Below are 72,089 nucleotides of genomic sequence, written 5' to 3' on the forward strand. Positions count from 1 at the left end.
ATTTTTGGACACTTTATTAAATTCTAAAGCTCTTTTTTACCATTTTCCTCCAAATAGGTAGATTTCTCAATTTTCTTGAAATACCATATAATATTTGCAAAATAAAAAAAAGAGGTGGTGAGAAGACTAAAAGTTGTTTCAATTGATACAACCAATATATGGCCTGTTTACCTAAAAACTACTTGAGATACTTCTCAGTGCCTCAAGAAAAAGGTCCTCTACTTCTGTGCATCTGCTTTTTTCCTCCATGTGTCTAACCCTCTGGGGTCTTGCTGCTTTCCATATTTCTTGGTCACTGGTTTAGCTTATGCTTATTGGGGAAAGATTCTAATGTTCTAGTAGGCTGCAATTCCACCTCCTACTTACCATGGCTTTCTTCCTTCATGATTTTTAGTTTCACACAGGACTCATTTTTTTTCAGGGTGTAGGTTTCCTTCCCCTGGAAGGCATGCATTTTGCAAATGAAAAGCAGAGATTTTGCATTCTGTGGTCACAGACCCTGGAGGAGAGACCAGGAGGAGGCAGAAGGTGAGATAGTGATCTGTTCCAAAGTCTCATGATATTTCCTCATGATTAGATTCATATCAGATGTTTCTGGACAGATTATTCTAGGAGTGATATTGTGTCCTTATCATACAGTCATATCCAGGCCACAAGATGTTCATCTGCCCCTCACTGCTGAGGTTCAACAGCAGGTCAAGAGGTTTGATTTCTCCACTAAAGTCACCCCTGAGAACATCCTTCTGAGATCATACAAATGTCCTGCTCATTATCAAAAAATCTCCCCTGAGACTCATCCAAATATGGTGATACTTGAATAGTGATGATATTTTGCTATTATAGGTACAAAATTTCATTTTATTCCCATTTCCAGCACTATCTCCAATTTTATCAACTGGCACTAAGCATTTACTATAAATGAAAAGCTTTCTCCCTCCCCTATTGTTTTCTTTATTTTTAACCTTGATTTATTATCAGTAAAACTCTAGATTTGCATTTTTAATGTTTTATAATTCATTACCATCACTAATTATTCTGGTTTTCACATTATCTCACATTTGGTCTGTGGGAGTCCCTTTCAGTTGGCCCCTTTGTTCTGGGGACATGCCTCTTGCATTTTTTATGAGCCCTTCCGTTTTGAAATAACAAGATGTGCTAGGTTACTTTATACCTTTCATGCTCCAATCCTTAAATCATACATCTATCTCTCTGAGGAGCCATAGTTCCTTTTAGTGGGAAGTGGTGCTAGAATCCAAGATTTAGGTGTGAGGTGTGCTCTTTGGGGTGTCTTTGCTCCTAGACCCTTTAAGTGGAAGAACTAGGAAATGCATGTGTTTATATTTGTATGTACACACATATGCACACACAGAAACATATACATATATATGTACAAACACACATAGGTATACACATGCATATACATATTTTAGAAATCATGATTTAGGCCTGCAGAGTTTCATTTTCATTTTTTTTAATTTTATTTTTTATTTTTGCCGTGCTGGATTGAGCATGCGAGGCAAGTGGCCTACTATTGAGTTACAACCCTGGTCCCAAGTTCTCACTTTCATTCTTCCCTCAACTTCTTGAGTGCAGTGAAAATGATCTTATCTGAACTGATGGGGAAGACTTAGAAAAGCTCATCTACATGGTCAACCTCATATAGTTAGATATTTGCAAAGTGAGAACTTCAACCCAAGATTTCAGATCCCAGCTCTAGTGCTGTTTACTTCATTCCTTTTGTTTTTCTTGCTCCTTTTACTACACAACTCAAAACACGTTCCTACTGGCCAGGGGCCATTTGCCCGGGGCTCCACTCCTCAGTTTTCCTCTGTTCTGCATTCATGGTGCGGGTGGCAGCAGGAGGGACCCTGGGGAAAGTTTCCTTCTCTCTTTCTGCCTTAGGCAGTGGCTCTGATAGTGGCTGTATCTCCCAGTGGTGCAGCCTACAGTACAGGTAGGCAAATTTCCAGCTTGTGCTGAGTCATCCAGCCCTGGCTTAGTAACAGTCTCCTGGTGCTACCCAGGAGCACTGTTAACCTTGCCAGGGTTTTACATCTAGTCTTCTCTGCCTCTTTCATTCCCTGTGGAACTTGTATTCTGAGTCAAGTTTCCTGTTTTTAAATTCTCTAAGTGTTTTCTGTTAACTTAGTTGAATCCTGATCCAATACACTTCTTCTCATCTTTAGCTCCTAAAAATATACTTAGAATGAATGACATTGGTGGTTGTTTAGCTTATTAGTTGGTGTGGCAGTTAAGAGAGATCTTGAGAAATTCCAAAAATAACAAGATCTTTATCTACAGGGTGGAGAATGGGCAGTCTCGTTTTCCAAACCTCAGAGGGCTGTGTTATAAGTGGGAAAAAAATGCACGGAACTGAAAATGCAAAATGTTGAAAATCTGGAAATTGGGAACCTAATTAAAATAGGCAAGGTAAAAATAAAAATCCTGACACATTTAACAGCTTTCCAAGCATGGGTCATGGTAGGTTTATCTGATAGATTTACCAGGGTTTCTAGAGATTCCATAAACTGAATTAGACTAAACTAAACTAAAATCTTTATTAAAAAAAAATATTCCTTGTCTATGTGTTCAAGGATTCAGGACTTTCCCTTCTTCCATTTCTCTTTCCTTTTTATAAAGGAGGGGGGATAGGAACAGGAAAGATAGTAGAATGAATCAGACATGAATTTCCTATGTTCATATAGGAATACACAACCAGTGTAGCTCCACATCATGTACAACCACAGAATGGGAAGTTTTACTCCATGTATGTATAATGTGTCAAAATACACTCTACTGTCACGTATAACTAAAAAGAACAAGTTAAAAATTGAAAATAAATCCCATTTTTTTCTTTGTTTCTTGACAAAGTTTATTTTTTCCTCTGTTAATATTATGTGTGCAAAATAACTGTCATCTCAGGAATTCTGTGAAATAAAAACAGATACGTATATTAAAATCACAGAGATAATTTTTTCCCTCCATTAGGGTAAGGGATCCCACAAAAACCACGCCAGACACAGGAAATCACATAAGGGAGTTTATTAAGCAAACAGAGTGTCTCCCTGCAGGGTAAGAGAGAAAATGAGAGGAAAAGAAAGGGAAAGAGAAAGGGCACGTGCAAGAAAGAGTGTGAAAAGCAGGGAGGAGAAAGTAAGCAAGTGTGTAGGAGAGAAAAGCAAGAGAAAAGTTGGCGGGGTAGCTACCATGAAGCAGTTGAATTCTGCAGGGCTAACAGGGGACCAATAATGGGGAAGGATACTTGCAAGCTGACTGATGAACCAATAGCTAGCTAGGATGTTTACAGACTGACAGTAGTTGGGAGGCGGGGAAAATGGCTGCAACGGAAAGGTGGGGAGAGCAGCTTTGTACATTACAATTAGACTGGTAAACTTACAACAGTTTATAGACATAGACAAAGGTTAGTGTAACAAAGTTTAGCGCTTTATAGATTATTATAAATTGTTACAGTTTAGAGAACAATTTGAGAATGTGTATAAAAGTTTTGAGTGCACATACTGTTTGACTAAGTGATTTTATTTTTACAAATTTATCCTATAGTTATGACCGTACATATATACATCCATAAAGAATTTTGTGCATGAATATTAATTGAAGCTTTGTTTTTCAAAGGAAATATGTAACTGGTTAAATATCATGGTGCTGGGTATGGTGGTACACACCTGTATTCCCAGCTGCTTAGGAAACTGAGGCAGGATGATTCTGAGTTCAGAGTCAGCCTCAGCAACTAGTGAGGCCCTAATGGTTAAGAGTCCCTGGAGTCAATCATTGATACCAAAAGAAGAAAGAAAGAAGAAAGGAAAGAAAGAAAGAAAGAAAGAAAGAAAGAAAGAAAGAAACTTATGGTGTACCCACACCAGGTAATATTATGTAGTCACTAAAATGAACATGATAAATATTTTTGCACTGATGTGGAACTGTCACTAGGACATATTTTAAGAGAAAAAAAATACAGACGGGGTATGATACGAAATTTGTATGTGCTACTAGAATTGCCATAACTAAATACCACACACTGGGTGGCTTCCATAACAAAAGTGTATTTCCTCACAGTTCTGGAAGCCAGAAGTCTAGGATCAAGATTTCAGCATGTTTTGTTTCTTTTGAGTCCTTTCCCCTTGTTTTATAGATGGCCACTGTGTCTCTGTGCTCTCACGTGACTTTTCTTCTGTGTGCATGTACATTTGGCATCTCTTATGTGTCCAAATGTCCTCTTAGAAGGACACCAGTCAGATTGGATCAGGGCTGCCCTCATGGCCTAAATTTTACTTCATTACCCCTTTAAAGGCCCTTTCTTTAAGTATAGTTATATTCTGAGATTCTTGGTGGTAGACTTTAGCATTTGAATTTTGGCAGGACATAATTCCTATAAAAACACCATTTGCATAAAAAGTAGGAATACATAAGCTTATATGCTTGTGTAAGCACAGGATATTTTTTGAAGGATATACAAAGAATAGAAAATTGGCAGAGGGGGCCTTCAGATGAGATTGAGATTTGACTTTTTACTCTATACCGTTTTGTACAGTTTAAATTTTTTTGGGTCTCATGCATGTATTATCTATTTTTATCTGTTTTAAATAGATAATTTGGTAAAAAGTTAAAAAAAGATTTTATTATAACATTTCTTCTATCAAAAATCCTCAAGAAAAGGAAAAAACTAGGAAACAATCTAAATGTTCAGTGATAGGGAAATGTTAAATCAATGTTGACACAGCTATTTAATGAAACAGACAACTATAAGCAACCATCGTAATTTGGTTAAAAAAAAAAAAAAGCCCTGTAAAAGTGACAGAAATCAGTCTTTCATGCTTTTGGCTGTTGGAGACCCATTCGTTGGCACTGGAACACTCCCTTAGAAGTTTCACTTCTGAATCTCCTTGAATGGAGTGACAGAGAAAAAAATGGCTGCAAAGCCACAAATCACGAAGGCAGAATTTGGAGGGTCCAAAGGGGAAAGAGAAAGAGAAATAGGGAAGTAGAAAAGGCAAAGAAAAGAAATGGAGATGGGAAGGGAAGTAGGAGAGAGACAGGGACAGAGGAAGTAGTAGCAGAAAGAGGCAGGTGAAGGTGACAGTCAAGTGTTGCAGGTTGAAGCTTAGGCTCAGGTGACGGACAGGCCTGGGCTCCACTCTGGCCCAGCACCTATTCAGCACATTATTCACGGTCTTCAACATTGGTATCTCATCTGTGAATTTCATGTGATTGTGATGAGCATTCATTCATCCTACAGGTATTGAGGCCTACTGTATTCCAGGTACTATTTTAGGGTCTAGGGATTCATCAGTGAAAAATAAAACGACTCCCTAAGAAAACCCAAACAAAATAAACTGATCAAAAACCTGCTTTCAAAAAGTGCTATGGTTGGGGCTGGCATCGTGTCTCAGTGGTAGAGCACTTGCATCATGTGTGAGCACTGGGTTCGATTCTCAGCACTGCATATGAATAAATAAAAATAAAGATCCAGGCCACTTGGCACAGTGCTGGGACTCGGAGCAACCACTGGGGCTCCAGCGGCTGCCCGGGGAAGAGTGGCGAGGAGAGCTGTGTGGACTCAGGACACCGGGGCCTGCCCTGAAGAGGAGGAGGAGGAGCGTGGCCACTTGGATTCGGGTGATTACACCAGAGCTGCAGGCGGATGCCAGAGGAGAAGCCGCGCGGCGAGCTGTTTGGACTCAGAACGACGCTTCTGAACCCCGGGGCCTGCCCTGAGGACGAGGAGGAGGAAGAGGAGCGCGGCCACTTGGATTCGGGTGATTACACCAGAGCTGCAGGCGGTTGCCAGAGGAGGGGCTGTGTGGCGAGCTGTTTGGACTCAGACCACTTCTGAACCCCGGGCCTGCCCGGAGGAGTAGGAGGAGGAGGAAGAGGAGCGCGGCGGGTCCTTTGGACTCGCAGTGACTGCATTAGCGCTCCAGGCGGCTGCTCAGAGGAGAAGGTGAGTGGTGAGTTGTTTGGACTTAAAGTGACAGCTCCTGAACACAGGGGGGCTGCCTGGAGGAGAAGCGTGGTGGGTCGCTTGGTCTTGAGTGGCCGCACCAGAGCTCTGGGCGGTTGCCCAGAGGACCTGTGCAGCGGGTCACGTGGATTCAGAGCCACTCAGAGCAACCACTCCTGAACACCCGGGGGGTTATCTGGAGAAGGAGGAGGAACGGGGAGGGTCACTTCGACTCAGAGTGATTGATTGCCCAGGGCTACGGGTGGTTGCTGGGAGGAGGAGGCACGAAGTGAGTTTCTTGGACTCCTAGTGACCGCACCGGAATACTGGGTGGCTGTCTGGAGGAAGAGGCCTGTGGCGGGTCTCTGGGACTCAGAGCGATTGTACAGGGCCCCAGGTGGCTGCTCAGAGGAGGGGCCACAGAGCCAGGCGATTAGGTGCAGAGCAGGGTCCCAGGATCTAGGAGGCTTCTGGGTGGAAGAGCCGCACAGAGACAGGCTTAGGGCGGAGCGAAGGTTCCAGGCCTGCGGGCAGATTCTCTGAGGAGGGGCAGCCTAAGGAGATTCATCTGCGAAGGGTGAGGCTCCCAGGCCCAGGAGGTAGGGCCAAGCCCCTGGGAACTTTACAGAGGAAGGCAGCCCAGCCCAGGTGGTACCTGTAAATTGAGGGGAACCTCTAGGAGGGAACTGACCAGTGAGACCTCCCCACCGGGTGAGTCTTCTCTGCCCGGTGAGGTTTCCCCACAAGGACGGTAAAACCAGAGACTCAGGCCCAAACAGGCCTTGCCTCAGCCCGCAGCCTAGGTCCCCTTTGGATGTCCATTGGTCAACAAGTGGAGGCACCTCTGCCCACTAGCAGGGATTATACCCCACCTGAAGGCCACCACTCCTAGAGAGGCAGCTTCCTTGTGGAGCACCGCATTATCAACTTCCTCTAAGACTTCAGCCTACTGAAGGCTAAGGGGGGATATATATAGAAATCTTCAGGGACATTGTAAGTCAATAGAGGAAATCTGCAATATCTCAGCGGTCCACTGATACCTGAACAATATGAGAAAACAAGGAAAGAAAATGCTGCAAACAAATCTAGATGTTACATCAATAAAACCCAATGACAGCATGGCAGAAGAAATGACAGAAATGGAGTTCAGAATGTACATAATTAAAATGATCAGAGAAGCAAACGATGAGATGAAAGAGCAAATGCAAGCATTGAATGATCACACCAATCGACAGTTAAACGAGCAAATACAGGAAGCAAAAGATCATTTCAATAAAGAGTTAGAGATATTGAAAAAAAACCAAACAGAAATCCTTGACATGAAGGAAACAATAAACCAAATTAAGAACTCCATAGAAAGCATATCCAATAGGATAGAACACCTGGAAGACAGAACCTCAGACATTGAAGACAAAATATTTAACCTTGAAAACAAAGTTGAACAAACAGAGAAGATGGTAAGAAATCATGAACAGAATCTACAAGAACTATGGGATATCATGAAAAGGCCAACTTTAAGAATTATTGGGATTGAGGAAGGCCTAGAGAAACAAGCCAAAGGAATGAACAATTTATTCAATGAAATAATATCAGAAAATTTCCCAAATCTGAAGAATGAAATGGAAAATCAAGTTCAAGAGGCTTATAGGACTCCAAATACACAAAATTACAACAGACCCACACCAAGGCACATTATAATGAAAATACCTAACATACAAAATAAAGACAGAATTTTAAAGGCTGTGAGAGAAAAGAACCAAATTACATTCAGGGGGAAACCAATACAGATATCAGCAGATTTTTCAATCCAGACCCTAAAAGCTAGAAGGGCCTGGAACAACATTTTTCAAGCCCTGAAAGAAAATGGATGCCAACCAAGAATCTTATACCCAGCAAAACTTACCTTCAAATTTGACGATGAAATAAAATCCTTCCATGATAAACAAAAGCTAAAAGAATTTACAAAAAGAAAGCCAGCATTACAGAACATTCTCAGCAAAATATTCCATGAGGAAGAGATGAAAAACAAAGAAACAAATCAGCAAAGGGAGGAATTATCCTAAAGGAATTGTCAAATAAAAGAGGAAACAAGTTGTGTCAAACAAATAAATAAACAAAATTTTAAAAATGAACCAAATGACTGGGAAACCAAATCATTTCTCTATAATAACCCTGAATGTTAATGGCCTGAATTCATCAATCAAAAGACATAGACTGGCAGACTGGATTAAAAAGAAAGATCCAACAATATGTTGCCTGCAAGAGACTCACCTCATAGAAAAAGATACCCATAGACTAAAGGTAAAAGGATGGGGAAAAACATACCATGCACATGGACTCAGCAAAAAAGCTGGAGTATCCATCCTCATTTCCGATAATGTGGACTTCAAGCCAAAGTTAGTCAGAAGGGATAAAGAAGGTCATTTCATACTGCTTAAGGGAAGCATAAATCAGCAAGATATAACAATCATAAACATCTATGCCCCAAACAGTGGCTCATCCATGTATGTCAAACAAATCCTTCTCAATTTCAGAAACGAAATAGACCATTACACAATAATACTAGGTGATTTTAACACACCTCTCTCACCACTGGACAGATTTTCCAGACAAAAATTGAACAAAGAAACCATAGATCTCAATAACACAATCAATAATTTAGACTTAACGGACATTTATAGAATATACCATCCAACCAAGAGCGAATACACTTTCTTCTCAGCAGCACATGGATCCTTCTCTAAAATAGACCATATATTATGCCACAAAGCTAATGTTAGCAAATACAAGAAGATAGAGACACTACCTTGTATTCTATCAGAACATAATGGATTGAAGTTAGTAATAAATGAAAGAGTAAAACACAGAAACTATTCCAACATCTGGAGATTAAACAATATGCTATTATATGATGAATGGATAACAGAAGATATTAGGAAGGAAATTAAAAAATTCTTAGAGGTAAATGAGAACAAAGAAACATCATATCAAAATCTCTGGGACACTATGAAAGCAGTACTTAGAGGGCAATTTATTTCATGGAGTGCATTTAATAAAAGAAGTAAAACTCAACAAATAAACGACCTAATACTACAGCTCAAAGCCCTAGAAAAAGAAGAACAGAACAGCACCAAAAGTAGTAGAAGACAGGAAATAGTTAAACTCAGAGCTGAAATCAATGAAATTGAAACAAAAGAAACAATACAAAAAATTGACAAAATAAATAGTTGGTTCTTCGAAAAAATAAACAAAATTGATAAACCTTTAGCTACACTAACAAAGAGAAGACGAGAGAAAATCCAAATCACTAAAATTCGGAATGAACAAGGAAATAACAGACAGGATTGAAATACAAAACATAATTAGAAGCTATTTTGAAAATCTATACTCCAACAAAATAGAAAATTTCGAAGACATCAACAGGTTTCTAGAGACATATGAATTGCCTAAACTGAACGAGGAGGACATAAACAATTTAAATAGACCAATTTCAAGTACTGAAATAGAAGAAGTCATCAAAAGCCTACCAACAAAGAAAAGTCCGGGACCAGATGGGTTCTCAGCCGAGTTCTATAAAACCTTTAAAGAAGAGCTCATTCCAATACTTCTCAAAGTATTCCATAAAATAGAAGAGGAGGGAACCCTCCCAAACTCATTCTATGAAGCCAATATCACACTGATACCTAAACCAGACAGAGACTCATCAAGGAAAGAAAATTTCAGACCAATATCCTTAATGAACATCGACGCAAAAATTCTCAACAAAATTTTAGCAAATCACATACAAAAACATATTAAAAAGATAGTGCACCATGATCAAGTGGGTTTCATCCCAGGGATGCAAGGTTGGTTCAACATCAGGAAATCAATAAAAGTAATTCACCATATTACTAGACTTAAAGTCAAGAATCACATGATTATTTCGATAGATGCAGAAAAAGCATTTGATAAAATACAGCACCCCTTCATGCTCAAAACACTAGAAAAAGTAGGGATAGTGGGAACATTCCTTAACATTGTAAAGGCCATTTATGCTAAGCCCATGGCTAATATCATTCTAAATGGTGAAAAACTGAAAGCATTCCCCCTAAAAACTGGAACAAGGCAGGGATGCCCTCTTTCACCACTTCTATTCAACATCATTCTTGAGATTCTGGCCAGAGCAATTAGACAAACCAAAGAAATTAAAGGGATACGAATTGGAAAAGAAGAACTCAAACTATCCCTGTTTGCTGATGACATGATTATATATTTAGAGGAACCTGGAAATTCCACCAGAAAACTCTTAGAACTCATAAGTGAATTCAGTAAAGTAGCAGGTTACAAGATCAATGCCCATAAATCCAACACATTTTTATACATAAGTGATGAATCTTCAGAAAGAGAAATTAGGAAAACTACCCCATTCACAATAGCCTTGAAAAAAATAAAATACTTGGGAATCAATCTCACAAAAGAGGTGAAAGACCTCTACAATGAGAACTATACAACACTAAAGAAAGAAATTAAAGAACACCTTAGAAGATGGAAAGATCTTCCATGTTCTTGGATAGGAAGAATTAATATTGTCAAAATGGCCATACTACCTAACGTGCTATACAAATTCAATGCAATTCCAATTAAAATCCCAATGACGTACCTTACAGAAATAGAGCAAGCAATTATGAAGTTCATCTGGAAGAATAAGAAACCCAGAATAGGTAAAGCAATCCTTAGCAGGAAGAGTGAAACAGGGGGTATTGCAATACCAGATCTTCAACTCTACTACAAAGCAATAGTAACAAAAACGGCATGGTATTGGTACCAAAATAGAAAGGTAGATCAATGGTACAGAATAGAGGACACGGACACAAACCCAAATAAATACAATTTTCTCATACTAGACAAAGGGGCCAAAAATATGCAATGGAGAAAAGATAGCCTCTTCAACAAATGGTGCTGGGAGAATTGGAAATCCATATGCAACAGAATGAAACTAAACCCATATCTCTCACCATGCACGAAACTAAACTCAAAATGGATTAAGGACCTCGGAATCAGACCAGAGACCCTGCAGATTATAGAAGAAAAAGTAGGTCCAAATCTTCACCTTGTTGATCTAGGATCAGACTTCCTTAACAGGACTCCCATAGCACAAGAAATAAAAGCTAGAATCAACCACTGGGATAGATTCAAACTAAAAAGCTTTCTCTCAGCAAAGGAAACTATCAGCAATGCGAAGAAAGAGCCTACAGAGTGGGAGAATATCTTTGCCAATCATACTTCAGATAGAACACTAATCTCCAGAATCTATAAAGAACTCAAAAAACTCTACTCCAAGAATTCAAATAATCCAGTTGACAAATGGGCTAAGGAAATGAATAGACACTTCACAGAAGAAGATGTACAAGCAATCAACAAACATATGGAAAAATGCTCAACGTCTCTAGTAATAAGAGAAATGCAAATCAAAACCACCCTAAGATTCCATCTCACCCCAATTAGAATGGCGATTATCAAGAATACGAGCAACAACAGGTGTTGGCGAGGATGTGGGGAGAAAGGTACACTCATACATTGCTGGTGGGGCTGCAAATTAGTGCAGCCACTCTGGAAAGCAGTGTGGAGATTTCTTAGAAAACTTGGAATGGACCCTCCATTTGACCCAGCTATCCCACTCCTTGGCCTATACCCAAAGGACTTAAAATCAGCATACTACAGAGATACAGCCACATCAATGTTCATAGCTGCTCAATTCACAATAGCCAGACTGTGGAACCAACCTAGATGCCCTTCAATTGATGAGTGGATAAAGAAACTGTGGTATATATACACAATGGAATATTACTCAGCCATAAAGAATGATAAAATTATGGCATTTGCAGGCAAATGGATGAAATTGGAGGATATCATGCTAAGTGAGATAAGCCAATCTCAAAAAGCCAAAGGACGAATGATATCGCTAATAAGTGGAGGATGACACATAATGGGGGGAGGGAAGGGTTAGTGTTAGGGTTAGAGTTAGGGTTAGGGAGGGGGGCAAGTATGGAGGATGGAACTACTGTATAGAGGGTAAAGAGGGGTGGGAGGAGTGGGGGGAAGGGAAAAAATAACAGAATGAATCAAACAACATTACTCTATGTAAATTTATGATTACACAAATGGTATGCCTTTACACCATGTACAAACAGAGAAACAACATGTATCCCATTTGTTTACAATAAAAAAATAAAAATAAAAAAAAATAAAAATAAAGATCCATCAAAAACTAAAAATGTTTTTAAAAAAATACTATAGTTTGGATCTTAATGTTGTAGCATGGAGCATAGGGTTGGATTCTTTGTCTCATGAATTTGAAGAATAAAATTCACAGACACAAGGGTAAGAGCAAAATAACATAATTTATCAGAGAAATAGAAAGAAAGCAGAGCTCCCAAAGAGGGAGGGGCCCCAAGAGAAGAGTGGCTGTGAGTGACTATTGTCTAGGGGTTTATATAGATTTATAAGTTTAAGGAAGTGAGGCCCTTGCCCAATCCTGGTTAAGCAGTTCAGTGTTCATGAGGTATTCAAGCAGTCAATCAAAATATCAATCAGACATTTTTCCTTCTTTGAAGAGGCATGGACCCCAGTTAGGTAGTTCCTGATTTAAAAATAGCCTTTCTGTAAGTCTTTTTGCAAATATCTTCAGCTGCTATTTGTGCTCTGCTGCTCAGTAAGTTACCCAAGTACCTGTTGCCCTGTGATCCCTGCCTTATCTCTTCCCTTTAACATCAGTGTTACCCAGAGGCCCCTGTGTCAAAGGCTGGGTCTGTAGCCAGTGATGCTCTTGAGAGGTGATGGAACTTTTAGGAAATGGGTCTTGTTGGAAAAGTTAGGTCATTGGGGGTGTGACCTTGAAGGGGGTCTTAGGTCCATCCCCTTCCTTCTTTCTCTCTGCTTTCCAGTGGCCATGTATTCCTGCCATAATGTACTATGTTGCCACAAGCCCAAAGGCAACAGGGTCAAACAACCATGGACAGAACTGGTGAGCTAAAATAAAGTTTTCTTCTAGTTGATGATTAAGTGAAATGTACAAGGATTATTTGGAGTCAACTGTGGATAAGAGTGGAGGGCAAGACATTGTAGAAAGTAGGTATTTTAAGACCAAAGAACTAGGACTGAGCGAATTGTACATGAGCAACCACAAAGTAGTAAGCAGGAAAGAGTGGGAGAGAAAGTAGAGACAAGGTCATAGGGTACTTTGTGTGCCAAGTTATTATGAATCCTTAGTAGACATGGAAAGGAGAGAGGAGACTAATAAATGTTTAGCAGGTTAAGACTTAGTGGTTGATCAGAGATGAGCATGATGGAGTATACTCCTAGATTTCTGATTTGGAGGTGATTGGAAGCATTTAGGCAGGAATTTAAGGGAGAAAGACACTTTACATGGTGTGGGGGGGTGATAATTTAGTTCTCTTTTTGGACATGATAAATCTCATGGATCAAAGGAAAATCCAGATGACAATGTCAGCAAGAAGTTGTACAGAGAAGTGTGAGGATCCAAACAGATCCTAGGACAATAGGTTTGAGGCTATCAGCCTGCAAATAGATAGTTACATATATTCCAAGAGCATTTAAGAGCAACCCAAGAATTACTATTATAAGAGTTAAAGAGGTTTGTTTTTTCCATGAACTATTTGAGAAAAGCTGTGAACTGAGGGAAAAACACTGAAGAAATCAGCATTTGTGGAATGAGAGAAGGGGACTGAGACAGAGATTGATGAAGAAAGGAGAAGAACAAAGAAGGAGTGATGTCAGATCCCAAGAGACAGAGTCAGGCCAAGAGATCCCTTGATATGGATCTGAGTGATCTTGTGAAACCAGGGCAGACAAGAGTTAAGCAACTCTGATGACCGGAGGTCACTGGTCATCATGGCAGGAACCAGATATCTGTGGCTTGCGGACTGAGTGAGGAAGTAAAGAAGTAGAGGAGTTAGAGGGAGGTTCGCTCTTTCAAAAAGCATGTGGAGGGAATGAGAACCCGGACTGGGAGTTGTTAAGTGTGTAGGATTGTGTACCAACTTGCTGCAGATTGAGAGGGGTTTTAGCGTTAGCTTGTTTGCAAAGAAAGACTCTTTAGAGCAAGAGCAAGAGATTCTTTCATTGTAACTAGAGGCTTCTCTCTCCATCTTTTCATTTCTTTCATTATATCTTTTGTTTTATATACTATTTATTTTTTCTTTATGTTAGTCTTGTTTATTTTATCACTGTTTCTCTCTTTTTCTTTTTTCTCTATTCTCCCATTCTTCTTTTCCCCTGAACTAGTCATGATGTGCAAATGATAAACATCATTAATATTTGTTTTATTTATTGAATAAACTTCACTTCCTCCATTTATAATATGAAAACTCTAATTCTAAAAACCCTAATAAACTGTCGATTAAGATTTTTTTAGTGTGATTTTTAAATTACTTAAAAAATTAATATTTGTTATTAGTATTTGAAAAAAAAGGAAATTCGTTTCATTTTTGTTCCTAGCATATTGAATTCAAATGATTATTTTATTAAGTTTTTCCCTAAAATAGGTCTTTTCCCTAGGTGGCTAGGGGTCTGACTGAGAACATGTAAGATTGCAAGCCCTGGATTTTTCTGAACCTTTTGGGAGTTGAGGCAACCGAACTATTCTAACTCCTGAACATTCCCTCTGTTATGGAATTAACTGTATTTCCCCAAAATTCATATGTTGCAGCCCTAATGCCTAATGTGACTATGTTTGGAGATGGGGCTTTAATGGATATCATTAATGTTAAATGAAGCCATCACAGAAGGACCCTGATCCTGTTGGACTGGTGTCTGTATCAGAAGAAGAAGAGATGGGAGCTTTCCCATTCTTTGCATGTGCACAGGAAGAGGCCCTCTGAGGACATGGAGAAAAAGAGCCATCTGAAAGCCAGGAAGAGAGAAAACAACCCTGTCACACCTTGATCTTGGACTTCCAGCCTCCAGAACTGCAAGAAAATTGTTTTAGTCAGCTTTTTCATTACTGCAACCAAAAGACTTGACAAAAACAATTTTAGAGGAGGAAAGTTTTATTTGAAGACTTGTGGTTTTAGGGGTCTCAGTCCATAGATGGCTGGTTCCATTCCTTGGAGCTTGAACATCATGGGGAAGTGTGTGGTGGAGGAAATTGTGGTGGAGGACATAAAGATCAGGAAACAGAGAGAGAGCACTGATCAACAAGGGCAAAATATATACCCCAAAGGCAGACCCCCAGGGATCCAACTCTTCCAGCTACACCCCACCTGCTACAATTACCATCAAGTTAATCCCTATCAGGGAATTAGTGCTGATTAGGTTACACATCATTTAATCTTTTGAACCTTCTTGCATTGTCTTACATGTGAGTTTTTTGGGGACACCTAATATCTAAACCATAACAAAAATAAATGTCTGTTGTTTAAGTCCTTGGGCTGTAGTATTTTGTCATGGAAACGTGAGCAAACTCATACACCCTCCTAAGGAAACTACATTCTTGCTTCCAGCACTCGGTTCACTCGGTGGGAAGAACAGAATTGCTCCCAGCACTGGCCTTTGTTCACAACTCTCAGGACCTGAATTTTTCTATGCACATGGCCTGAAGGCTTCAAAGTCCCCACTTCTCAGAATTTCAACCTAATATTGACTTTGGAGAAGTGGAGACCAATATTCCACACTTTTCTCTCATTGTCCTTGGGAAGTTAGATTTGGTTTCCTTCTTCTAAGAATGGAAAGGAGAGACATGATTGAAGAAGACTATAGTTCACTTGTGAGAGAATTTCAGCAAAAGGATTCACAGAGCTAACCCAATCTCTCCCCAGTGTCATTGGACAGTGTCCTAGTCCACTTGGCTGCCATGACAAAATACCAGAACGTGGATGGCTTACACCACACACATTTATTTTCTCACAGTCCTACATGTCCAAGATGGAGGTACATGCTAACTTGTCTCCTTGGGGAAAGTCTTCCTGGCCTATCCCAGCTGCCTTCCTCACTGTGTCCTCACATGGTGGAGCTGGGGGAGAGAACTCCAACATTTTAGCTTCCCCCCCCTCAGTGCTGGGGATTGAACCCAGGGCGTTTCGCTTTCTAGGCAAGCACTCTACCCACTGAGCTATATCCCCAGCCCCAAGCTCTGACATTTTAAAGGGCTCTAATCCTATCATGAGGTTCCATCCTCATGACATAATCACCTCCCAGAGGTCTTGTCTCCAAATGTCATCCCATTGGATATCGTCGTCCAGTGGCGATAAAACACACACACACACACACACACACACACACACACACACACACACACACACACAGTAAGGGTCTCTCTCTTTATCCTTTGTTCGCTTTCATATATATCTTTTTAGTAAAACAAACTGATAAGCAGAAGCAAAGCAGAAGCCAATCAGAGTAAGTGCACATGAGTGTTCATGTGAAAGATGCATGGACTCCAGGCTAAGGAGATGGGTGCATGCACAGGTCATGAGCTCAGCACAGACCAGGAAAGGAATCAACCGCCAATCAGACGCGCTTCCTGTTTATTAGCATTGTGCTGCAGACTCGTTGTGGCACCATGCCAGGCGCCATCTTGGAGAGAGTAATGTTGGGGGGTGCCGGCAAACGCTCCCAACAATTGGAGATTAGGGCTTTTGAGGGGACAGAGTTTAGTACATAGAAGGCAGTGACCACAGGGGAGGGAAACAGGAGAAAAGACTGAGTTAAGCTGTTGGGGAGGGTACTCTTGGAGTACTTTTCTTGTTCAAGACAGGGCAGGAGAGGCTTGCGTGCTGATACCAATCAGAAGACTGAACTGAAGAATCAAAGCATGTCTTAGCTCTTGTTTGCTTCTCTTTCTAGGACCCTTTCTGACCCGTCTATTTCCCATTATCTGCCTCTGCACCCTCCCGACTACTTTTATATCCAACCATACAAACCTTGCACATCACTTTGAGAGGTTTGGCTGCAGCAGAGCAAGGATGAAACCTCCAGACTGAGAATATTGCAGGTGGGGTGTGTGTGGTTGTGTGGTGTGTGAACTGGCAGGAGAGGCATGGAAGCTCAGATCAGAGGTTTTGGCAGATGAGGCTGACCCAGCCACCTGGGGCTCCTCCATTAGAGCACATCATCTGCTTGGGCGGTCAGAACCCTGTGGCAGGTGCTGTGGGAGAGGGTTCCATCTCCACAGGTGTCATTTAGGACTTGATGAGGAGCCCCTGGCCTGAGCCATCTGTTTATCCTTTTAGTAGCAGCCCCCACCTCCCCCTGGCCCCTGGCTCTGCTGAGAAAGCAGTTGCTGTGAGTAGAACTTGTATGGATGGAAGGGCACAGGGTGGGAGATGGCCATCATGGGACAATGCCCATCTTTGGGCTGAGCTTTCTGCTTTCTGTGCTAACAGGGGAGAAAGAAGTGTCACCATTTAGGGGTATGCTTGTTTATGTTGGAGAAGAATGGGAGCTATCAAAGGGAACCGAATACAGGAGACAAGGTGAGGTGAAGGTCATTATATTCAGTCTTTATCTCTTTCCCCATACCAATTTTATCTGGGGGACACAAAGTTAACAGTAAGACAGGTAAGAGTATGGCTAACACATACCGAACACTTAAAGACATCATTCTTTTAATCCTGGCAAAATCCTAGTGGGTGGATTGTATTATGGTCCTCATTTGCCACATGGGACAACAGAGGGTAAGAACCTGGCCAGGTCACCATCCTGAAGTCAGGTTTATATCCAATTAGTTACAGAGCTTGTGCCCTTATACATCCTACTGCACTCTGTTTCGAGTTAGAGACTGGAGTAGGATAGAGACTGGAGTGGGGTATTCTGTTAAGGAGACACTGGTGGTCCTGGTCAGGGAACCTGGAGAGGAAAAGCCTCCATGCAGTGTCAGAGAAGTTGTTGCTGAGCTCTCTACCGGCTCTCATTTCACTCTCGTGGTAAATTAGATTACTGATGCCCAAGAGAGGCAACGGAATGTGGGAATATAGCATGTGAAGTTTTCATTAGAGGAGAGTTTGGTGAATTAATATTTGGAAATGACTGATGATAAGCAAGGTCCTGCAAACATGGGAAATCTCTTCTAGAACTGTGAAACCGACATATCTTCTTTGTTCTTCTCCATGGAAGGCTGGGGCTGGCAGCTACAGCCAGGAGGATGTGGCATCATGGCAGCCCAGAGGAGAGATGGTTTCAGGAAAGAAGCAGGAATCAACAAGGAGAAAGCCTGAGAGGGCTTTGGACATGTGGACAGATCAGTCACCACTGCTTTGTTAACACGGAGGTCACTGATGAGCCTGGCTAGAACAGTTTCAGTGGAGAAGAGGAGTGTGTCTTGACTGGGGCTGACTGAGCACAGAAGAGAATGAGGGATTGATGGGAAATGACAGTGATATAAAGAACCTTTCCAGTAGGTTCTCCTGCATGTGAAGGAGAAGAGAGAACGTGGGTAGCTGTTACAGAGTGAGGGAACTTGCAGGGACCTCTGAAAAAATATGGGAAAAATAAGAGGAAGGAGAAGGACCCAAACTGCACCTGTTTTGCTAAGACATAAGGAACTCCTGAAAGGCAGAAACCTATAAAGTCCTATATTGGCCTGAGGTCAAACTAGAAAGTTCTGAGTAGATGGATAAGTGGGAAAAGTGAGACCAAGAAGAGCCAGGAATTTCAGCACAAGCCTTGATCAGACAGGTGACATCTGGGTATTTGTCTTAGACTAATTCCCAGGGCTCTGGAATACTTGGAGAGATTTGTCACTAGATAGGGAGGATAGCATGTCTGGTAAGGTAGCATGGCTCCCTTGCATCCAATGGCAAGCTCATGGAGGCTGGCAGACACCGCAGGAGCACCATTTGTCCTCTGGGTCAAAGGGCCTGGTTCACTACAGAGCATACCTACTGGCCTGTGTCTAAATGAACGACTCTGCCTCTGGTGTGGGAGTAATTCTGGTTCAGCCTTCGGTCTCCCTCTAACTCATACTGTTGCAGCTTTTTCAAGTGTGGTTTCTTAATCCCAGGCCACCTCTTCCTTTCTTCCCCTTCTTGATATCCTCAGAAGAGATGGACCAGTTATTGCTGCTGCTCCTGGTATTTAGAGACGTTCCTTTTTTTTTTTTTCTTGTCACTAGTAGGTGAGTCCCTAGGCTGGGATGAGGCAAGGTGTGGAGGCTAGAGGTAGAGGAAGGTTGGGGATTGGGTTCCAGGCTGTAGTGATCAGCAGCAATGAGAGTCACAGGGACTGTGTGCTGTCTGAACCCTGATTCTGTCCCTCTGGCTGCTGATCTCTTCAGGCTGAGCAGGGATTTAGGACCTTCTCAAGGGCTCACTGCGGGGGAGTTACTGCCTAGAGGCAGTATGGAAATGGGGGCCCTTTATGATTTAAGGGTGGTGGGAATGTAACAAAAGGAAGAGATAGTTCAGCATTTTCACAAAATAGGGTTTGAGGCAGCATTTTGTTTGGGGCAGCATACCAAAAGACTTGAGTTGAAGCTAAATTTCAACCCCAAACACACTGGTTGCACTTCAATTGCAAGTTTACTATTTTCACATGGAGATGGGTAGGTCTTGATCAAGGAGCCAAAAGTCTGTCTGTCCTTTGGCTGTAGGGTCACTATTGGTGCTTCTTGTCAGGCCTGGATTTCTTATGCTGCTTCATTTGCCCAGGGATCCTTTGGTATGTAAGTCTGAAGTGGACCAAGTTTTCTCATCTCCTCAATTACCTTCTTTCTGTTCTCATCTCTTATTGTAATTAACATACTAAAGCCTGGGACGTGTGAATTTTGTCAGGGTTACCAGTACTTAATGGAGGTGGGAAGAACCTGTGTACAAGCACCCCTGCCCAAACCTTGAAGTCCCTTGGGAAGCAACCTAAGGAGGAATTTCATGGTGTAGAGTGGATAATTCTTTAGGCTCATTCCAAAGTCTCTGAAATCCCTAACTTTAACCCAACCAAGAAGAGTCCTAGTTTATCCACCTAAGGACTGGGCTTCAACAAGTCTCTTCTTGTTTAGTTGGTATTTGAGTCTCAGGTGCAATAGTTCTTGTGTTTTATATATTAAGGGCCATTTACTTACACTTAGATGGTGACTCAGACAGAACTCTTCTATCTGTTGATCTGGATAAAGAGGCATTTATGTTATTCCCCCATAGTGATTTGTTAAGAGTAGCTATACAAGTTCAAATTTAAACCTTTTATAAGTCGCAGAACTTAATAGGAACTTATGATGCTGACCCTTTTTCAATCATTCACCCATCCTCCTTGTTACTGGACTTATTTCACGCACATACACAGAATATGCTTGCCAAACAGTGCACCTTACTGTTCTCTACATATTTTTATTGTTTTGTTGTCCAGAATCAAATGTTCCTGGATAAACAAATTCTCAATGTTCTTTTGTCATTGTAAACCAGACAGGACAGTTAGAAAGGATTAAAATTAAAATGACGAATGCCAGTTGGTAAGTATCACCATGCAGCCTGCACTAGATAGTCAATCTTCCCAACAACCCTATAAGGAGAAGGATATTTGTTCACAATTTATAAAGGAGGAAACTAACTTATGGAGTAATTTAGTATTTTGTATACAATTCAAATTTGCTCTCATCAGCCTTTCTAGTCTGTTTGCCCGAGTAAAAAGGGAGAAAATGATCCTCTTTGCCTACCCATGATCACAGGGCTATCCATCTCTCATCTATTGCATGATCATTCCACTGAATGTGGTGGATAGTTATGGTTTGAATAAAGTAAATTTAAAGGAAAACCCCTACATCATTTCTGCGATCCAACCAAATCCATCTACTGTCATTAGCTACTCATTGATCTCAGACTTATTGGCGTGCCAGGTAATATCGTCACTATAAAATGCAAACATGAAAACATTGGTTCCTAAATTCAGGAGCTAAGAGTTAGATGGGGTGATGAAATAGTCAGGAATCAGATTCTCTTGAAAGAGTGCAGGAAAAAATTAGATATCATTTAAATGATGTTCAGTGCTTTAGAAACATTAAAGTGGAAGCAGCAGCTGGGTTTCTTGGGAAGCTTAGGGATAGAGCTCTCTCAAAGGCGGATGGCCTTCAGAGGACTGGGGCTGGGGAGTGGCTTTGTGAAACCTTTTGAATTCATTCCTTTGGACTATCAGGTTGCAGCATACTGAACTTGTTTCCACCTAGAATACTGGATGCACTTTAATGTTTCACCTATGCTTATGCACTAGAGAAACAGAACACCCTAAATCCCTTCCTTTAACTTCATCCTGTGTTTCAACAGATCTAAATGATCAGCCTAAGAGAATTTATGGTTCAAGTAAATGGCTATTTGAATAGTCTTTCACATTCAATAAACTGAAGTAGACAAAAGATACTTGACTTAACAGAATGTACCAGAGTGGATTGGTTACCATATTGGTTAAATATCATTAGATATTTGAAGATTTATCATTAAAGAAAGCTAAATTACTTTCTTTAGCACTGACTCTTTTTACCAGAAGCATCATGGAACAGTAATTATTTGTCAAGGATAACACAAGTTAGGAATACTTATTCAAATAAGTATTCAATGATTCTTTAAATATTTAACACGTCTGCTATTTGTATAAAATGTGCCAAACACTGGAGATATTCTTGTAACGCAGATCTTGGATCTGCACATTACAACTTCAATTCTGGTAGTGGATTTGAGTTCCCCATGACTACGTTCAGTATAAACTGAAGAGAAATACCACAGTGAAGATCAAAGCAACCAACACTGGTAGCACCATGATGGAAGAATTAAACCTGGCTGGAAGGATGAACACTAAACTAGGCATTAAAACCCAAACGATGATGCTAAGGAGGAGGAGAATGACGTGTGTTTTGGGGTTGGGGCAATGATGGAGATCAGGGAAGCCCAGAAGCAGACATCGGAAGGCAGTATGTCACAAAGCTGGGGACTGCGGCACTTGACTGAGAAAATGACAATAATCTGTTTTGGCTACAGCAATAATTCTCAAGTCAGAGACTCTTCAGACTTGTCAAACTGCAGATTCCCTCTAGCCTTAAAATGTCTGAATTTATTAAACTTAAAGTGAGGTCCATTTTATAGTTTGAATCTGAAATATGCCTCAAAAACTCATGTGTTAAAGGATCGTACCCAGTCCCTGATGTTACTGGAAGATAGCGGAACCTTAAAGAGGTGGGGCCTATGGGAGGTTCTGGTTATGGGGGCATGGCCTTGAGGAAGATATTAGATCCCAGCCTCTCTGCTACTTCACTTCGCTTCCTGACTACCATGAGTACAGCTTACTCCCTCTTGTGCTGCCTCATAAGCACCAGAGCAACTTGACCAATCGACCATTACTGTAATCAAAATAAACCTTTTCCTTATAAGGTGAAAAAAATGAGTCTCTTCTCTGAGCCTCGACCACATATGCATGATCTGTCAAAAATTTTTAAGTGGTCAATGTCAAGAAGGTCAAGGGAACTGATTTCAAATTCTTTTCAGAACTCCTGGCTTGTGCTCCTTTTTTGCTTCCTCTTTGGGAAAGTTCAGAAGTCTGAGACATGTTTAGCTCTGCCTCTAGCTTACAGTCTGCAGTACACCCTCACTCCATCAAAGAATTTCTTTTTGTTTTAGGGCAGATTTTTTTCTCCATAGTCACTCTCTCCTTCCTTGGAGCTTAGAAACACCTGTTCCTGTTCTGCCTCTCTTTTCCATTATCCAAAGAACCATCTATTTTCCCTAGTTTTCATTTTCTCATATGTCACTTACTATATAGTTCTTTGCTCATCTGGTTACTTTATGAGCAATTTGCTCATCTGGTTAATTATTTTTCCTAAATAATTTCCCAGAAAAAACAATGAATTCATTATCAACCATGTGAAAAATTATGGGCCAGGGAGATGGTGGAACAAGTGTGAAGATTTGGGATTACTTCACAGCTAGAGATGGTAGTTTTGGAATCATAAGTAGCTACATGTAAACCAAGGACATATATGCTACTAAAGTCATGATAGGTAAGTGGGTGCTCATCGAACCAAGTGATGATGGCAGGAACAGCATGGGATTCTAAGGATCACTAAAGTTAAAGGTTTGGTTGAAGGACTCTCTTAGAAAGAGGGGTGCTGGCTAGAAGAAAACCCAAAGGAATCAGAATCTGCAGTTTAAGAGGGAAGGTCTAAGAGGCAGTGATGGGTAACATTGTCCAAGGACTGAGAAGGGCCCAATTGTATGAGTATGATTTTGCTCGTCATTGATGACTTTGGTCAGCGCAAGTTCAGGTGAGAAGTGGTGGCAGAACCAGATTGGAGCAGAGAAGACATGGACGGAGTGCATATGGCCAGCTCTTTGAAGAAGAAATAACGGAAAGAGAAAGAATCAGTGGAGTAGGAGCTGGAGGGAGAGCTGAATCAAGAGTAGATTTTTTAGGTGAAAACAGATTTTAGCATGTTTGTAGGCAAAAATATATTTCTGTCTTTTCTTTTTCTTTCTTTTCAGTAGTATAGAAAGTTTGTCTTATGAATTTAGGAATTCCTGCTTTTATTTAACTTATTACTGTTTTAAAAAACCTTTTGGTAATTAATTTTTTATTGGTACATTGTGATTACACATAATAATGGAATTTATTGTGACCCATTTGTATCATCTTATTACTCTTTTTGCACCTTTATCATTTCTGTAGTGTCTCTCCTTTCTTTCTCTGTTGTGATCAACTTTCCTAATGCCTCTATTTCTTTTTCCCTCTCATTCTCTATTCCTCCTTTCCATTCTTTATCTCTCTTTTAAAACAGGAGTTGATATGAAAGTCTTTCCTAATTTTAATTAATGTGCATTTATAATTAGTTTAAACCATCTTAATTATTTTTTATTTTATTTTAAAATTTAATTTATTTCTAATTTGTTCTAATTAGTTATACATGACAGTAGAATGCATTTGGACACATTGTACACAAATGGAGCACAACTTCTCATTCCTCTGGCTGTACATGGTGCTGTCACACCAGTAGTGTAATCATACATGTATACAGGGTAATAATGTCTGTCTCATTTTACTGTCCTTCCCATCCTCCCCCCCGCCCCCGCACAATCCAAAGTTCCTTCATTCTTCTCTACCAACCCTACCACTATGGATCAGCATTTGCTTATCAGAGAAAACATCTGGCCTTTGTTTTGGGGGGATTGGCTTTTTTCACTTAGCATGGTATTCTCCAGCTCCATACATTTAACTGCAAATTCCATAATTTAATTCTTCTTTAAGACCGAGTAATATCCATTGTGTATACATACCACATTTTCTTTTTCCATTCATCTGTTAAAGGGCATCTAGTTGGTTCCATAGTTTAGCTATTGTGAATTGAGCTGCTGTAGACATTGATGTGGCTGTCACTGTGGTATCCTGATTTTAGGTCCTTTGAGTATAAATTGAGGTATGGGATAGCTGGGTCAAATGGTAGTTCCATTCCAAGTTTTCTGAGGAATCTCCATACTGTTTTCCGTAGTGGTTGCACCAATCTGCAATCCTATCAACAATGTATGAATGTAACTTTCCCCCCACATCCTCACCAACATTTATTATTGCTTGTGTTCTTGATAGTTGCCATCTGACTGGAGTGAGATGAAATCTTAGAGTAGTTTTGATTTGTATTTCTCTAGTTGCAAGAGATGATGAACATTTTTTCATATGTTTATTGATTGTATTCCTTTTTTTCCCCCTCAGTACTGGGGATGGAATCAAGGGGCGCTCTACCCATTTATTGATTGGGTTATATGTTTCTTTGGTGTTAAGTTTAAGTTTTTTGAGTTTTTTATATACCTGGAGATTAGTGCTCTATCTGTGGTGCATGTGGTAAAGATTTTCTCCCATTCTGTAGGCTCGCTCTTCACATTATTGTTTCCTTTGCTGAGAAAAAGTTTTTTTAGTTTGAACCCATCCCATTTATTGATTCTTAATTTTACTTCTTGCATAAAGCATCTTTTTTTAAAATTTATTTTTATTGTAAACAAATGGGATACATGTTGTTTCAGTTTGTACATGGAGTAACAGCATACCATTTGCACATTCATATATTTACATAGAGTAATGATGTTTGATTCATTCCGTTATTTTTTTCCTTCCCCCCCCACCCCTCCCATAAAGCATCTTAATTCTAATAAAAACGTCAACAAGCTTATTTTGGTTCTTGGATTGAAGATTAAATATGTTTTACATGGATTTTTTTAAAAAAATAATGAGAATAAGGAAGACTGGAAATGGAAGGCAGGTAAGTCTGGCTAGGTCTGGGTCTGATTATTTCTCTGTTGTAACACAAAAGCACCAACAAAAAAGGATGATAACCAAACCCACTTTCTGCAACCCATATGGATCAGCCCTTTATTTTGAGACAGGGTCTCATTAAGTTCCCCAGGCTGACTTTCAACTTGCAATTTTCCTGCGGCTGCATCAGCCTCCCAAGAGGAGAGGATTACAGGTATGCGCCACTGCATCCAGTCTCAGATCTATTTTTTAAATGTTTTATGAAAAGATATTGAAAATAGAGTACATGACTTCTGAGTGCCAATTCTTCCTTGGATGGTCAGGGTCAGGGCATATACAAGTCTGCACCTGAGCCACTTTAGCTCCTTGACCCCCCCCCCCCCCCCACCCCAGGCCAGCACTCACCCAGAACTCGCCACCAGGAGGCAGAGCAGAGTCACACTCAGCACTAGCAGTGTGTTCCTCTCCTCAGCACGGAGTCCTCTAGCAGGCTGCCAATCCAAGGAAGCTCTCTTAGGACCTTAGCTTTACACAAGTCCTGTGTGGAGGAAAGGACCTACTGTTTGCAGAGTGGGTCTGCTATCAGTGCCTCCTATGGGTAAACTCAGGCTCTTCCACGAATGACTCTCATCTTCAGCTCTGTTGCATTTCTCTACCAGGAGAACCCCTCAAATAAGCCCCTTACTTCATGAAACTTTTTCTATTTTAAAGGGAGGGGGAAATGGTCTCTAAACAATAGTTTTTTTTTTTTTTCCTGTTACTGTTGTGACATCTGATACCACTTTTTAAAATTAATTTCTCAATCATCATCTGTAAAGAAAACATTCTAGAGTAACATCATTAAAAACAGTTCTGATAAAGCATGGTCTCTACTACATATCATAAAGCAAGTACAAGAGCTTTTACATTCACAGAGTATGATGTCCTACATCTATAATACTACAGGATACAATTAAAAAGGCATTGAGACTTTATTTCACTTTTCCGGCAGAGGGCCCAAAGGATGGTATGACATAGTTCTGTAAAGAAATGTACTTCCTTAGAATTTCCTTTCATTGGTGGCACAGTTCCAAGTACTCACTTTCTCCATGAACATCAGTGAAAAACAGTTAAAAAAAAAAAAAAAAAAAAAAAAAAGCCAGGAAAAAGCCAAAAAAATTTATTGCTTGAAATTGATCTGTGTAAATTTTCTATGTCCTCCTGATTCAATTTGGGTAGCTCACATGTCTCTAGAAATTTGTTGATGTCTTCAAGGTTGTCTATTTTATAGAGTTTATGTTTTCAACATAGTTTATTATTGCCTGTATTTTGGTAGTGTCCATTGTGATATTTCCTTTTTTTAAATTAAAATCTTTTTTACCTTTATAGACTGCATTTTGATTCATTGTACAAGCAGAAAGATATTTCCTTTTTCATCATGAATTTTAGTAATTTGAGTTTTCTCTTTTTCTTTTTGTTAGTGTGGCTAAGGGTTTATCAATTTTATTTATTTTTTCAAAGAATCAACTTTTCGTTTCATTAATTTTTTAGATTTTTTTTTGTTTCAATTTCACTGATTTCAGCTCTGATTTTAATCATTTCCTGTCTTTTACTGCTTTTGTTGTTGATTTTTTCTTCTTTTTCTAGGGCTTTGAGATGTAATGTTACATTATTTGTTTGTTGACTTTCTATTCTTTCAATGAGTGAGCTCAATGCAGTGAACTTTTCTCTTAGAAATGTCTTCATAGTGACCCAGAGACTTTGATATGTTGTGTTGCTATTCTCATTTACCTCTAAGTATTTTTTTTATTTCATCCCTGTTTTCTTCTGCTATCCACTGGTCATTCAATTGCATATTGTTTAGTTTCCAGGAGTTAGAGTAGCTTGTATTTTTTTATTTTATTATTGATTTCTAATTTTATTCCATTATGATCTGATAGAATGCAAGATATTATCTCAGATTTTCGTATTTGCTTAGAGATGCTTTGTGGCCTAAGATATGGTCTATTTAAAGAAGGGTCTGTATGATTCTGAGAAGAAAGGGTATTCAGTCATATGGATGAAATATTCTGTTTTAGTCAGCTTTTTCACTGCTGTGACTAAATGATCTGACCAGCGCAATTATAGAGGAAGAAAGGCTTATTTGAGGGCTCACAGTTTCAGAGGTCTTAGTCTTTAGAAGGTTGGCTCCATTCCTTGGGGCCTGAGGTGGGGCAGAATATCATGGCAGAAGATTGTGGCAGAGGGAAGCAGCTTGCATCAGGAAGCAGAGAGAGAGAGAGACTCCACTTTCCAGATACAAAATATATACTCCATAATCACACCCCAATTCACACCTCCTCCAGTCACACCCTATCACTTCAATTAATCCCATCAGGGATGAATTCACTGGGTTAAGACTCTTACAACCCAATCATTTCTCCTTTGAATCTTTCTGCATTGTCTCATATGTGAGCTTTTGGGGGACACCTCACATCCAAACCATAACACTATATATATCTGTTAAGTCTAAATTATTAATTGTGTTTTTGGTTTGTTAGCTTCTTCATTTAGTTTTTATTTGGAAGATATATTGAGTGGTGAGAGAGGTGTGTTAAAGACACCCGTGTTATTGTTATTGTGGTCTATTTAATTTTTGAAATTGAGAAGGATTTGTTTGATGTGCATAGTTGCTCCATTGTTTGAGGTGCAAATATTTACTGTTGCTATGTCTTCTTGATCTTGGAAGTAACTGTAGCATAATGATGCCTCCTGGGAACTTGACACATGAAGCCACGCAGTCACTCACCTTGTTTTTGTCTCATTCCGTTTCTCCTGCTCCCCCACCCACCTGCCCTCAGGTAGAACCCAAGTATCACACACAACTTGCCTTCATAGCAAGGGCAGAGTAATGAATACCAGCTGAGCAGGCTTTGGATGATGGTGGTGCTGGTGGAGGAGGTAGTGAAGATGCCTGCAGATAGTCATAGGGAGAGTTATGGGGATTTTGACCAGTGCTTATACAAATAACCACTGACAGACTCAACTTGCCTAAGGAAGGAACTCCTCCATTAGAACATACCACCTGCTAAACAGAGATACCTAGTGGGACCATGTGCTCAGGCAACAAAAAGAAGATGCCTTATCTTCTGATGTCATTTGAGAACTTATGAAGGGCACTTGTGGTAAATCTGCCATCTTAGTCTGTATTGTGCTTCTTTAACAGAATATGACAAACTGGGTAATTTATAAAGAATAGAAATTAATTTGGTTCATGGTTCTGGAGGCCAGGAAGTCCAAGATCAAGGGGCCCACATCTGGCAAGGGCTTTTTTTCTGTGTTGTCCCATGATGGAAGGCAAAAAGGCAAGAGAGCAGGAGGGAACCAAATTCAGTTTTATAACAATTCCCTCTCCCAGTAAGGAACCAGTCTTATGACAGTGACCTTAACCTATTTATAAGGCAAAACCTGCATGACCTAATCACATTTTAAAGGCTTCATCTATCAACTCAACAATGTTGAAATGGGGATTATTTCCCAATGCATGAACTTTGGGGGATAAATGCAACCATATCATATCACAATATCACATAGCCACACCATATCACAATATTCCCTACAAGAAGCTGCTTGGAAGTGAAGTGCTCATTGCCTTGTCCCATGGCCTTGGGCTGAGACAGTGACTGCTCAAGACAGGAGTGGGAGAACTTGAGATGGAAGAGAGCTGGGATCTGGGCTCTGTTTTAAGCTGGCAAAGAAAGTGATGCTCCTTGTGTGGTGTTGGACAAGGAAATAGATGTCTCTGTAAAAACCTGAGAAAAGTCTGGAGGACTTTATGAATGAGTATGTTGGGGGGGAATGGGTATGAGCAAAAGTTCACCAAAGAGAAAGGTGGTCTCCGTATTTAAGCTCCTTCTGCTTCCCAGTTCCAATTTTCAATATGAATTTTGGACTAGGGATGGAGCTCATTGATAAGAGCATATGTTTAGCATGAATGAGGCCCAAGTCCAATCCCCAGCACCGAAATAAATAAGCAAATAAGTAAAAATAAATAAATAAATAAAAAAATTGGTGGGAAATATGTTGTTTATAATAAAATAGAAGTATGATATGAAGAAGAAAAGGAACAACTTGTGTTATAAATTGGCTAAGAAATCTATGGGCAATAATATCATGCATTTCTAATAACAAACTTAAGGTGTAAGTGCCATTATTTTCTCTATTTCCTTGAGGAAACTGAGGAATAGAGATACAATAACTTGTTGCCAGGTCTCACAGCCAATAACCGGTAGAACCAGGCTCTAATTCTAGACAAATCAGATTTAGAAGTCTGTGTTCTAACCAGGCACTCCCCTTGTTGGGCCACAGCCTAGATGTCTCACTGGTAGATCTGATGTGGTTGGCGTGGACCTGAAAATTTATAGGGGTTCTGGACACCTACTGTCTGGAAGAGTGAAAGGAGGAGGATTCTGTTCTGGGAGAGAGATTGTGCCTTGTGATCTCCGAGTAGGCTGACCATGTAATATACCCTGGGCTTCAGACATTTGAAGAGAGTAAATGGGATAGTTAAGTAATCAAGCTTGTACTAGAGGCATGAAATAGGATTATTAGTCTCTCCCACATTTATTATATGGCATTAATCAAGCTCCTGATTCTTCAGGGGCCCTTCAACCCCTGGTCACACATAATGACCTTACTTTTGAATAGCCACAAAACCTTCAGAACATCTCATTCATGGCTATGTACCATCCAGTAGAACTCTGCCATTAAAAATGCTAATTATTCTCCTCTATAAACTGATATACATTATGGAAGTGTGTTTGGGAAGTTTCTAGAGATAAGTACATGAAGGGAAGGCATCAGAATCTGAGGCAGGATATTATGCTATGCGGTGATCATGACTTTTGTTGGTAAAAAATTAACTGTTGAAGTTTTTGAATAACTCATACATGGTATCAGATACAAATTGCATTGAGCAATTTCAGGTATGTAAATCTGTCTTCTATGACTATTATTAGATACCCTCAACACACATTTACTAGTGGAACCATTCCCTCGTTGTTTTTAAAATTAATTTGCTTATCATAAACAACTTATACAGAATAGAGACATGCTAAGAGTATTCCAGAGTAAAGGATCTACTACTATTCTCATTTTAGGAACACCATCTGGATGCTTAATGATATTGTGGTTTGGATAAGTGTTGCCCAAAGTTCCATGTACTAAAGTCTTCCTGTTCAGCTTGTTTCTATTGGAAGGTGGTGGAAAATTTAAGATGGCGGGCCTAGTGGAAGGTCTTTAGATCTTTGGGGGCTGTCGAAAGGGATTGTAAGACTCTAGTATCTTTGTTTATCTCTTTTATTCCCTTGCCATGGGATAAGCAGTTTGGTTCTGCCATGTGCTTCCTCCACGATATGCTGCCTCACCAAAGGTCAAAGGAAATGAGGTCAGCTGATCATGGACTGAAGTTGTCAAACTTGTGAGCCAAAATGAATCTTTTTTTTACTCCAGTTGGTTAAATTGGCCCCCATTATACATAATGGTGGGATTCATTGTTACATGTTTACGTGTTTATACATACATACAATATGACAATATAATTTGGCCAATATCATTCTAAAATAAGTATTTTTGTAAGTTGGTTATCTCAGATACTTGTTTGAGAGACATATCTGAATAAATAAATGAATAAACTTCCATAAGATTTGGTTGAATCTTTCTTATTTATTCACTTACTTATTTATCTATTGCAGTGCTAGGGATTGAATCCAGGACCTTGTGTATCATGGGTTTTCTTTTTGTATCCTCTTTGCTCAGCATTCCCAATTGACGTTTCCTTTTTGATATTATTATTTTTATTGCATTCTTCAACTTTGAGAAAATAGAATATTGCTACTGTGTGCACTGGCAGGTCCAGTGAAAATCTGATTACATCCTTTCCTCTTATTTTCTACTTCTGTACCACCTTTTATGGCACAGTTGTGATGTGGTGACACAGGAAGGGAAAGTGTGAGAATCCTTGGAATTCCAAAGTCACTGCTGGAGGCACATGCTGAATACACTGGTGAGGGGTGCGACAGAGTACGCTGAATCAGTTTTGGGTCTGGGGAAACCATGGCATCGTTGCACCCCACTCATGCACCCCACACTCCTGCAGTGTCTGCTCTGCACACTCTTGATCACTGTCCTGGGAAGGTGGGAGAGGGGAGCTCTGGTGCACCCAAGCTGTGTTCTCAAGGTGGGGGTGCACCCAGACTCTCAAAAGTGATGTGTGGGGGATCCTGGTGCTCACCCTCCAGTAGTAGCTTCTTACCCACAAGCCATCATGCACTTGCTCATTTGTCCTATTGTCCTATGTGTAGTTGGCAGTCTGTATTGAGTCCCCTATCTGTCCATCGAGCATGTCTTGCAGGGAGTGCTCTGCTCACAGGTGAGCCTGACCCTGAAGGGCTCTTCCATAAAGGGTCATCTAGAGGGCAGTAGAGGAAGGGGACACAGACTGCACCTGCCGGCTGGGACATGCTCTCTAGCGCCTGCACAGTTGTGGCCTAACTCTATGGTCTTTCTCTTCCCCAGGCTGGATGACCAGACATGCTTGAGAGCCTGGGTCTTGGTTATTTTTTGAAGCATGATGAGAAGTCTGAAGACACTTTAGAGAACATCAGTAGAAAATTGTAGATCAAACATTTTGAAACATCCTGAATACCCTTAGTAGTTTGAGCGCCACATCCTAGGCCAGGGCTATGAGGAAGAGTGTGTGGAAACTTTCAGCCTTTCAGTCGAGTGTGGAGCTGTGGCTGAGGACCTCTGTTGACAAAAATTCACATTGGTCAGCATGTGTCTGTGATTTTCACAAGGAGACAAATAAGGTTCAAAGGACTGGTTTATAAAGTAACCTGGGCCCCATAAGGTCCCTGTTGCATTTGCTGTGTGGTTGCTATTTGCTGTTTATTTGATCGTGTATGACAGGCTGAAGAGCCATCATAAATGAGGCATGCATGGTGGCAGTGGGTGCAGATCCTGGTTTATAGGGATATGGAGCAAAGGTCTGCTCTTGGGAGCACCCCACAGTCGCCAACCTCGAGTCAGGAGTGGGAGGGTCATGGTCCTGACCATGAGCTCAACCTCAGGGAGGGTGGAAATCGGAAGTGAACAACCTGGCCTGCACCTACGTGGGAACAGGAGGGGGTTCCAGGGACAACCTGTGTCCTCAGAAGCTCAGAAGGGGCTGTCTCTGTGGGAAGCTCTCCTGAACCAGGGTGGTGGCAAAACACCCACTGGCAAGGGGGTGAAAGGAAGCTCCTGCCCACAGCCTGGGAGCAGCTCAGAGTAGATCCTCCAGCCTGTTCTCATTTGTGCACAAGAGCAGCTTTCCTGGCTCTTCCTGGGCACTTTGCTGCTCACTTTCAGCTGTCCTGCTGCATCTTCTGCCATCCTGGGTGGAGATGGACAAGTTCCTTCTCCTGCTCCTGCTGCTGGGTCCTTTGCCTCTTGTGTTCTTGCAAGGTGTGGTCAAGAGGGTGAGCTGGGGAGCAGATGCAGAAAGATGATCTGACTAGGCAGGGCAGTCTGTGTGTGTGGAGGGGAGGAGACTAAGGGCAGGATTCTGTATGATCTGACTATGGAGAATTGGAGGTGTGTGTGTGCTGAGCTCACCTGAATGCCTAGCAGGGCAGAGTTCAGGTCTCTTTCGCAGGTCTCAGAGTGGGTTTCCTCTCTCCTTTGTCAATTTAGGGCTTAGAGTCTTCTTGGCTGAATCTTAAAGGCAGGCAATAATTGCTTAAGACTTTCTATGTCTTGGGTAGCCATGTAGTAGGAAGAGATCTAACAGAGCACATGCACTGTTAGAGATGAAGGTCATGTTAACTGCACTGTGCTGTGAAACATGTGTACACTAAAATCTTCCTCCAACCTTCAAGCCAGCACAATCCCGTACCCAACCTACTTCTCTATGGATTCTGTACTCACAGCGGCTATACATAGCCGCTCTGACTTTGTTCTGCTCAGTGACTCCACGCTAAGGGGGTATCTTTCATGTCATGACCCTTTCCTAAATTTGAAGAGTGAGCACAGTACTGGCACTAGGAGGTGATTAACTCAGTTTTAGGGAATGAGATTTAGGGAGGCATAATCTCTCATGGTTGTTTAAGTGCAAGACTTGAACTTGGGCTTGCTCTATCCTATCTCCCAGTGTTTTCATACCAGCCAACAAGTAGTATCTCATTTTCTTATTGAATGTTATTTATTCTTTTTAAAAAGAAACAATTTTCATGAGTTATTGTTAACATACCATAAATTTGCACATTGAAAGTTTTAAGCCAATTTGTTAATGGAATTTGAGATCAACAGGTCAAAGCCTCCAGATCCTTAAGATTCAATTAAATCAATCTAATGTAGTTCTTGCCCTAAACTATGTGTGGAGTACTTAGGGTCATGCTTTGGGCCATGTGTGTCATGTTCTCCCAGTGGGTTCATTCCTTGATTTAGTCTTCATGTCCCTTTTCCTCAGCTCACACCAAAGTGTGTATGGTCTGCAACATTTTCAAGAAAGGCAAATGTGTGGAAGGCAAGGGCAACTGCACCCTGGAGGAGGGCGGCGAGTGCAGAGCGAGGGATATCTATTCTTTCACTTTCAAAGGTATTTTAAGGGCTGGGGTTGTGGCCTAGCACGTGTGAGGCCCTGGGTTTGATCCTCAGCACCACACAAAAAAATAAACTCTTACTTTGAGGTCCAGGTATTAGTTTCTGGCACTAAGTATGAATGTTCTTCTCTTCCAGATGGGTTTTTCTACAACTACACTATATTGGACTGCTCTAATCCATGTAAGGCTTGGAGGTTGGTTCGTGGGTATCTGAAGGTTTCAAGTTTTTGCTGCAAAAGTCGAAATTTCTGTAACAGATATTATGGAAAAATAGCAGAAAATTTTGTTCACTGATGGTCAATTCCTTTACCTGTTTCCTGTCCCTGGTGTCGCTGGTGAATTTACATGTTTGATTGAGGATGCAACATCCCCACCTAACTTCCAAGTCTTCCTCTTCACCTCTTTCCTGGCCACTGGCTCCTCCCCGACCCTACACTCAGACACCAGACACTCATAGGTCATTGTTGTCTCCTTTCCCTTCTACATTCCCTTCTGAAAATCACCATCCCCCTCCCTCACAGTCACTGAGTTACTGTGCCTCACCAACTTCCTGGCTTCAAGTTCCACCAATTTAGAAGTGACTGTTGAGTGCCCAGCCAGGTGAGGGTTCCATCTCACACATCAGGAGTTGCAGAGGTCAGTGGAAGACTCAGGAAATCTTGTCTATAGGCAGATGGGCAGAGAGGTCCTAAAGTTTAGGAAGACATGAAGACCTGAGGCAGGCAAGCTGGCATCACTGGCTTTAGACACAGAGCCAGAACCTACTGAGAGCTTGAGGCAGAGATCTAGAGGTGGTGAGCTGAGTGAGAATGGAGTGATGACTCAGACACCATGGTGGAGGGCTGGTGAAGGTCCCTCTGCAGGATTGATGGGTGAGGGTCAGAGAGGCAGCAGGAAGTACATGGCTGCTCTCTGTGATACCCTGGAGGTTACTGGTAGAGCAGGTTCCATGGAGAAGTGGGACAGAAGCCACTGTAGAGCTGAGGAATGAGAGGAGTTGACAACATGAGGGGGTGACCTGTGCAACTCTCCAGGAAGCTTGGGAAGAATCCAGGAGTGCTCATTTAAAAAATGTTTATCTTAATATTCATTTATGCATAAAAGGTTAGTCTTCGATCTTTACTCTTTGTGTCAAGTGCTTCTCTCAGGAGGACTGCAGGAATCTCTGCCACCATCTTATTTGCTTTCTGATCTTTAAAAAGCACTTACCTCTCCTGATACCTGTTTTCTCTCCTGTTAACTCCCTCCTTCCTTATCCATTTCTTCATTCTGTTTCCTCCCCAGTCGTGATGCAAAAGTGCAGAATATTGTTGACATATTTGGTCATTTATGTATATGATTTGAAGTTTCCCATAAAAAAATTAAAAAGAAATAAGAGGAGTTTTTATGTTTCTCTTTTAAAGACTGATAAAAATAAATTCATCTTTGGTTGATGTTTATTAAAGACCTTTGAACAAATAAGAAAATATTTTAAAAGTGTTTTTGTATTTCAGAATATCATGTTATGTGTTTTTTCATGTTTTTTTCCCCTCTCATACTGAGCTAAGTTGGAACTAAAGGAAATGTATGTTGATTGAACCACTGTAGAGAATGGCTTCAGTTTCAAATGCTGAAAAGTCACTTATAGCCACAACAAAGTCAATGATGGGTTTTCTTACACATGGCCACAACATAAAGAACCACAGATGTGTCATGGTGATAAGGTCAGGGCCTTGATAGGGCTTTTCATTATTTTGAAAGCTACTTTACCAAACCATACCCTTAATGACCAATGTAAATGCTGGCATTGTTAAATATTTGAGAAAAACAAATAAGGAAACAGAATAATAAAGAACTGACAGTGGGCTAAATCAAGGGACTTGCTTTCAAAAAGCACAGAATAGAAAAGGAGAAAAACATAACTTTCCAGTGGAGCAACCCATAAGCAGCACCTTGACCTGATGGTCAGTGTTCTGGTCCTCAGTGATGAAGCAGGTTGCCAGCTTATGACTTTGACAGGATGTGATGTCAGCGACACATCACCTCTGTGACCCTTCTACCCTCTAACCACTACCCTAGTGTAACCACCAGAGGAACACCAGGCAAACCCAAACAAAGGGGTGTCCTGCAAAGCTCTCGTCCCACAATCCTCAAGTTATCAACATCATAAATGACATGGAAAGCCTGTCAGAGCCCAGAGGAACGTAAGGAGACATAATGAGGAAGAGATGTAATGGCAGAGGGAAAAGATGGTAGGAAAACAGATGAAATCAGGGATGGAGACTAGTTGGTAATCACACATCAGAGTATCAGAGTCAGTTCATTTTGGAACAATATATTATGTAACGTAAGCTGGTGGGGAGTACAAAGGATCTTTCTGAACTATGTCTGAAATGGTTCTTGTTGTGGTTTAGATATGAGGTACCCCCTAGAATCTCCTGTGTTAGTGCAGGAATGTTCAGAGATAAAAGGATTGGATTGTGGAAGCTGTAACCTAATAGTTCATAGTAGTTTAAATTAACTTACTAGGTGGTAAATGTAGGCAGGTGGGATATGGCCAGAGGAGGTGGATCGTTGGGGGTGTGATCTGGAAGGGGTCATCTTCCCTGTGGCCCCTTCCCCTCTCTCTCTCTGCTTTCTGGCCACCATGAACAATGGGCAGCACTTCTCCAGCAAACTCTTCTGCCATGATGTTCTGCCTCACTTTGCTCTGCCAAAGTGAGGCAGAGCAATGGAGTTGGCCAACCATGGACTGAACCTCTGAAACCATGGGCCAAAATAATTTATTTTTCTCCTCTAAGTTGTTCTCATCAGGTATTTTGGTCATAGTGATGAAAATCCAAGAACAGTTCTGTAAATCAAAACTTGTAAAATGAAAAGTTATTGAAGAAACCCCACTGGAACCTATCATTAGAGAGAAATTTTTTTTAACTTGATGTATTCCTACCATCCTTCTCATCATAAACACACATACAAAGATATAAATATATATAATACATTTCTATGAAATATGTATTTAACAGGGTAGAATCACACATAAAATATCATATTGAATACTAACTGTTCTTTGAAGGCCTGAGATAAGGCTACAAGACAAGACCTCAGACTCCTGATTTGTTTAGAGCAAAGAAGAGAGATTTTGTTGAAACTTACCTTCTCAGTCTCTCTCCTAGATTATCTCTTTCACGGAAGGGGTTGGGTGGGAGGACCAGGAATCTATTCCTACTGTCCCCTCTTTCCCAGACTCAGCAAAACAGAGCAGAGCAGGTCAGACACCCCACCCCACCAGCTTGCCCAAGGCTCCGGGGGAACTGAGGTCCTGCACAGGGGCAAGTTCTGGAGTCAGGTCCCTGGCTCTTTGGTTGGTCTGAGATCAGCTGGGAGCAGTTGACCACAGAGCAGTGGACCCTCTTTGTGTCCTGGGTAAGCAGAGAACACTCTCCTCCTGTAGGTCACTGTGCAGTGGTTTTGGTGAGGGAATGGGCTCTCTATGAATTTCCATCACTGGGATCCTTAAGAAGTGATGCCCCTCCAAACTCTTGTCCTTTTCTGTGCCTGGGGTGGTGGGGAAATGTGAGGATCATGCAGGAAATGCCAATAGGGAGGAAATATGTTTAGACTCCTTCTCCTGCATGGCCCAAGTAAACTGGAAAGGGTTTATTAATAGCATCAACTGGTAGGTGCATCCATAATTAGGAATAGTATATCCTGAGCCTTAATTTGCCTCTCCATGGGATTTGGGCTACTTTTAGATGGCATGTTGTAGATGTAACATAATTCAATGGGTTTTGAACCATATAAAATGGTTTTCTTTTTCTTTTAATTTTTGTTTTTGTTCTACTGGGCATTGAACCCAGGGGCACTTTACCGATGAAGTATATCCCCAGTCCTTTTTGTTTTGAGACAGAATCTCACTAAGTTGTCAAGGCTGATCTTGAACTTGTGATTCTCTTGTCTCAACCTCCAAAGTAGCTACAGTAATGTTTTCTTCAACTGAGACCAATTATCTCCTTACCTATTGATGTGGAGTGTATTGATTGATAGATTTTCTAATATTGAATTACATGTGAATCTTTCAAGCTTTCAACCCCTACAGATATGAGGGACAGACAAATGCCTTCTTTTGTCGTTTATGTGCATTGTATGTTTGTAGGAACTTTGAGGACAAAGTACAGAATGGCTTTGGGTGGTAGGTATGGGGGCAATAAAAACATGTCTTGGCGTTTTCCTCCTTCACTGTACAACATGCCTTTATTCCAACAGCAAACAGTCTCTCTTGCTGTGCACACCTCTATTCTTAGTGCATGGTATATTTTTTAGCAAGACATACAGCTTCTCAGTTAAATATTACAGTTCATTTTTTTCAGTTTGCTTAGTTTAAGGCATCTGAACAAAGTTTACAAAGTTCCAAAATAGACTGAAGAAGATTCTAGACATAGCACTCAACCACTGAGTCATATCCCCAGCCCAGAAGATAGTTTTTCATTATAAAATCACATGAACATTTTTGAAATAATGGTGAAACACCCTCTTTTAAAATACTGTCTTAATCCTTTTAGATAGTACAATAAAATACTACAATACAATAAACCAGGCAACTTATAAATAGAAATCTTTTTCTAGCAGTTCCAAAGTCTGTGAAGTTCAAGATGATGTGGTATTTTGTGAGGGTGCTCTTCCTGGTTCATAGAAGATACTTCTTATTTTTTATTTTTTCTTCTCTTTTCTTTTTTAAAAGACACTTATTTGGCATAATGATCAGAGGCTTACATTTAACAATCAATAACATAGACTCAAAAATCAAAATTTACATTAAAATGGTTTGTTGGAATACTTCATACTTTCCACAGAACAGAAACTCAAATAACCTGTAGTAAGTTAGTTACAAATACAATTTTTGAGTTTTTTCCCATTCAAATGAATGTTGTCTAAACCAGGTCTTCAGCGTAGCTGCTAGGTCCTGCAACCAGCAGGCATGGCTGGGTTCACAAAAGTGTTGTGACTTATGGCTTCCCTGCCACTTCTCTGGCTTTCTTCTTTTTCTAAGCTTTGCTTCCTGGAAGTAAATAAACCTTCTTTCACTGTCATAGTTGCTGCTGGAACTGACAGAGCCACCTTGGTTTTGTGGTTTGTCAAAGTATTGGCCTCTGTCACCAGAGGGGCTACAGCTTCAGCTCTGAACTTTTCTCCCTTCCTGGTTCCAAAATTTAAAGATGGACTGTTGTAATTGACAAAATCATTATAGCTTCCACCACCTCCAAAATTGCTTCCATCATTAGCAAATCCATTGTAACCATTCCCACCATCAACAAACCTATCACACACTGAACAAACCTATCCACAGCCAAAGAGTCATTGCCACCAAAAGCACCTCCTCACTGCCACCAAACCTCCCAGAACCACTTCAACCTCTTTGGCTAGATGAAACATTAGCCATCTCTGACTTTGACAGGGACTCCTCAATTAATAGTTGTGGCCATTCACAGTATAATAGTTGTTATCAATGTCAAGATACTTCTTATTTATACTTTAAGCATAAAGCAGGATAACAGTCTTATCTATGGAGTCAAGGTCAAAAGAGGTCACAGAAACAAAGCCCCTCTTCTTCCCACTGTCCTGATCAGTCATGATTTCTGCTACTTCATTTTCTCATAATGTTCAAAATAATCTTGTATGTGAGGTTCTTCAGTGTCTTTAATGCCAACAATAAAGATCTTTTCCACAGGTAAGTGGGCCCCGGTCTTTGAGAAGCTTCTCTTGACACAGCCCTTGTGACAATGCTTCATCTACCACCTCTAGAATGGCATATGTGACCAATCCATGGTCCCTGGGGCACTTGGTGTTTGGATCTCTCCTGACTATGAAGTTTGTGTGTTCTCCATTGTGAAGAAAGGTTTCCCAGACTCTTATCAGTTGTTTCAAAACTCTGTCCCCTGATGCAGAGCTTCCTTAGCTGTTTGGCCTCCTTAAGAGACTCTGCTTAGACTTGCAGCAGTGGGAAGAGAGACTTGAGTGATGCTTCCTCATTAGCATCATGGGTGGGAAGCAGGTTGGTGCATGCTCTCTCTACCTTCACATGGTGGATAGGGCAAGGCAGTTAGCTCCCTGAGCCCTTTTATAAGGGCACTAATCTCATTCAAGATAGTTCTGTTCTTGACCTAATCAGCTCCCAAAGGCCTTATTTCTTTTCTTTTTTTTTTTTTCTTTTTTCTTTTTTTTGCGGTACTGGGGATCGAACTCAGGCCTTGTGCTTGCAAGGCAAGCACTCTACCAGCTGAGCTATCTCCCCAGCCCAGGCCTTATTTCTCAACATCATCATAGTGTTTTTTTTTTTTTTACTTTCTAACATATAGACTGAGTAGGGGCATGAATATAAACATTTGGGCCACAGCAAATGCATAAAAAAATTTTATTTCTATGAAGAACATCACTGGAATTTTAATAGGAATTGCCTTAAATCTGTATAGAGCTTTGGGTAGTATGGTCATTTTGACAATATTGATTCTGCCCATCCTAAAACCTGGGAGGCCTTTCCATATTCTAAGGTCTTCTTCAATTTCTTTCATGTTCTATAGTTTTCATTTTAGAGGTCTTTCACTTCTTTTGTTAGATTGATTCCCAAGCATTTTTTTTGAGTTATTGTGAATGGGATAGTTTTCCTAATTTCTCTTTCAGTTGATTCATCACTGATGTATAGGAATGCAATTGATTTATGGGTGTTAATTTTATGTCCTTGTTGAATTCATTTATGAATTCTAGAAGTTGTCTTGTGGAATTTTTTGGGTCTTCTAAATGTAGAATCATGTCATCTGCAAATAGTGATAGTTTGAGCTCTTCTTTTCCTATTTGTATCCCTTTAATTTCTTTCTTTGGCCTAATTGCTCTGGCTAGAGTTTCAAGGACTATGGTGAATAGCAATGAGGAAAGAGAGCATCCCTGTCTTGTTCCAGTTTTTAGAGGGAATGTTTTCAATTTTTCTCCATTTAGAATGTTGCTGGCCTTGGGTTTAGCAGAGATAGCTTTTCCAATGTTGAGGTATTTTCCTACTGTCCCTAGCTATTCTAGGATTTGAACATGAATGGGTGCTTAATTTTGCCAAATGCTTTTACTGCATCTATTGAGATAATCATGTGATTCTTGTCTTTAAGTGTATCGATGTGATAAATTATGTTTACTCATTCCCACATGTAGAACGAACCTTGATTCTCAGGGATGAACCCCACTTGATAATGACACACAATCTTTTAATATATTTTTGTATGTGGTTTGCCAATATTTTATTAAGAATTGTTGCATCTATCTTCATCAGGGATATTGCTCTGAAGTTTTCTTTCCTTGATGTGTCTTTGTCTGGTTTTGGTACCAGAGTGATACTAGCTTCATAGAATGAGTTTGGAAGGGTTTTCTCCTTTTCTATTTCATGGAAAATTTGAGGAGAATTGGTGTTAAGTTCTTCTTTGAAGATCTGGTAGAACTTGACTAAGAATTATCTGGCCCTGGGCTTTTCTTTATTGGTAAGCTTTTATTTATTTATTTATTTATTGTAAACAAATGGGATACATGTTGTTTCTGTTTATACATGGAGTAACAGCATACCATTTGCATATTCATACATTTACATAGAGTAATGATGTTTGATTCATTCTGTTATTTTTTTCCTTCCCCCCCACCCCTCCCATTATACAGTCCCTCCTTCCTCCATTCTTGCCCCCCTCCCACCCCCCCTTACGTGTCATCATCCGCTTATCAGTGAGATCATTTGTCTTTTGGATTTTTTAGATTGGCTTATCTCACTTAGCATGATATTCTCCAATTTCATCCATTTGCCTGCAAATGCCTATTGGTAAGCTTTTGATGGCATCTTGAATTTCATTGCTTGAAATTAATCAATGTAAATTTTCTATGTCCCCCTGAGTCAATTTGGATAGGTCATATGTCTCTAGAAATAGGTCACTGTCTTCAAGATTTTCTATTTTATAGAGTACAAATTTTCAAAATCTTTCTTATTATTGTCTGCATTTATGTAGTGTCCATTGTGATGTCTACTTTTTCATCATGAATTTTAGTAATTTGAGTTATCTCTTTCTCTTTGTTAGCATGGCTAAGCGTTTATCAATTTAATTTATTTTTTTTAGAGAATCAACATTTTGTTTCATTGAAACAAAATTTGAAATTGTTTGGTTTCAATTTCATTGATTTTTGACTCTAATTTTAATTATTTCCTGTCTTCTACTGCTTTTGGTATTAATGTGTTCTTTTTTTCCTAGTAATGGTATATAATGTTATGTTACTTATTTGTTTATTTTCCATTCTTTTAATGAGTAAGCACAATGCAATGAACTTTCTTCTTAGAACTGCCTTCAGAGTATCCCAGAGACTTTGATATATTGTGTTGCTATTTACATTTACCTCTAAGTATTTTTTTAAAAATTTCATCCCTAATTTCTTCTGCCACATTGGTCATTTAATAGTATATTATTTAGTTTCCATGTATTAGAGTAGCTTGTATTTTTTATTTTTTATTTTATCATTGATTTCAAATTTCAGTCCATTATGATATTATAGAATACAAGATATATATCTTAAATTTTTGTATTTGCTAAGAGATGCTTTGTGGATTAAGGTATGTCTATTTTAAAGAATTAAAATATTTCTGAGAAGAAAGGGTATTCAGTTATTGATGGAAGAAATAGTTATATATGTCTGTTAAGTCTAAATGATTAATTTTATTTTTTTGTTTGATACCTTCTTCATTTAGTTTTTGTTTGGAAAATATATTGAGTGGTGAGAGGTGTGTTAAAGTCACCCAGTATTACTGTATTGTGGTCTATTTGATTCTTGAAATTGAGAAGGGTTTGTTTGATGTACATAGAGGCTCCTTTTTTGAGGGTATAAATATTTATAATTGTTTTGTCTTATTGATATAGAATTCCTTTAAGCAGTATGAAATGCACTTCTTGGTCCCTTCTTACTAACTTTGGCTTGAAGTCCACTTTATCTGATATGAGGCTAGGAACCCCTGCTTGTTTACAAGATGTATGTGAATGGAATGTATTTTCCCACCCTTTAACCTTCAGTCTGTGGATGTGTTTGCCTATGAAGTGAGTCTCTTGGAGACAGCATATTGTTTGGTTTTGTTTTTTAATCCAATCTGCCTATATATGTCTTTTGATGAATGAGTTTAAGTCATTTACATTCAGTGTTATTATTGAGAAATGATTTTTATTTCCTGTCATTTTGATTTATTTCTGGTTTTTAATTTGAATTAATTTCTCCTTTGACTGACTATTCTTCTATTGCAGTTCTTCCCTTTGCTTATTTTCAATTTTATTTTTCATTTTTTCTTCATGAAATATTTTATTGAGTATGCTTTGTAATGCAGTCTTTTTATTTGTGAATTCTTTAACTTTTGTTTATCAAGGAAGGTTTTTATTTCCATAATCAATTCTGAAGATTAATTTTGCTACAGTATTCTTGGCTCTCTTCCATTTTCTTTCAGAGTTTGGTATATACTATTCCAGGACCTCCAAGCTTTGAGGGTCTGGGTTGAGAAATCAGCAGAACTCTGGATTAGTTTCCCTCTAAATGTTACTTGTCCTTTTTCTCTGACAGTCTTTAAATTCTATTTTTATTCTGTATGTTAGGTATTTTCATAATAATGTGACTTGGTGTGGGTCTGTTGTAATTTTGTGTATGTGGGGTTCTGTAAGCCTCCTGTATTTGATTTTCCATCTTATTCTTTAGGTTTTGGAAGGTTTTGGATATTATTTCATTTAAAAGTTATTGTAGATTTCTTTGGTTTGTATGTCCAAGCTTTCATCTATCCTGATAAATCTTAAATTTGGTCTTTTCATTATAGCCCATATTTCTTGGAAGTTCTATTGATGGTCTCTTAAAATATTTTCTCCATGGTCAACTTTATTTTCAAGATTATATATTTTGTCTTCATTGCCTGAAATTCTGTCTTCCAAGTGGCCTAGTCTATTGATGATGCTTTCTATTGAATTTTTAATTTGGTTTATTGATTCCTTAATGTTGAATATTTCTACTTGATTTTTTAAAAGAATCTCTTATCTTTTTGTTGAAGCAATCTTTCACTTCATGCATATTCTCTCTGTTTTCACTCTTTACATCATCCTTTCTCTCACAGGTTGGTTTAACTATGTACATTCTAAAATTCTTTTTGTTTCCACTTTGGTGCCAATGGATTCTGTTATTGAAATGTTTTGGTTTGTTTGGGGTAGTTTATTCCCTTCATTTTTTGTGTTGTTTGTGTGCCCATCCATGTAATAGTATGGATCTGAGGCAGTAAATTTTCTACCCTGTGGACTTATCATGTCCCTGAAGGTTTCTACCTCACCATTTAGGGGGAGACAAATAATAACAACCAAAGCAAACATTATATTGCAGGAACTAAATATTTCCTGTTATGACATCTACAATGTTAATTGTCACAATAAACAGAAATGATGCAATCAGTTATTGCCCACAGTAAAAACAATAAGTTTGCAAAAGGGTTTTATTAATAATTTTGGAAGGCAGACAGGAGAGAACAGAAGTGATGTAGGATGTGATGATTATGAGGAAGGAGGAGAGAAGATAGAAGTAAAAGAAAATAAAGGAAGTGTGAAAGAGAGAACAATAGAGATTAGCTATTTACAGAAGAAAAGAGAGAAAGAAATTGAGGGAAACGTATAAGTGTGAAAAAATATATAAAAAAGTAAAACTTTTTAAAAATAAAAATAAAAACAAAAGAACATAAAACAAAACCAAAATATACTAATTCAACATCCTAGTCCTCAAAATACTGATCCATGAAAAACAACTGGCTTCAAATAAGAAAAAAAATATGAACATGTATAAATGTTCATTAACCATTAAAGTCACAATTACAGAGAGAGAGAGAGAGAGTGGGAGGGAGGAAAGGGGAGATATCTCTGAAAAAGTTAGAGAATTGATTGGGTTCTTTGTATTTTTGGTGTAAAGTTTTTTAAGTTCTTTATAAACTTTGGAGATTAGTGCTCTGTCTTAAGTGTGTGTGGAAAAGATTTTTCTCCCACTCTATAGGCTCTCTTTTCACAATATTGATTGTTTCCTTTGCTGAGATAAATCTTTTTAGTTTGAATATATCCCATTTATTGAGTCTTGCTTTTGCTTCTTATGCTATGGGGGTCTTGTTAAGGACGTCTGGTCCTAAGCCAACGTGATGGAGATTCGGCCTTCTATTGGTGAAGGGTCTCAGGTCTAATTCCTAGATCCTTGATCCATTTTGAGTTGAGTTTTGTACAGGGTGAGAGATAGGGGTTTAATTTCATTTTACTGCATATGGATTTCCAGTTTTGCCAGCACCATTTGTTGAAGAAACTATCTTTTCTCCACCGTAAGTTTTTGGCACTTTTGTCTAGTATGAGATAACTGTACTTATGTGGGCATGTTTCTGTGTCTTCTATTCTGTACCATTGATTTACCTATTTTGGTGCCAATACCATGCCATTTTTGTCACTATTGCTCTATAGTATAGTTTAAGTCTGGCATTGTGCTACCTCCTGCATCACTCTTCCTGTCCAGGATTGCTTTGGCTATTCTGGGTCTTTTGTTCTTCCAGATGAATTTCATGATTGCTTTCTCTATTTCTATGAGAAATGTCATTGGAATTTTAATAGGAATTGTGTTAAATTTGTATAGCACCTTTGGAAGTATGGCCATTTTGATAATATTAATCCTTCCTACCCAAGAACAATGGGAGATCTTTCCATTTTCAAAGGTCTTCTTCAATTTCTTTCTTTAATGTTCTGTAGTTTTCATTGTCAAAATCTTTCACCTCTTTGGTTAGATTGATTATTTTCATTGGAGTTCAAAATATTTTCAGCTTCCCTTCTCAACAGTGTTTGGTGGGGTGGTCTGGAGTGTGCTGCTTGCTCCACCTTCAGGGTGGGGTTGCCAGAATGAGAGAGGTAATTCTGTAGGCTGAATTTCTGGAGGTAGGGTTTAAGCTTAGTGGGCTCCAGATTCTTAGCTGAATGCTCATTGGTTTGGAGATTTTAAATCAGCTCACCTCCAGGGCCTGGGAAATGCCAATCCATGTTGGAACTGCACCCCAGGAATCTTCCTTGTGTTCCGTTCATGCAGTGGAGGACCCAGTTCTTAGTCTACCCTGTCACCTGTGGGCCCCAGGTTTTCTGGTTTGGGGTTTAGTCTCCTAACTCAATCTCTTTCACCTGGGCAGGTGTGTCTCTCCCAGCTGGTCCTGCCAGCAGCCTGATTCGAGGGTGAGGGAGAAAGCTGTGTAGGTTTCCACAACCAGTATTCCCCTCTCCGTGATTGATTTTCTTCGGGTCATTTAGGCACAGTGTGGGTTTGCCAGGCCTGTATTTTGGGCCAAACTTGGGTTTGCCAGGAATTGTGGCGGCCCCAGCTCCCTGACTGCAGAATGATTCTTCCTCTGTCTTCTGCAAGCATTGGAGAGAGATGTGGTTTCTTTCCCACACAAGGATATTGTGCAGAATGCCTTTCTATTAGTTGGGCAGTGTCTTTGATCTCTAAACGCTCCATATCCAGACACGCCTCAGAGGTCCTAAAAATGTGGGTTCCTTTAATTCCCTTATGCTTCCACTGCGCTCATGGAGGGCCCACTCTGTCTGGTGCCTCTGACTGTGACAGTGGCAGTGGCACTGGGGATTTCTTCCTTATTTTATTATTTCTACCCTACTGAGTCCCCAATCAGCTTTGTATGTCCAGTATTAAATCCCAGTGTAGTCCCTCTCCTTTCTTCAGCTCCAAAGAGGTTTTTTTTTTTTTTTCTCCCCTCTGAGACCTGGGGGATTCAAACCGCGGCCCTTGCGCATGCTAGGCGAGCACTCTCCAAAACGAGCTATTCCTCCCCTCCTTTGTTTCACCCACCTGACTGAGAAGCTGCCTATCTGCTTTCTTGGTTTCACATCACGGAGCAGCCAGGATAGTGACCTTCTCTATTCCAGCATCTTCATCTGGTGGCTTCATATGTGAATTCTACCAATCTTTAAAAAGAGTTCATTTCTATCTTTTGAAAACTGTGTTACAAAATAGAATCAAAGCTATATCCATACAGGCAATTGGATTTTAATGTTTATAGAAAAGAGAAAATTAAAGACCTTTTATTTATGTTTCTAAATTCAAAATACCACTGAAACATTAGCCACAGAATTAAAACACAAAGTATAAAAATGTTCATTTAGATAAATTTCAGATTTTAACTGAGGTACCAGTATGGGTCAATATTAGGTAAACTATCAATCAATTCATTCTCCATTAATAGCATAAAGAACATAAATCATATCCTAATTAAAGAAAATATTTTATCATGAAGTTCAAAACCTATGAGAAAACAACAAAAACTTCTTAGAAAAGAAAAATAGAATGAAGTTACTTACATTGATAAAGATCTCCCAACCCCTTGAGTCAAATATAAATTTTTATGTTAAACTTTGGTCCTCATTCAGGACATTTTAATCTATACCTTTAACATTGCCCCCCACACCCCCAATAAAGGAGAATCCTAATGAAAAACTACCTGAATGAATTTCAGGTTTGGATTATTAATCAAACTCACAAGACACAACTGACTTCTCCAGCAATAGTTTATTAGAACGTATACAGAACAGAGAGTATTGCACCTGCGTGTATATGTGTGTGCCTGCTACCCCCCATGGGGGTGGCGGGGTAGCAGACTCAGCACTGGCAGAACAGTTCAGCAAGATGAGAACTGACCCTGACCTCAGCTTGGATGATTGCATGGGGTTTTTTGGCAACTTCTTTAATAACGTAGGTGGAAGTGTGTTTTCCACGGTGGGTCCTTCCTTTCCGTCTGTGGAAGGGATATGGAGTCTGATGGAGGTGCTTAAGGGATAGAGAAGGAAGGGCATGCTGTGGCACATGCTTGCTGCTTGGTTGTGACACATCAGGCACTGATGTCGTTTGAGAAACTGGCACCAAGTGTCTTGATTTTCCCAGTTTTCTGCCCTAGTTTCATATCTCTCCTCACCATACACATAATTCATCCATGCTGCAGATGCATATGTGAATTTAAAAATTCTGGCTTCAAAGCAGTGACAGATAAAAGGATGCAGGTGGAACGTGCATGGAGTGCATGTATCCGGTCAGTGTTGGCAGTGGAGGCCTAGGCGGTGGTGGTGGAGTGAAAATGTGCTGGTCGGGTTGGTAAAGGGAACCAGGCAGCAGAGATTTGAGAACCAAAAGCTGATTGTTTATATCTACAGATTTTAATTCAGTTTTCTGAAATGAACAGCTCCCATGAGACTGTGCTGTGTGCATAATTGATGAAAATTACACAAAATTCATGTAAGAACACATTATAATAGGATGCTTATTCACAGTGATACTTTGGCATTTGATGAAAGGCCAGTGGGGAGGAGAGCCTGATCATTTACTCATAAAACAGGATTCCTTTTTGTGTAGATGCTATCATTTTGTCTTTGACCTGGATAGTTCCAGCAGGTGACAGGGTAGAACTGTGTGAGAGAGAATATATGGTGGCAGATACAGAAGTGGCTGAGCATGTTGGGTAGCCCCACTTCAAAACAACCGCTCTGGCATTGTGGGTATGGCTCAGTGGCAGAGCACTTGCCTAGCATTTGTGAGGTCCTGGGTTCAATCCCCAGCACTTGACCAAATGCAACCCATTCTCTGGAAAATTTAACTCACTCTGTGAGAGCAGCACAATGCCTTTTGTGGGCGGAGTTCCGAATACCTCAATGTCTTTACTAGATTCCCCCTCTTATGTAGATGTCAGATTTATGCTCTGACCAGGGCACTCCCCTTAATGGGTCTCAACAGAGATGCATCATGGAAGATCTAATGGGGTTGGCGTGGGCCTGGAAGTGTGTGGTGGCTCTGGCCACCCACTCTCTGGAATGATCAGAAAAAGAGCTTCCTGGATTGGAAAGCAGATTGTGCCTCATGACCTCTGAGTTGGCTGGCCATGTAATGTACTCTAGACCTCGGACACTTTGTGGGAGTAAAAAGAGTTTTATTACTAATTAAATTTGTACTAAAATCATGAGTTGAGAATGTTAGCTCTCCACTCACTTTACGAATCTGGGAGGCAGCCCCTCATGGGCTCCCAGTAAATTAAATATGGAAGTGGAGATCTTTTGGTCTTTGTATATATCAAATTTATGTTTCTGTCCTGAGGTACCTCTTGCTGACTTTTCCTGGTCAGACCATGCTCCATAAATGTATAAGTGTAAATTTTTAAATTAACAGCATCTTGGACCCATTAGATATATTATGACAAAATATTCATGGTGAGGGACCTATGGCTGTTCCTTCCTTAGAAGACACCATTAGATACTGGATGAGTATGAATTTCCACATTATATTTGAACAAATTATTTTTTCAAGATCTGTTCCCATAATCTACAGTTCATGAGAATTCCTATTCAACACCACATTCTGTTAATAACATATTCTTAAAGTCTGCAAAGTCCTCAGGGACTGTTAGTAACTTGATGCTTACTAGCAGGTCCTTTGTTGACAAAAATTCACATTGGTCAGCATGTGTCTGTGATTTTGACAAGGACACAAATAAGGTTCAAAGGACTGGTTTATAAAATAACCTGGGCCCCATAAGGTCCCTGTTGCATTTGCTGTGTGGTTGCTATTTGCTGTTTATTTGATTGCGTATGACAGGCTGAAGAGCCATCATAAATGAGGCATGCATGGTGGCAGTGGGTGCAGATCCTGGTTTATAGGAATACGGAGCAAAGATCTGCTCTTGGGAGCACCCCACAGTCGAGTCAGGAGTGGGAGGGTCATGGTCCTGACCATGAGCTCAACCTCAGGGAGGGTGGAAATCGGAAGTGAACAACCTGGCCTGCACCTACGTGGGAACAGGAGGGGGCTCCAGGGACAACCTGTGTCCTCAGAAGCTCAGAAGGGGCTGGCTCTGTGGGAAGCTCTCCTGAACCAGGGTGGTGGCAAAACACCCACTGGCAAGGGGGTGAAAGGAAGCTCCTGCCCACAGCCTGGGAGCAGCTCAGAGTAGATCCTCCAGCCTGTTCTCATTTGTGCACAAGAGCAGCTTTCCTGGCTCTTCCTGGGCACTTTGCTGCTCACTTTCAGCTGTCCTGCTGCATCTTCTGCCATCCTGGGTGGAGATGGACAAGTTCCTTCTCCTGCTCCTGCTGCTGGGTCCTTTGCCTCTTGTGTTCTTGCAAGGTGTGGTCAAGAGGGTGAGCTGGGGAGCAGATGCAGAAAGATGATCTGACTAGGCAGGGCAGTCTGTGTGTGTGGAGGGGAGGAGACCAAGGGCAGGATTCTGTATGATCTGACTATGGAGAATTGGAGGTGTGTGTGTGCTGAGCTCACCTGGATGCCTAGCAGGGCAGAGTTCAGGTCTCTTTCGCAGGTCTCAGAGTGGGTTTCCTCTCTCCTTTGTCAATTTAGGGCTTAGAGTCTTCTTGGCTGAACCCTAAAGGCAGGCAATAATTGTTTAAGACTTTCTATGTCTTGGGTAGCCATGTAGTAGGAAGAGATCACTGAATGGTTTATCTTCAACCAGTTTTTCATAGCAAGTGCACTTTTTCTGCTTACATAAGTTTGCATAGCAGCTGCCTTTTTTGGAGAGCAGGTATGGTAGGAAATTTTGTGATTGTTTCCTCTCTTTGGGGTCAGGTCAGTTTTATTGTCTAATCCATTTTTAAAGTTACCTTTGACCTCAGGGTTGTTTTATGTAGATTCTCTTATTGTTTATTGCATCATAGCTAAGGTGATACCTTTCACCTTATTTTCAATGCAATCAAAATTCCAGTGTTGAAATCAATACTTCTCAAGGAATCAATGGATCCAATCTGATGGGAACATTTGTGGTCACTGAGAATATGTTGGGTGGACTTTAAGGCAATGTCTGTCCCTGAACTCCCGGACTCTCATGTTTTTCCACCCAGCCTGGTCCCAACCCATTCAATCTTCATGTTTATTTTCCCTAGCTCAAGCTCTTGTATGCACGGTCTGCAGATCTTTTAAGGAAGGCCATTGCTTGAGAGGCAAGGACAACTGCACTGCAAATTCTGTCTCTTCATGCAGAACCAGGGATTTCTTCTTTTTCTCTGATAGAGGTAATTCTGTCTTACCAGTTTGAGATCACCCTTGCTGGGAGATGGATTTGGTCCTGCTCTGGAGAATAGGTCTTGTGTTGGGGGGAAGGTCTTCTTACTGTGAGTTTCAAACTTTGTTTCTGGTACTAAGTTTAAATGCTCTTCTCTTCTAGATGGATGGCTCTATGATCACACTGAATTGGACTGTGCCATGTTTTGTTTGTCTTCTAATTTGTTCTACGAACAGAATAAGATATCTTCCTACTGCTGCAAAAATCAAGATTTCTGTAACAGATATCAAGGAAAATTAATGATCAAGAACATTTACTAACTGTAAATTCCTTTGGCAGTTGTGATTTGTTCCTTTACCTGTTTCCTGTCCCTGGTGTCGCTGGTGAATTTACATGTTTGATTGAGGATGCAACATCCCCACCTAACTTCCAAGTCTTCCTCTTCACCTCTTTCCTGGCTGCTGGCTCCTCCCCGACCCTACACCCAGACACCAGACACTCATAGGTCATTGTTGTCTCCTTTCCCTTCTACATTCCCTTCTGAAAATCACCATCCCCCTCCCTCACAGTCACTGAGTTACTGTGCCTCACCAACTTCCTGGCTTCTAGTTCCACCAATTTAGAAGTGACTGTCAAGTGCCCAGCCAGGTGAGGGTTCCATCTCACACATGAGGAGTTGCAGGGGTCAGTGGAAGACTCAGGAAAACTTATCAATAGGCAGATGGGCAGAGAGATCCTAAAGTTTAGGAAGACATGAAGACCTGAGGCAGGCAAGCTGGCATCACTGGCTTTAGACACAGAGCCAGAACTTACTGAGAGCTGGAGGCAGAGATCTAGAGGTGGTGAGCTGAGTGAGAATGGAGTGATGACTCAGACACCATGGTGGGGGGCTGGTGAAGGTCCCTCTGCAGTGTAATGTATAAAGCTGCTCCCCTGCCCATTCCGTTGCAGTCATTTTCCCCGCCTCCCAACCACTTGTCAATCTGTGAACATCCTAGCTCACTATTGGTTCATCAGTCAGCTTGCAAGTATCCTTCTCTGATATTGGTCCCCTGTTAGCCCGGCATAATTCGACTGTTTACTATAGCTTCCCCGCCATCTTTTCCCATCCTTCTGTCGGTCCTCCTCACTTCTCTCCATCCTCCTGGCTTTCCACTCTCTCTAGCGTGCGCCCTTTCTCTTTCCTTTCTCTTTTCCTCTCATTTTCTCTCTTACCCTGCAGGGAGACACTCTGTTTGCTTAATAAACTCCCTTATGTGATTTTCCGTGTCCGGCGTGGTTCCGTGGGATTTCCCTTACATGCTGGATTGATGGGTGAGGGTCAGAGAGGCAGCAGGAAGTACATGGCTGCTTTCTGTGATACCCTGGAGTTTACTGGTAGAGCAGGTTCCATGGAGAAGTGAGACAGAAGCCACTGTAGAGCTGAGGAATGAGAAGACTTGACAACATGAGGGGGTGACCTGTGCAACTCTCCAGGAAGCTTGGGAAGAATAGAGGGAGCAGAGTCATGTAAAAAGGATTGTGTTTAACATAGTTTTAGGCCAAAAATATTTTTTCTTCTTATTTTTTACATTTGTTTAGGGTATTAATCTTGTCTTATCTCTGTCATCATTCTATTTTGTTTCTTGATGTACATTTTCTTCCGCTTATTCTGCTCCTTTTGTCTGTCTTTTCTTTTTCTCTTTTTGCCTCTTTCATTGTTACCACTTTCTTTCCCTTTGCAGTTCATTAGAGAAGAATGGAGATTTTTAATTTCATTTTAAATTCCTTATTGACTAGTTCTCACTTATGATTTAAAACAAAGTAAACAGAATGTGTCAGTTTCTGTTGGAAAGATGAATAAAATGAAATTAAATCAATTTTGTGAACTTTATTAAATATTTTTTTCTGAACTCTTTTAAAAGCATCATGTAAATCTCCTTTCCTTTTAGAATGTCAAATTTAAATATCTTCTACAGATTTTTCCCCTTTAAATTTGAGATGAAATAGGAAATAAAAGAAAAGGAAGTCTGGATCTTCCTTAACACTGCTGCATGGTGTACTTAAAATGGCTAAGACAGTGAATTTAATTTATGCATTTATTACAATTAAATGTAAAAATAATTAACAAGACATGCTCCTGCTCTTCTCAAGAAAAGAAAAAACAAAACCCAAACAAATTCTTGTCTTTTATTACCCTCTTCTGCTCATGAACCATGCAAATCATGTGGTTATTATAGAAAACTTGGGAAAATACAAATGTGTTAAAAGAAAAATTAGATTCTTCAGATAGGGCATTAATATCCAGAAAATAAAAAGAATTAAAAAAAAAAAACTTAACTCCAACCCCCCACCCCAAAAACAAACAGGCAAACAAACAAACAAAACCCACCACCACCAACAAAAAAACCAAAACTGATTAGGGAGGATCCAAGATGACAGACTAGAGGGTGACTGCATCTCCCATTGCTCCAGAACCCAGGATTCAAGAAGGGGAGGTATTGAGAGACTCAGACCAACATAGAGCTGCGGGGTGAGTCTCTCCCACTGGTGAAGCTCAGCCCCGTCGGAAGGCCCAGACAGTGGGCAGCTTCTTGGAGCAGGGCAGGGCAGCAAGAGTCTTCCCCAAGCAGCCCTGTTCTCTCCGGCGGCAGGCGCAATCCACAGCCAGCTTCTAGCTGCCCAGTGAGAGCTTTTCCACCCAGAGCCAACCCCAAGCCCTGGACCCAGCGGCGGCTTCTTGGACCAGGGCAGGGAAGCGAGAGACTTCCCCAAGCAGCCCTGCTCCTCCGGGAACAGGCACAATCCACAGTCAGGTTCTCAGAGCAGGCCCGCCTACTGAGAGCTTTTCCGCATGGAGCCAACCCCAAGTCCTGAACCCAGCGGCCGGTCCTGGCCTGCAGGTGGCTTCTGGGAGCAGGGTAGGAGAGCGAGAGACTTTTCCGAGCATTCTGGCCCCCTCCTGTGGCAGGCGGAGTCCACAGCCAGCTTCTTGGAGCAGGCCCGCCTAGTGCGAACTTTTCCGCACAGAGCCAACCCCAGGCCCTGAACCCAGCAGCGGGCCCCAGCCACAGGCAGCTTCTGGGACCAAGGCAGGACAGGGAGAGGCTTTCCCCGAGCACCCCGGCTTCCTCCAGCAGCAGCAGGCCCCATCTGCAGCCAGCTTCTCGGAGCAGGCCTGCCCAGTGAGAGGATTTCCATGCAGAACCAGCCCCCAGCCCTGGACTCAGTAGCAGGCTAGGGGCACCTTTCTTCGGAAGCATGGCATTATCAAGTTCCTCCAAGACTTCAGGCTACTGAAGGCTGGGAGGTGATACACTGGAAATCTACAGGGACACTATAAGCCAATAGAGGAAATCTGCAATATCTCAGAGTCCCACTGATATCTGACCAATATGAGAAAACAAGGGAAGAAAATGTCCCAAGCAAACCTAGATACTATATCAATAAAACCCAATGATATTACCGCAGAAGAAATGTCAGAAAGGGAGTTCAGAATATACAAAATTAAAACAATCAGGGAAGCAAACGAGGAGATGAAAGAGCAAATGCAGGCATTGAAGGATGAGATGAAAGAGCAAATGCAGGCATTAAATGATCACACCAATCAACAGTTAAAAGAGAAAATACTGGAAGCAAAAGATCATTTTAATAAAGAGTTAGAGATACTGAAAAAAACAAACAAACAAACAGAAACCCTTGAAATGAAGGAAACCAAGTTAAAAACTCCATAGAAAGCATAACCAATAGGATAGAACACCTGGAAGACAGAACCTCAGACATTGAAGACAAAATATTTAATCTTGAAAACAAAATTGACCAAACAGAGAAGATGGTAAGAAATCATGAACAGAATCTACAAGAACTATGGGATATCATGAAAAGGCCAAATTTAAGAATTATTGGGATTGAGGAAGGCTTAGAGAAACAAACCAAAGGAATGAACAATCTATTCAATGAAATAATATCAGAAAAATTCCCAAATCTGAAGAATGAAATGGAAAACCAGGTACAAGAGGCTTATAGGACTCCAAATGTACAAAATTACACCAGACCCACACCAAGACACATTATTATGAAAATACCTAATGTACAAAATAAAGACAGAATTTTAAAGGCTGTGAGAGAAAAGAATCAAATTACATTCAGGGGGAAACCAATAAGAATATCAGCAAATTTTTCAATCCAGACCCTAAAAGCTAGAAGGGCCTGGAACAACATTTTTCAAGCCCTGAAAGAAAATGGATGCCAACCAAGAATCTTATACCCAGCAAAACTTACCTTCAAATTTGACAACGAAATAAAATCCTTCCATGATAAACAAAAACTAAAAGAATTTACAAAAAGAAAACTGGCACTACAGAACATTCTCAGCAAAATATTCCATGAGGAAGAGATGAAAAACAACGATGCAAATCAGCAATGGGAGGAACTAGACTAAAAGAATAGCCAAATAAAGGAGAAACCAAATCATGTCAAAAAACAAAAATGAGTCAAATGACTGAGAATACAAATCATATCACAATAATAACCCTGAATGTTAATGGCCTGAACTCATTAATCAAAAGACATGACTGGCAGATTGGATTAAAAAGAAAAATCCAACAATATGCTGCCTGCAAGAGACTCATCTCATAGAAAGAGATACCCACAGCCTAAAGGTGAAAGGATGGGAAAAAACATACCATGCACACGTACACAGCAAAAAAGCTAGAGTATCCATTCTCATTTCAGATAATGTGGACTTCAAACCAAAGTTAGTCAAAAGGGATAAATAAGGGCATTACATACTGCTTAAGGGAAGCATAAATCAGCAAAACATAACAATCATAAATATCTATGCCCCGAACATTGGCTCATCCATGTACATCAAACAAATCTTTCTCAATTCCAGAAATCACACACAACACAATAATACTAGGTGATTTTAACACACCTCTCTCACCATTGGATAGATCTTCCAAACAAAAATTGAATAAAGAAACCATAGATCTCAATAACACAATAAACAATTAGACTTAATGGACATACATAGAATATACCATCCAACAAAGAGCGAATACACTTTCTTCTCAGCAGCACATGGATTCTTCTCTAAAATAGACCATATTTTATGCCACAAAGCTACTATTAGCAAATACAAGAAGATAGAGATATTACCTTCTATTCTATCAGATCATATTGGATTGAAATTAGAAGTAAATGATAAAATAAAAAACAGAAACTACTCCAACACCTGGAGATTAAATAATACACTATTATATGATGAATCGATAACAGAAGACATCAGGAAGGAAATAAAAAAATTCTTAGAAGTAAACTACAACAAAGACACATCATATCAAAATCTCTGGGACACTATGAAAGCAGTACTTAGAGGAAGATTTATTTCATTGAGTGCATTCAACAAAAGAAGAAAAAGATCAACAAATAAACGACTTAACTCTACAGCTCAAAGCCCTAGAAAAAGAAGAGCAGACCAACACTAAAAGTAGTAGAAGACAGGAAATAGTTAAAATCAGAGCTGAAATCAATGAAATTGAAACAAAAGGAACAATCAAAAAAATTAACAAAATAAAGAGTTGGTTCTTTGAAAAAATAAACAAAATTGATAAACCGTTAGCCACACTAACAAAGAGAAAGAGAGAGAAAACTCAAATTACTAAAATTCTGAATGAACAAGGAAATATCACTACAGATACAAGTGAAATACAAAACATAATTAGAAGCTATTTTGAAAATCTATACTACGACAAAACAGAAAACCTCAAAGACATCAACAAGTTTCTAGAGACATATGAATTACCTAATCTGAACCAGGAGGACATACACAACTTAAATAGACCAATTTCAAGCAATGAAATAGAAGAAGTCATCAAAAGCCTGCCAACAAAGAAAAGTCCAGGACCAGATGGGTTCTCAGCTGAGTTCTACAAAACCTTTAAAGAAGAGCTCATTCCAATACTCCTCAAAGTATTCCATGAAATAGAAGACGAGGGAACCCTCCCAAACTCATTCTATGAAGCCAATATTACCCTGATACCTAAACCAGACAGAGACACATCAAGGAAAGAAAATTTCAGACCAAAAGGCTTAATGAACATCGACCCCAAAATTCTCAACAAAATTTTAGCAAATCGCATTCAAAAATATATTAAAAAGATAGTGCACCACGATTAAGTGGGTTTTATCCCAGGAATGCAAGGTTGGTTCAACATTCAGAAATCAATAAATGTCATTCACCATATCAACTGACTTAAAGTGAAGAATCACATGATTATTTCAATAGATGCAGAAAAAGCATTTGATAAAATACAGCATCCCTTCATGCTCAAAACACTAGAAAAAATAGGGATAGTGGGAACTTTCCTTAACATTGTAAAGGCCATCTATGTTAAGCCCATGGCCAATATCATTCTAAATGGTGAAAAACCGAAAGCATTCCCCCTAAAAACTGGAACAAGGCAGGGATGCCCTCTTTCACCACTTCTATTCAACATTGTCCTTAAATCTCTAGCCAGAGAAATTAGACAAACCAAAGAAATTAAAGGGATACAAATAGGAAAAGAAGAACTCAAACTATCCCTGTTTGCTGATGACATGATTATATATTTAGAGGAACCAGAAAATTCCACCAGAAAACTTTTAGAACTCATAAGTGAATTTAGTAAAGTAGCAGGTTACAAGAACAATGCTCAAAATCCAATGCATTCTTATACATAAGTGATGAATCTTCAGAAATAGAAGTTAGGAAAACTACCCCATTCACAATAGCCTCAAAAAAATAAAATACTTGGAAATCAATCTCACAGAAGAGGTGATAGACCTCTACAATGAGAGGTCTACAATGAGAACTACAGAACACTAAAGAAAGAAATTAAAGAAAACCTTAGAAGATGGAAATATCTCCCATGTTCTTGGATAGGCAGAAGTAATATTGTCAAAATGGCCATACTACCAAAAGTGCTATACAGATTCAATGCAATTCCAATCAAAATCCCAATGATATACCTTTCAGAAATAGAGCAAGCAATCATGAAATTCATCTGGAAGAATAAGAAACCCATAATAGCTAAAGCAATCCTTAGCAGGAAGAGCGAAACAGGGGGTTTTGCAATACCAGATCTTCAACTATACTACAAAGCAATAGTAAGAAAAATGGCATGGTATTTGAACCAAAAAAGACAGGTAGATCAATGGTACAGAATAGAGGACATGGACCCAAACCCAAATAAATACAATTTTCTCATACTAGACAAAGGGGCCAAAAATATGCAATGGAGAAAAGATTGCCTCTTCAACAAATGGTGCTGGGAAAACTGGAAATCCATATGCAACAGAATGAAATCAAACCCCTATCTCTCACCGTGCACAAAAATAAACTCAAAATGGATTAAGGACCTCAGAATCAGACCAGAGACCCTTCATGTTATAGAAGAAAAAGTAGGTCCAGATCTTCAACATGTCGGCTTAGGATCAGACTTCCTGAACAGGACTCCCATAGCACAAGAAATAAAAGCAAGAATCAACAACTGGGATAGATTCAAACTAAAAAGCTTTCTCTGAGCAAAGGAAACTATCAGCAATGTGAAGAGAGAGCCTACAGAGTGGGAGAATATCTTTGCCACTCATACTTCAGATAGAGCACTGATTTCCAGAATATATAAAGAACTCAAAAAACTCTACACCAAGAGTACAAATAATTCAATCAACAAATGGGCTAAGGAAATGAACAGACACTTCACAGAAGAAGAGCTACAAGCAATCAACAGATATATGAAAAAAATGTTCAACTTCTCTAGTAATAGGAGAAATGCAAATCAAAACTACCCTAAAATTCCATCTCACCCCAATTAGAATGGTGATTATCACGAACACAAGCAACGATAGTTGTTGGTGAGGTTGTGGGGAAAATGGTACACTCATACATTGCTGGTGGGGCTGCAAATTAGTGCAGCCACTCTGGAAAGCAGTGTGGAGATTCCTCAGAAAGCTTGGAATGGACCTACCATTTGACCCAGCTATCCCACTCCTTGGCCTATACCCAAAGGACTTAAAATCAGCATACTACAGAGATACAGCCACATCAATGTTCATAGCTGCTCAATTCACAATTGCCAGATTGTGGAACCAAACTTGATGTCCTTGAATTGATGAATGGATGAAGAAACTTGGTATATATACACAATAGACTATTACTCAGTCATAAAGAATAATAAAATTATGGCATTTGCAGGCAAATGGATGTAATTGGAGAATATCATGCTAAGTGAGATGAGCCAATCTCAAAAAACCAAAGGACGAATGATTTCACTGATAAGCGGATGATGACACATAATGGGGTGTGGGAGGGGGGCAAGAATGGAGGAAGGAAGGAAGGACTGTATAGAGGGAAAAGAGGGGTGGGAGGGGTAGGGGGCAAGGGAAAAATAACAGAATGAATCAAACAACATTACCCTATGTAAATTTATGATTACACAAATGGTATGCCTCTACTTCATGTACAGAGAAACAACATGTATCCCATTTGTTTACAATTAAAAAAAACAAAATAGTATGTCAATAAATGGGCAAAGGAACTAAACAGATACTTCTCAAGAGAAGAAATATGAATGGTCCAAAAATATATGATAAAATGTTTAATATCGCTAGCAGTTAGAGTAATGCAAGTTAAAACTACACTGAGATTTCATCTCAATCCAGTCAGAAAGGCAATTATCAAGAACACAAGTAAGTAAATATTGGTGAGGATGTAGCGAAAAGGCACACTCATACATTGTTAGTGGGACTGCACATTGGTGCAACCACTCTGGAAAGCAGTATGGAGATTCTTCAGAAAAACCATGAATGGAATGAACCACCATTTGACGGTTATCCCACTCCTTGGTATAAATCCAAAGGATTTAAAATCAGCATACTATAGTGATGCGGTCACATCAATATTTACAGCAGCTCAAATCACAACAGCTAAGCTATGGAACCACTTAGGTGCTCTTCGGCAGATGAATAAAGAAAATGTGGCATATATATATATTTGCATATATATATATACATATATACACACACACACACACACACAAACACACACACACACACACACACACACACACACACACACAATGGAGTATTAGCCATAAAGAAAAATGACTTTATAACATTTGCAGGTAATGGATGGATCTGGAGACTATTATGCTAAGTGAATTGAGTCAATCCAAAAAACCAAAGGCTGAATGTTCTCTCTGATAATGTGCAAGCTAAACCACATTAAGGGAAGGGATTAAAAGAAAGAAAAGATTACGAGTTCTGTGGAGTAGACAAAGGGGAATGTCTGTGGAGTAGACAAAGGGGAATGTCTGTGGAGTAGACAAAGGGGAATGAAGCGAAGGGAGAAGGAAGGGATAAGGAAAGATAGTGGAATGAATCTGACATATGTACATATATGAATATACCACATTAAATCTCACCATTGTGTACATCCACAAGAAATTTATTAAAAGGACTATGAGTAAATTGCATAAAGATCAATAAAGAGCAGGACAAGGGGTTGTGGGGAGGGAAGGAGAAGGGAAGATACTGGAGACTGAATTAGAACAGATATATTCCATGCTTTTTTTTCATAAAATATTTTTAAAATTTTTACAGAATGCATTTTGATTCATTGTATGCAAATGGGGCACATAATTTTGTTTCTATGGTTGTGCACGATGTAGATTAATACCATTCATGTAGTTATACATGTATATAGGGTAACGAGGTCTGTCTCATTCCACCATTTTTCATACCCCCTGCTCCCTCTCTTACATTGCTGGTGGAGTTGCAAATTGGTGCAGCCACTCTGGAAAGCAGTGTGGAGAATCCTCAGAAAACTTGGAATGGACCCACCTTTTGACCCAGCTATCCCACTCCTTGGTTTATACCCAAAGGACTTAAAATTAGCATTATGTCAAAAATGGATTTTATTGTCATGTATAACTAAAAAGAACAAAAAAGAAAAAAAAAAAAAAAAGAGAGAAACATTAGAGCTCCTGCAAGGGAGGTACACTTAGTGACCTACTGCAAGACATATTGTGTGTACATGTGGAAAAAAGTGACTTTATGAGGAAAACAGTGCCTTAGCATATGATGAGGATTATGGTCCTCAGTAATAAAGCGGGCTGCCAGCACATGCCTTTGACGTGATGTGATGTCAGCGAGATGTCACCTCCCAGTCTCCACGCACAGCCTCAGTGAAATCAGTAGAAGAACACGAGACAAACTCAAACCCAGGGGTGTTCTGCCAAGCTCCAGTCCCACAATCTTCAATCTATCAACATAATAAACCATAGAAAATATCTGAGGAATTGTTGGAGTCCAGAGAGGGGTAAAGGGATGTGCTAAGGAAGAGATGTGATGACAGAGGGCAAAGAGCGTAGGCAAACACAGATGGAATTGGGGATGGAGTCTAGTTAGTAATCACAAATCAGAGTCAGTTTCTTTTTTTTTTTTTTTTGATAACAAAATATTCTATAATGCAAGCTGTTGGTTGCTAAGGAATCCAGTGGGGAGGGCAAGGGAACAAACTCTTGGAACTATGTCTGAAATTTTTATAGATAAACATTTGTAAAATTAGGAGTTATCAAAAAACCCACCCAAACAAATCATTAAAGAGAAATTTTATAATTTGATGTATTCTAACTACCCTTTTCATAAAAATACACATCCTTGATGATATGTATGTGTGCGTACATATATATTTAAATATATATACACATATATATTTAAAATACATTTCTTTAGAATATATATTTAACAGGGTAGGATCACACACAAATTGTCGTGTTGAACAACAGCAGTTCTTTGAGAACTTGAGATGAATCTACAAGACAAGGCCTCAGACTCCTGATTTGTCTTAGAGCAACGGAGACATTTTGCTGAAACTCACTGTCTCAATCTCTCTCCTAGATTATCTCTTTCATGGGAGGGTTTGGGAGGGAACCAGGAATTTATTCAAACTATCTCCACTTCTCCAGACTCACCACAGTAGAACAGATTGGCCACCTCACTCCACCAGTTTGTCTTATGCCCCTAGGAACTGAGGTCCTACACACAGGGGCAGGTTCCCAAATCAGATCCCTGGTGCTGTGGCTGCCCTGCTGGCCTGTGGCAAGGCAGGGAGCAGTTGACTGCAAAGCAGTGGGTGTTCTCTGTGTCCCTGGTAAGCAGAGAACACGCAAGTTCCCTTCCCCTAGGTCACCATGCAGTGATTCTGGTGAGCGATGAACTCCTTGTGAACATCCATTACTGGGATCTTTGAGGAGTGATGCCCTTCCAAAGTCCTGTTGTCCCTTTTGTGCCTGGGTTGGTGGGGAAATGTAGGATGGTGCAGGAAACGCCAGAGGGAAGATTTCTGCTCCTATAAGGCCCAAGTGAACTGGAAAGGGTTTGTGGCTGGCTTTAGGGAAGTGGATCAGTAATCGGGGCTGGCATATCATTGCCTTCAGTTTTCCCCTCCCTGGGTCTTGGAGCTCTTCTTAGAGGACTGAAGTGTAGGCCAACCCAATCCAAAAGAATATGTGGAATAATGAAATGTCTCCTCTCTGAGAGTTTATGAAAGTTTATGTCTTTTTGAATAGTTCCATCAAAAAGAGCAGAATGGCACTTGATGGTAGGTCTGGGGACACCCAAACCTGGTGTCAACACACCTTACCTCTTTTATGTGGGATTTATGTTTGCCTCATGTGGCACACAGTTATTTTCTCTCTGTGTCTACTTCCCTTCTTAGCATTTAGCAAACTTTTACCTGGATGTGTAGCATCCCATTTCAATATTACATTTCATGAGTACTTAATATTTTTAAAACCATCGGAAAACAAAATTTTACAATAATGTGTCAAATTGTTTTAAGTACAGAATTCTTCATTATACCAAACATATTAAAAGTTTTGAGGGCTGGGATTACAGCTCAGTGATAGAATGCTTGCCTAGCACATGTGAGGCACTGGATTCTATCCTCAGCACCACATAAAAATAGATAAATAAAATAAAGGTATTGTGTCTACTACAACTAAAAAACACACGAAAAAAGTTTTGAAACAATACTAAGAGATCCTCCTTAAAATACACCAATAGTAAGAAAATATAAAACCCAAAGCAGATTCTGATGGTTTTACATGTTAATTCTATGAATATTTCAAGAATAAGCCATCTCTACCTTTTGATATTTTTCATGAATTCAGAGTAATATTGGTTCCAAATTAAGATATTTATAATAAAAGAAAATAATTAGAAGCTATCTCATTCATGAGTGCCAATAAGTAGTCCTAAATAAATTATGAGTTAGCCTATTCCAAACATATCTCAAAGTAATGCATCAAGGTAAGAGGAGATTTTTACCTGGAATGAAAAGATGATTCAATAGAAAAGCTTTTGATCATTTCATATAAGTATCTTAGAGGACATAGATCCTAATTTTCTCATTTTATGGATGAGTCATTTATAAAGTTCAAACTTTATTTGTGAACAGAAACAACAACAAACCTTTTTGGCAAACTAGGATTAAAGAGAACTTTTTTTTTTAAACTTGATAAAGATTATACTTCCCCAACTCACCTGCTCCCAATTGTCTCAGGAAAATTGGGATTTTTTGAGATTTTTAGACTCATCCCATTTAAGTTGGAAAATAAAGGGAAGATCCAATTTAAAAAACACCAGAATATTACTATTTGGACTTCCATAAAGCTCTCAAAGCACAATTGACTTCTCCAGCAAAATTTAGTTAGATATGATACAGAACAGGAAGTGAAGGAACATCAACAACATTTATATGACAGTGGCCTTGAAATTCAGGTTTATATTGTTATGTCCCCAGTCACCAGACAAATGGCACATTGTAGCCAGAAAAACTGGCTTTTCCAGTGGATATTTAAATGACTTCTTTTAATTATTCTTTGGAATTCTCCTACAAGTTTCTATGATTTTATTCCTGTGCGGAAATCTTATTCTTTCCCAAATACCTGGGCACATGAACTTCACGAAACAGCAGTACCTAGTGTTGGAGACCGCTGCCCTGTAGGGCCCGCAGTGGTAGCTGGCCTCGCCCTGAGATGGCACCGAGAAGCCCAACCACAAAGAAAAACAACTTTAAGGAAGTGCTTTCTATTGGCTGACTGATCTCTTCCGCATCTGTGCTGATCAGTACAGGTCCTCATTACCCACCATTAAGTCTCCACGAGCCAAACACCTGACCCGTTAAGGTGATTGGCTGTTATATCCCATAAAGCTGCGCTGCGGAGGCAGGCAGGCAGCAGCGTGACAAGAGAGGAAGAAGAGAGAAGCAGCAGCTGCGTGAGAGAAAAGAAGGAGAGAGAGAGCTGCACGGCGAGAGGAAGAAGAAGAAGAAGAAGATGGCGGCGGTGGTGGAGGAGGAGAAAGAACCAGGCACTCAGCTCAGAGGCTCTCCCATAAAAATAAAGACCTTAAAACTTCATCTGAGAGCCAAGTCTTCATTGTACTCGCTGGACGAGACACCCAGGAGTACCTAGACATTACCTAGGGTTAAGAACTCAGTTCTATCTGCACTGACATAATGTATTGCTTTTACTCCTACCCATCATGCAATTGTATACTTCCTTCTTTTACCAAAACTTAGCTATCTTCAGGGCAATAGCAGCAGACTGCTCATCTACAGATCCACTTCAGTTCTGGAATGTCCACAATTCTATTTATCAAGAAGAGAATCATGGCGGTTACACTCTTGAATGACTCAAGATTCAACTCCTCAATGCGCAATATCATTCTCCCAGATGGCAGGGTTAGGACCTGCTGATGGAAGTAAGGAGGTCTGTTATGGTTTAGATATGAAATGTCCCCCTCATATGTGAGACAATGCCGTAAGGTTCCAAGTTGAAATGATTAGATTATGAGAACTTTAACCTAATGAGAGAATTAATCTTCTGATCTGGAATAATGGGATGGTAATTGTAGGCAGGCAGGGTGTGGCTGGAGGAGGTGTATTACTGGGGGTGTGCCTTTGAAGTTTATATTCTACCCCTGGTGAGCAGAGCTTTCTCTTTCTCTGCTTCTTGGTTGTCATGCCCTCAGTAACTTTCCTCCACCATGCCCTTCCTCTATGATGTCCTGCCTCATCCTGGTCCCAGATTTATGGAGTTGATTGGCCATGGACTGAACCTCTGAACCTCTGAGCTTTCCTCTTCTATACTTTTTCTTGTGGTCTCAGTAGTGCAAAAGCTGACTAAAACAAGTTCCTTTAAACCATGACTGGGTGGCATCTCCTATGTATACTATTGCCATTTTGTCAATAAGTTCCATATAGTTTCCCCATTTTTACCAGAAAGTATGATGAACATTTCTCCTTATAGATACCTCAAGATTTAGGATTTTCTGGTAGACTTCTATCAACATAGCTGTTCCTACAGTATGACTAAAAACACACACAAAGTTATCTTCTAAGTGATTAAATTTTGCTCTTATGTTGTTTTTGAATGCAATATCCCAATGAATGCCTTCTTACTTCTTTTTTTCTTTCCCCTCCTGTCTCCCTTCTATTTTCTTTTTTTCCCCTTCTATTTTCATGAGATCTTTTTTCTTTCAAATCTCCAGCTTCCACATATGAGAGAAAATATATGACCCCTGACGCTGTCTTATTTTGCTTATATGATGCTTTTTAAGTTTCATCAATTTTCCTGAAAATAGCATGATTTTATTCTTCTTTATGACTGAATAAAACGTGTGTGTGTGTGTGTGCGCACACGCATGTATACATATGTATATATCACATTTTCTTTTTTCCTTTTTTCTTTTTTTTTTTTGCGGTCCTGGGGATCGAACCCAGGGCCTTGTGCTTGTGAGGCAAGCACTCTACCAACTGAGCTATATCCCCAGCCCCTCACATTTTCTTTATCCATTCATCTGTTGAAAAATACCTGGGCTGGTCTCATGACTTGGCTACTGTGAATTTTGCTGTTATAAACATGGGTATGCACATGTTGCTGAAGTATATTTACTTTAGTTCTTTTGGATAAATATGGAGGTATAGCTAAATCATAAAATGGTCCTATACCTTGTGTTTTTAGGAATCTCTATACTGATTTCCATAGTGATTGTACTAATTTACATCCCCACTAACAGTGCAGAAGAGTTCCTTTTCCTCTGCATCCTTGCCAGCATTTACCATTATTTGTCTTCTTGATGATTGCCATGAAGTTTTGATTTGCATTTCCCTGATTGCTAAAATGTCAAATATTTTTTAATATAATTGTTGTTCTTTTGTAATTATTCTTCTAAGAATTATTAGTTTAGTTTGTCAATTTATCAACTGGGTTATTTGTACTGTGTTTGCAGTATTCAAATAGCCAAAATATGGATTGAGACAGATGACCTTCAACAGATACAAGGATAAAGAAAATGTGGTCTGCTTCTAACACAGAATACTACTCAGCTACAAAATAAGATAAAATCTTGTCATTTGCACTAGCATAGTTGGCACTGGAGAACATTGTGTTGAGTGACATAAGCCAGACCCTGAAGGACAAATACCACATGTTTTCAATCATTTATAGAAACCAATAAATCAAACTTGTAGAAGTATAAGACAGAATAATGATCACTACATATGGGGAAGGATATTGGGGAGGTGAGAGAGAAAGAAATAAAGGGGAATTTTTAGGAATTTGGATGGATCCTGGTGGGGAGGGGGAGAGGACAGAAAAGGATAGGGAACACACTTCAGATAGAGCACTAATCTCCAGAATCTATAAAGAACTCAAAAAACTACACCAAGAATACAAATAATCCAATCAACAAATGGGCTAAGGAAATGAACAGATACTTCACAGAAGATCTACAAGCAATCAACAGATATATGAAAAAATGTTCAACATCTCTAGTAATAAGAGAAATGCAAATCAAAACTGCCTTAAGATTTCATCTCACCCCAATTAAAATGGTGATTATCAAGAATACAAGCAACAATAAGTGTTGGCAAGGATGTGGAGAAAAAGGTACACTCATACATTGCTGGTGGGGTTGCAAATTAGTGCAGCCACTCTGGAAAGTAGTATGGAGATTCCTTAGAAAACTTGGAATGGAACCACCATTTGACCCAGCTCTCCCACTCCTTGGCCTATACCCAAAGGATCAGCATACTACAGAGATACAGCCACATCAATGTTCATAGCTGCTCAATTCACAGTAGATCGTGGAACCAACCTAGATGCCCTTCAACAGACGAATGGATAAAGAAACGGTGGTATATATACACAATGGAATATTATTCAACCATAAAGAAGAATAAAATTATGGCATTTGCTGGTTAATGGATGAAGTTAGAGAATATCATGCTAAGTGAAATAAGCCAATCCCATCTTGTAATCCTCTCCTCTCAATCTTATCTCTTTTTTTAATTTTAATTTATTTTTATTGTAAACAAATGGGATACATGTTGTTTCTGTTCGTACATGGAGTAACAGCATACCATTTGTGTAATCATACATTTACATAGGGTAATTGTGTTTGATTCATTCTGTTATTTTTCCCTTCCCTCCACCCCTCCCACCCCTCTTTTCCCTCTATACAGTCCCTCCTTCTTCCATTCTTGCCCCACTCCCACTCCCCATTATGTGTCATCATCTGCTTATCAGCGAGATCATTCGTCCTTTGGTTTTTTGAGATTGGCTTATCTCACTTAGCATGATATTCTCCAATTTCATCCATTTGCCTGCAAATGCCATAATTTTATTATTCCTTATAGCTGAGTAATATTCCATTGTATATGTATACCACAGTTTCTTTATCCATTCATCAATTGAAGGACATCTAGGTTTGTTCCACAGTCTTGCTATTGTGAATTGAGCAGCTATGAACATTGATGTGGCTGTATCTCTGTAGTATGCTGATTTTAAGTTCTTTGGGTATAGGTTTTCTAAGGAATATCCACACTGCTTTCCAGAGTGGCTGCACTAATTTGCAGCCGCACCAGCAATGTATGAGTGTACCCTTTCCCCACATCCTCACCAACAACTATTGTTGCTTGTATTCTTGATAATCGCCATTCTAATTGGGGTGAGATGAAATCTTAGGGTAGTTTTGATTTGCATTTCTCTTATTACTAAAGATGGTGAACATTTTTTCATATGTTTGTTGATTGCTTGTAGATCATCTTCTGTGAAGCATCTGTTTATATCCTTAGCCCATTTGTTGATTGGATTATTTGTATTCTTGGTGTAGAGTATTTTGAGTTCTTTATATATTCTGGAAATCAGTGCTTTATCTGAAGTATGAGTGGCAAAGATATTCTCCCACTCTGTAGGCTCTCTCTTCACATTGCTGATAGTTTCCTTTGCTGAGAGAAAGCTATTTAGTTTGAATCTATCCCAGTTGTTGATTCTTGCTTTTATTTCTTGTGCTATGGGAGTCCTGTTAAGGAAGTCTGATCCTAAGCCAACAAGGTGAAGATTTGGACCTACTTTTTCTTCTATAAGATGCAGGGTCTCTGGTCTGATTTCAAGGTCCTTGATCCATTGTGAGTTGATTTTTCTGCAGGGTGAGAGGGGTTTAGTTTCATTCTGTTGCATTTGGATTTCCAGTTTTCCCAGCACCATTTGTTGAAGAGGCTATCTTTTCTTCATTGCATATTTTTGGCACCTCTGTCTAGTATGAGAAAATTGTATTTATTTGGGTTTGGGTCCATGTCCTCTATTCTGTACCATTGATCTACCTGTCTATTTTGGTGCCAATACCATGCCATTTTTTTAGTATTGCTTTGTAGTAGAGTTGAAGTTCTGGTATTGTGTTACCTCCTGCTTTACTCTTCCTGCTAAGGAGTTCTTTGGCTATTCTGGGTCTCTTATTTTTCCAGATGAATTTCATGATTGCTTATTCTATTTCTGTAAGGTACATCATTGGGATTTTAATTGGAATTGCATTGAATCTGTATAGCACTTTTGGTAGTATGGCCATTTTGACAATATTAATTCTGCCTATCCAAGAACATGGGAGAGCTTTCCAACTTCTAAGGTCTTCCTCAATTTCTTTCTTCAATGTTTTGTAGTTTTTATTGCAGAGATCTTTTACCTCTTTGGTTAGATTGATTTCCAAGTATTTTATTTTATTTTATTTTTTTTAGTTTATTGCAAATGGAGTTGTTTTCCTCATTTCCCTTTCATCTGTTTCATTGCTTGCATATAAAAATGCTTTAGATTTATGTGTGTTGATTTTATAACCTGTTATTTTGCTGAATTCATTGATAAGGTCTACAAGTTTTCTGGAGGAATTTTTTGGATCCTCTAAATATAGAATCATGTCATCAGCAAATAGTGACAGCTTAAGTTCCTCTTTTCCTATTTGTATCCCTTTAATTTCTTTGGTCTGCCTAATTGCTCTGGCTAGAGTTTCGAGGACAATGTTGAATAGAAGTGGTGAAAGAGGACATCCCTGTCTTGTTCCTCTTTTTAAAGGGAATGGTTTCAGTTTTTCTCCATTAAGAATGATGTTGGCCATGGGCTTAGCATAAATAGCCTTTACAATGTTCAGGTATGTTCCTACTATCCCTATTTTTTTCTAGTGTTTTGGGCATGAAAGGGTGTTGTATTTTGTCAAATGCTTTTTCTGCATCAATTGAAATAACCATATGATTCTTATCCTTAAGTCTATTGACATGATGGATTACATTTATTGATTTATGGATGTTAAACCATCCTTGCATTCCAGGGATGAACCCCACTTGATCGTGGTGCATGATTTTCTTAATATGTGTTTGGATATGGTTTGCCAATATTTTGTTAAGCATCTTTGCATCTATATTCACCAAGGATATTGGTCTAAAATTTTCTTTCCTTGATGTGCCTTTTCCTGGTTTGGGTATGAGGGTGATATTAGCTTCATAGAATGAGTTCGGTAGGGTACCCTCCTTTTCTATTTCCTGGAATACTTTGAGAAGTATTGGAATGAGTTCTTCTTTGAAGGTCTTTTAGAACTCGGCTGAGAATCCATCTGGTCCTGGGCTTTTCTTGGATGGTAGGTTTTTAATGACTTCTTCTATCTCATTGCTTGATATTTATCTGTTTAAATTGTGTATGTCCTCCTGGTTCAGTTTGGGAGGAGCATTTATCTCTAGAAATTTGTCAATATCTTCGGTAGTTTCTATTTTGTTGGAATACAGATTTTCAAAGTAGATGTTTTGTATCTCAGTGGTGTATGTCATGATATTTCCTTTTTCATCACAAATTTTAGTAATTTGAGTTTTCTCTCTCCTCTTTGTTAGTATGGCTAAGGGTTTGTCTATTTTGTTTACTTTCTCAAAGAACCAATTTTATTTTGTCAATTTTTTGAATTGTTTCTTTTGTTTCAATTTCATTGATTTCAGCTCTGATATTAATTATTTCCTGTCTTCTACTACTTTTGCTGTTATTCTGTTCTTCTTTTTCTAGGGGTTTGAGCTGTAATGTTAGGTCATTTCGTTGTTGACTTTTCATTCTTTTCTGGAATGGGCTCCATGCAATGCATTTTCCTCTTAGTACCGCTTTCGTAGTGTCCCAGAGATTTTGATATGTTGTATCGTCATTCTCATTGACCTCTAAGAATTTTTTTTCATCTCTTTCCTGACGTTTTTTGTTATCCATGTTTCATTCAATAGCATATTATTAGTCTCCAGGTGTTGGAGTAACTTCTGTTTTTTATTTTGTCATTGATTTCTATTCTCAGTCCCTTATGATCTGAAAGAACACAAGGCATTATCTCTATTTTTTTGCATTTGCTAAAGGCTGCTTTGTGGCATAACATATGGTCTATTTTCGAGAAGGTTCCATGTGCTGCTGAGAAGAAAATGTATCCACTCGTTGATGGATGGAATATTCTATATATGTCTATTAAGTCTAGGTTATTGATTGTGTTATTGAGTTCTATGGTTTCTTTGGTTGGTTTTTGTTTGGAAGATCTATCTAGTGGTGACAGTGGTGCATTAAAGTCACCCAGAATTATTGTGTTGTGATCTATGTGATTCCTGAAATTGAGAAGGATTTGTTTGATGTACAGGGATGCACCATTGTTTGGGGCATAAATATTTAGTATCATTATGTCTTCCTGATTTATGGTTCCCTTAAGCAGTACGAAATGTCCTTCTTTATCCCTTCTGACTAACTTTGGCTTGAAGTCCACTTTATCTGATATAAGGATGGAAACCCCTGCTTTTTTACTGAGTCCATGTGCGTGGTAGGTTTTTTCCCATCCTTTCACCTTTAGTCTGTGGATGTCTTTTTCTATGAGATGAGTCTCTTGCAGGCAGCATATTGTCTTTCTTTTTAATCCACTCTGCCAGTCTATGTCTTTTGATTGATGAGTTCAGGCCATTAACGTTCAGGGTTATTATTGAGATATGATTTGTATTCCCAGTCATTTGGGCTTATTTTTGGTTTTTAAGTTGGCTTGGTTTCTCCTTTGAGTGCTTTTTCTCTAAGGTAGTTCCTACATTGTTGTTTTTCATTTCCTCCTCTTAGAATATTTTGTTGAGAACATTCTGTAGCGCAGGCTTTCTATTTGTAAATTCTTTTAAGTTTTGTTTATCATGGAAGGATTTTATTTCATCTTCAAATCTGAAGGTTATTTTAGCTGGGTATAGGATTCTTGGTTGGCAACCATGTTCTTTCAGAGCTTGAAATATTTTGTTCCAGGCCCTTCTAGCTTTTAGAGTCTGGGTTGAGAAGTCGGCTGCTATGCGTATTGGTCTCCCCCTATATAGAATCTGATGCTTTTCTCTCGTGGCCTTCAAAATCCTATCTTTATTTTGAATGTTAGGTGTTTTCATTATAATGTGCCTTGGTGTGGACCTGTTGTGATTTTGTGCATTTGGTGTTCTGTAAGCCTCTTATATTTGATTTTCCATTTCATTCTTCAGGTTTGGGAAATTTTCTGATATTATTTCATTGAATAGATTGTTCATTCCTTTGGTTTGTATCTCTGTGCCTTCCTCAATCTCAAAAATTCTTAAATTTGGTCTTTTCATGATGTCCCATAGTTCTTGAAGAGTCTGTTTGTGATTTCTTACGATCTTCTCTCTTTGGGCGACTTTATTTTCAAGATTAAATATTTTGTCTTCATTGTCTGAGGTTCTGTCTTCCAAGTGGTCTAGTCTTTTAGTGATACTTTCAATTGAGTTTTTTATTTGGTTTATTGTTTCCTTCATTTCAAGGATTTCCATTTGGTTTTTTTTTGAGAACCTCTATCTCTTTGTTGAAATAATCTTTTGCTTCCTGCAGGTGCTCTTTCAGCT

This window comes from Sciurus vulgaris, assembly GCF_902686455.1.
Source record: "Sciurus vulgaris genome assembly, chromosome: 11".
In the NCBI taxonomy this organism is placed as follows: Eukaryota; Metazoa; Chordata; class Mammalia; order Rodentia; family Sciuridae; genus Sciurus; species Sciurus vulgaris.